Source organism: Gymnoscopelus braueri, assembly GCF_963280865.1.
Source record: "Gymnoscopelus braueri genome assembly, chromosome: 10".
Classification (NCBI taxonomy): Eukaryota; Metazoa; Chordata; class Actinopteri; order Myctophiformes; family Myctophidae; genus Gymnoscopelus; species Gymnoscopelus braueri.
Window position 1 is genome coordinate 36,064,392 of NC_137611.1, and position 72,089 is coordinate 36,136,480.

Consider the following 72,089-nt stretch of genomic DNA (forward strand, 5'->3'; position numbering starts at 1 on the left):
TGATATTTGGAATGACCCTCAACATTACCGCAAAGTTTCAAAGAAATGTGAGTCTGCATGTATGTGTTAGGGGCAGATGAATAATTGTCATAGAACTGCAATATTCATTGGCTCATTAAAGCTTCATTTTTTCACTTATGGAAAATATTTTGCTGCTTGTTTGTCGGCATAGGTCCAAAGTTCATGTGTAAAACGTTTCGTGCAGATTACTCAAAAATCCCAGGAGGAGATATGTTTTAACTGTTTTTCATATAATTCAAAATGGTGGGAGCTCTAAAGGTCAGAGGTCAAAAGTCAGAGTGTGAAAGTTGTTCATCATGAGTAGACGCATGTGTGTATTGAAGTTTCATGGCTGTAGGTCAAACAGGGCATGAGTTGTACCTGTTCAAAGTTGGCATTTTGCTATAGCGCCACCTTTTGACGAAAGATTGTGAGAATTATTTCTTGATAGTTTTTCATGACCATCTACCATATGGCCAAGTTTCGTAAAAAGCGTATGCACGGTTCAGCCAGAACTGCGAAAAGTGGCAGAAGAAAAAAGAGGGGAACATTAAGACAGGTCCAGAGCTGAGCTCTGGCCCCGTAATAAAGGGAATAATAAAACAGGTCCAGAGCTGAGCTCTGGCCCCGTAATAACCTAATCTAATCTAATTTCCTTTCTGATTATTGCTTCCTTAAATTTCTTTTTTTAAACCAATTTTATTTCTAAAATGTGGGGGGAGCACATCCCAGTATGCAATGGTTCTGTACATTGTTTTCTTAAGTGCATTGGTTCTGGGCAGAGGTAAAGTAAAATGACCACCTGTCTAGTATCATAACCATGTCTATCATTTGCAGGTAATAGCTGTAAAAACAAACAGCTATACGCCCAAATATGGAGTGTTGTCTAACCTCAATGTGTCAATATGTCATCATGGCGCAAACAATTCAGTCAGCTCCATATATGGGCACAAAAGGGGCATGCCCATATGGGCATATACTGATGACATCAGCAATCTCCATATATGGGCATAAAAGAGGCAAGGCCTGACAGATACAGAGATCCGGTTGTCCAGAGCCATAGATCCGACCGCGATGCCCATATATGGCCGTGTGGATATATGGGACGGATGCCAATTTTTGCAAAGTTGGCAACACTGTGTGCAATGCAGTGTTGTGGAACAGTGATCAACGCAGGTCTATTTTTGCTCAAGAACCAATAGTAGTTTGGCAAAGTGGTTATAGAGGATCTTATACATTCTGTTTGCCAGACCCAGGGGGTCGGCCTACATGAGGCTTTGTCGGTCTGTCCCTCTTTTCCTCCCTGTCCCTCGTTTTTCCTCCCTGTCCCTCGTTTTTCCTCCCTGTGCCTCTTTTCCTCCCTGTCCCTCTGTTTGATTAGCCAAGCTTCGCGTGACGTAGTGCTCTGATCTTCAGATTTCAACCACTAGGGGTCTGGCAGTGCTCCGAGGAGCACTTTTTCTAGTTTTTCATACAGTAGAGAAGAGCAGCTGGCCAGCAGTCTTAAATCAGTGGAGGTTTATGATAGTTCCAAATGCTTGAAGATAATACTGTAACTGATGCTTGTTTTAACCATTTAAACCCTCTAGACTAATTAAACTGGATTGTCTCTGTACTTGGACCACTTTTTTCTGTCTACACCAAATCTCTTTGCCAAAAATAGCCGATCTACAAGCAGGCTATTTTTGGCTAATGTTCCCCCCAGAATATGGCTGCTGGGGTTCAAGTGGCTAAAGAACAATTAATGGCCCTTCTTTCTTGATAATCAATAAGAACATCGGTGGTTGAGATGAAGCCTTACCGCTGCTGACATTAAGAATAAAGAAAATTATAGTCACTTGATATGAAACCTGGTGGGTGTTCTCTGATGTAGTATATTTTTATTTTTATAATTTTTGTTGTGCTGACTAATATAATGCAGTGATATTTTAATCCCTGCATGCGTTTATTTAAATTCCTCAGAAAGCGTAGTCTCATGGTAAAGGAACAAAATGCATCACCATTTTGTGTGTGCGTGTGTGTGTGTGTGTGTGTGTGTGTGTGTGTGTGTGTGGGGGTGTGTGTGTGTGTGTGTGTGTGTGTGTGTGTGTGTGTGTGTGTGTGTGTGTGTGTGTGTGTGTGTGTGTGTGTGTGTGTGTGTGTGTGTGTGCGTGCGTGCGTGCGTGCGTGCGTGCGTGCGTGCGTGCGTGTGTGTGTGTGCGTGCCATGTCCTTTTAAATTGCCGCTGTGTGGTGATGCTAGTTGATTTTGAGATAAACAGGATACGCAACACTTTTGAGGTGGTTGCACACTTGAAACCTGTCATACAGTCTGTGAGCTTTCTCTCTTTGTCAGGATATGCTGGATGTGGTTCACAGCGATACCTCTATTGAGGTGACTATGGAGATACAGTATGTATAATATAGTCATTGTCGGGTGGAAACCTTGACGTCCTAAACTTTGATTGATTGATTGATTGAATACTTTATTAAAGGTTTGCAGAAAAAGCACATGAAAGTACAGTTCAATACACGGTCAGCTAATAGGAATTTAAAAAAAACAAGAAAGCCATTGGCTTGTTTCCATTGGGGTCCTTTGTACTCAATTCATAGTGACATTAAATGACAGACAGATATACACTACTATGTGTTTATATCATATAAACACTTTCCAAAATACGAAAAACTAAAAATATGTACAGTAAACAGTTTGGGGGGGGGGGGCTAGGTTATGACTTTTACAGACAAACCAGTGCTTAACTTTTCATAAAATGAAGAAAATAACCTGTATTCCAATGGATCCTTTTTTGTTAAATATGTTCCATTGGTTCACTATTTATAAGACCCACAGACAGACTTCACTTAAATTGTTGTAGTTTTTTTTGCTCATAACATGACAACGGTGGATTTTTATGAAAGAAATATTTGATAGAGACAAAGAGGATAGCCCAAGCTATGTGTACAGGTGCAATATTGGAGTGCGTATCGTTGTTTAACACAATCAGATTCAGATAGGACTTTTCGGTTTCATGAATGGGCTGTCAATGGAGAGTTGCAACTTAGATGCAGATTTATAGCATCTAAGTTGCTTGCGGCTAGGTGCCTGTGATGGCCACACCAGCAGCCACACATTAAGTTGGTAAAACATGGTAGAAACTTTTCTTTTTTGGTTTATTCATTTAGTTTGGATTGCTTTTCAGCACTATACATAATACAAACATAAATGACAGAAAGGTTACTGATTGGAGTTGCTCATTAGCTAATCTTTAGTGTTAAGTTGCTTATCAGTGAGTTATTTATTTAGCATTTAAGTTGATTCAGTTTTCTTTGAGTTTACCAGTGTCGTATGATGAGGCATTAACTGCAGGTTAGCAGGCTTGTAGTTGTTATAAGAAGTGGAGGAGAAGAGACAGACGGTAGGGTTTCCAGGTTTCCAACTCATTCATTTATTCCATAAAGACCACAATAAGCATCTTAACAGCAGCATAGCAGAGAGAGCCAGGGAGCCGGGGCTCCCCAACAGCCTCACGTCGTGTGAGACAGTCCTAGTCTAATCATTTTAGAGTCACTGTTTTATACACATTAGAATGCATGTGGGTGGGGGTCCATGATCCCCACCTGTTGAAGCAAGGAACAGCTGATTTGATCTACAAGTGCCCGGAGGAAGGGAGTGGAGACAATGTCCAGACATTCAGTCTCCCCAATTGGGAATGCTAATTCCACCCCCCACCTGGCTAGGGCCATCAGCCACCTCTGAATAAGCTCTGACTTGTGAAGCAACATATGGCTTTAGAGTTGTACATTATGTTATGAGGGTTTTTACTTTAGTATAATTTCTTAATATGTTTTGACTTGCACACTGTTCAGATACCACATTATTCCCCCCACGGAAGAATTTAACTTCTTTCGCAACCAGGTATATTGAATAAACAGTTTGCAAGAGAAAACATCAAAAAACAACATTCTTTCCACTTACACCCCCCATGACCAAGGACTGGAAGTTTAAACAAAAGGACATTCAAGGAAGAATTAACATCAGACATCACATCAGACAGAACAACTTAGATACAGGATAGGTGCTACCACACCAGTTCTGAGGGGTGCTGCTGGAAGTGATTGACTAGCTAAGGAAAGGGTCAGCAGCTGATTGGAGAAATTGGACTGCATGTTCCTTCTGCACTATGGGGAGGGGCCAGGGGTTTATTAGTTTGAATTTATTATTAGGTTTTTGAACATAATGTGTTTCTGTTACATTGTAATTTCATAGTTAATATTAGATAGTTTTGCATTGGTTTACATATGTTGTAGTTATTTCCTTTTGTGTTAGTAGTAAAAAAAAACTTGTTAGTAGTGGTCTGATCACCCATTATATATGTTCCCCTCATGTCTCATTTTGGTTAGGTCAGTCATGCTGTGAAGTTGAGTTCTGTTCAGTCCCTTTATTTTGACCTCATTTGTTTTCGGGGCCAGAATTATTAATTAAAAATTTGTTTGTGTTGAGGAAAAAAAGGGAGAAACAAAATAAAATTTAAAGAAATTACACAAGCCTCCAGCTGTGTCTCTCTCATCGACCAACTTGGTCCCTATCTTTGCAACATATCGCAGAACCTCTATGTAAAAGCTTGCGTTACTGCGACTTTAGGCAGAGATTCTTATTTACATTGTGGGTACCAAGTTAAACATGGTAATCAACAGACAAGTTTGTGATAGATTTCGAAACCTTGTGCATAATATTGCTGGATGACGAAGTTATGATTGCACAATGATTTAATTTTCCACCAATGTGATGTGGCCTGTGCTTACCCCACACCATGCTAAAGAAATGTACACTATTTACAAAGTTTAAAATGCAATACAATTTTATTACCAAGTTATAAGTTCATTTTCAGGGCACATACAATACAACACATAAATATATTGACAATAAATAATCAATTGATACAGAGCACAAAATTTCAGGAGCTTAAATAAATTAAAGTCTGAGAAATATTACACTTTATATAAATAAATAGTATACTTTAGGTTTCACATCAGTATCTCAGGAATATAAGTTAACAAAACGAATTAAATTACATAATAATTTACTTGATATGTCAGTGAAATGTGTGAAGAAATAAATAGTAATAAATATAATGGGTTATAATAACCCAATAATGGTTTACAACAGCAATACTACTTAAACTGGTAATAATTATTTAGAAAAGTGTTTCCATCTCTAGAACGGAGAACATGGACTGGGTTTTGACATGGTGGCAGACTGCACTGTGCACCTTCACAAGCACATTGAGTTTCATGTTACATAAGGCTTTAAGACTCATACTTCATGAAATGACTTAAAGAAGAGAAACAGTGGGTCTGTGACTATAGTGGCAATATTCAACTACTGACTAATACCATGTCGCCCAGTCTCTAGAACCCCAGCTTAGTGGTGGAGTCGTCTGGAATTCTGTTCCTGATATATCTTTACGACTATGTCCTCAATTTTGTCAAGAAACTCTTTCACAGGATGTTTCTGAAATTCCTCACAGGCAGCGCTGCAGTCTGTGGAGGTTTTTAGTCCCTGTAGAGAAGAGGTATTGCATTATTTCCAGCAAATAATCAACTCTTGATCACTGAATATAGTTGTTTTGGCAGTTGTTTTGGCAAGTGGCTCCTGAACCGGTACTGGTACCCAAGTTGTACAAGCTCTCATCCAATCTTAGCTTGTAACCCTTGTGCCAGATATTACCCTGTCCTTAACAAACCCATACTGTACCTCAACTTAACCCTAAACTAATGTCTTAACTATGTTAAACCTATTACGTAAATACATTTAAACTGAAAATGTAACCATGTCTACCTAGTACCTGCGAACATAACATAACCTGTAAAATGTATTCTAGGAATTCAACCTAGGATCATTGATGTTCCAAACCACTGACTAACTGTAGCACCACAAGACCTAAAGTAACAAACAGTAGTTTAGTTAGTAGGTGGAACATTACCATTTCAAGGTTGGTTTGGCTTTGGGTGTTTGCACAATGAATGCATTGTGGTTATGGTCCTATGCCGGTTTAGGAGCCACTACATACTTGTAATCCTTTAGCAGGAAAATATTTATAAATACTTACATTAGATTGCATTTTAATCAAGCGGTTCACGTTGATCTTTGCCTTTCCGATGTGCATACGGGCTCCGGTACAGTCGGTATAGATCCCCTTCATGGTGTCCATTTGAGTAACAATACAGGTCAGAATGCAGTAATCCTGTGAACAGAGGAACAGAGGAAATTTTAAGTTGTTCAGAATGAAGATGAGGTTGTGGTTGTGGCTACAATGTTCTGAGTTGTCACTGTATGAAAAAGTGATTCCTGCCAAGCTCTCATTTCCTGCAGAGATCCTTTTGCATGTGGTTTGTAAAAGTAGACTAGTAAGTATGTTATAGTACAGTACAGCAATACCTCTTGGTGTTCTACATTATAATCAAACCGACATTTCTTTAAGGCTATTAGTGTTCCGGAACCTCATGTCTGTTTGGAACTTGATTTACTTTCAGTACTAAGAATAGGCAATTCTCATTGCATTCCTTCTTTACAGTTGTTCTGTTGTAATAACATTTCTCTTATAGCAGATAATGATGTGTGCCCTTACCGTCACACTGGAATTGTGGGTTGGAGTGTGGAATGCTGAGGTCGACTTCTGTTCAGTGTGTGAAAAAAAATATATATATATTAGTGACACAAAAAGTAATTAATTGAGAATGTGGAGGAGCAAAATAATAATAAACACAAATAATAATAATAATAATAATAATAATAATAATAATAATAATAATAATAATAAAGGTAATAATAATAATAATAATAATAATAATAATAATAATAATAATAATAATAATAAAAGTAATAATAATACAAATTTGCAACAAAAAGTATTTAACTTACGCAGTGCTGCCTGAGCTGTTTGACTGAATTCTTGAATTCCTCCTGTTTGTTGGGGTCGTGGTTTGCTTGAAGGCAGCCTGAGATGGTAAAAATCAAAAATACAATCCTGAAAAGATGCTCCATTGTACAGTGTCAGGGCTTGGTCGGCTACGTGTTCAGTAGAGTTGTTATTAAAGTTGAGTTCTATACCTTCTCACATTGTGCTGGACTTATTTATAGTCCTATCTGTGAGGTGGAAAGGGTGGGCTGATAGTTTAGATATCACCAAATAAATACACACTTTTTTTCCTTTTTGATGACCGTTGGGATTTTTTTCTTCTTCAAAGCGGTGCAACGTGCGCGTGAGGGAAAAAAAACATGTCCTGCCACACACAGCAGAGCCATTTAACCACAACTTTACAACTGTACTTCTGATGCTTTTTTTTGTCTACACCAAATCTCTTCGCCAAAAATAACCTTCTATCTCACATCTACAAGTGCTGTGAGCTTGTAGATCTGCTATTTTGGCAAATGTTACCCAGGCCTAGAATATGTATGCTGGGGTTCAAGTGGTTAACAGTAACTATTCATTGGTCAATGTTTACAGAGTAAAAGTAAAAACATTTTACAAAATGTGTCAGTCCTGCAGGGGAACACTCCTTGTTAATAAGAGAGGTCAGAGAAGAATGGCAGGACTCATTAGAACTAATGAAGACCACAAGTATATGAACACAACAGACCATAAGTGGTGTGCAGAATTTCCTCTCTAAATGTGCAACTTGTCAAACCTTGAAATGGATAGGGTAGCAGTCACCCCTCTCATATGTATGCATTTGTGTCCATTGTTCCATTGATTGATTTGTGTGTACCTTTTTATTATTTATTATCTAGGCATCTTGGAACTTACCCGAATTACAGTTGGTGCAATAACAGCAGAATAGTTGACATATTTAGATCACCATCATGCATGCAAGCAATAGTCACAACTAGAGATCTTCTGTACTGGTCATTTATGATATGTAAGTGCTAACAATTGTAGTTTTCTTAAATCGTAATATATTTTATGATTTGTGGTTCATGTGTAAAACTGCCTACACTACAGCAATCTGCACTGTGGTCACCACAATTTTCAATTTAGGCATTTAGCAGACGCTCTTAATCCAGAGCGATTTACAGTAAGCAAGGACAACACAAGGTAATACAGTACATCAAATGCATAGAAATAGTGATCATAGGTAAACCAAGAACCTATTATCAGTCTAACAGTAGAATATCCCAAAAAATATATAATCTGTACATTGAAACTATACACACTATAGGATGGCAGGTCAACAATGGCCTGGCATCTGTCTACATAACATGCCATCTAAATTACATTTTAGCCTTTGCATAAGCCTGAAAGGTTGTCGAGGCTAGGGCAAGTGCTACGGGCTAAGGTGGAGTCTGAAGACCATATGAGTGTGTACACTACTGTATATATGGGTACTTCGATGAATTGAATACACATGGACCCCAATTGAAACAAAGCCATAGTGCTTTCTTGGGTTTTAATCCTTGTATTTAGAACTGTACTTTATGTGCTTTTTTTGCAAACTGTTATTAAAGTATTCAATCAATCAATCAATCAAATGCAATATAGTTAATAAGCACACATGCTAGTAGGAAAGCTGTGAATTTAATAACATTATTTACACCAGGCTATATCTATTTGTATGTTTCTTAAAGTTCAGAAGTGGTTTAAATTAAGGAGTTTTAAATTAATGTTTACTATTTCTCAGGGGGTGCTGAGGAAGTGCATTGATCACAGCAAATCAATTCAAATATATAATAATATGTGTCATATTAAAACAAACAACAAAATATGAGCACTACACTGTGCCAAATGTACTGCCACTGCTGAGGTGGACATGCTCAGCCAATGCCAACTTACTTTTGTCAATGACCATGTTTGGGCAACTTAAGGTGGATTGACAAACACATCTGCATATCGCTAGTTGCAGGTGGAGTAGCCCGCTAGAGAGGAAAAATGAACAGATGACTGAACCAAGGGCATCTGCTCACACCTACAGAAAGGGGGATTCCCCCCGAAAGGTGTCATTGAGAAAATCCATACGACATGGGAGATACGGTTGTGAATCAAACATTCTCTGTGCGTGCCTAGAGTCTTCATCACACATTGGTTTCATTTCTCTTCCTTACAGTCAGGATTGTAACCTTTGAGGTTATCATGAGGAGGGAGGTACCATATTCTACACGATCACTAAAACAGTATTTGTCATGAGGATGGGGGGTGGGGAACATTTCTATCCATAGAATGTTGTGCTATTAAGGGGGTATCCCCATTGTTTCCATGCCTACCTGAAGACACAGCTTACTCACACGGAAAGTTATCCTTTGTGTACACATTTTTATATAACCTATAAATGCCTTCCAAAGTAATTTGACCAGTCGAGTTGTCATAGATTGCCTGGGATTTCCAAGGTTATTTTCAACGAATTTCATTCGTTTTTGTTTTTATTCAATTTTGACTTAATATTTTCAATTCAATTTAGTTTTGATTATTTTTTAAAGTGTGTTTGCTAGTTTATTTTAAATTTTGTGAAAATGCTTAGTTTTAGGGTTAAGCTTCACAAAAGGTCAGAAAACAACATTGTGTAATAAAAAACTAAAAAGGTTTAAAACACATTTAAAAACCTGAGGATTACTACATCGGGCACATGGCCAATCTTGAAAATGTATGGTGCATGCCATTCAAAGTAGTTTAAGATGGTTCAATCTCTCTCTCTCTCTCTCTCTCTCTCTCTCTCTCTCTCTAACAAACTAATGTCAACCACAGCTAATAGACGGCATAGAAACAATATTTTCTTGCAGGGCTATTTTAGAAGTTAAGGATGCAAATAGTATTTGTCCACATTTGTAAACTATCACTACAGATGGTTCACTGGATAACAGAGAGATAATGTAGCCTACGTAGCATATGTTGCCATAATATGCATAGGCTATATTCATATTATGGCAAAAATATGGGAGGAGAGAACAGAGTGAGTAAAAGTGGTAAATGTGATTCACCTGAATCTGTCATAAATAGCTTAATGAATGAATAAAATGTAATTTTGTCCATTCTGTATGATATGTTAACACAATATAAGTTATACAATTGGGGTGGCTGTATTTTGTCTCCCTGCTCTTCTGTTGAGACATTTAGATCATGTCAAAGGTCATGTCTCACCTAGATACAGGGTCCAACACGAATTTTGACCTGATGGTCAAGATTCAATTTATCCCCTGAGCAAGCAGGCAGGCTCTATTAGCTCAATGGTAAAAATGTCAGCACTTGCGCAGGAACCCAGGTTCAAATCCGGGGTAAGAGGAAAGTTACATAAGAATAAGAGGAAAGTAACATAAGCATGCATCCTACAAAAAACTGGTGTCTTTGCTTACCCTGTCGTAATATTATGTTCTCTCACTTTGACTGTGCAAAATTCTAAATAGACTCTGCTTTGGCAAAAACTCTCGATTTACATGCCCATTTGGACATCTCAAAGTTGTCAACGGCATTCGACAGATGGACACCTGTTAACAGCAGGTGTATCAGGATCTAGAAAACACTTTGATGTAAGGTGTAAAGGCACACAGCTTCCCTGGTGTTGCAGTGTGAGTCAGGAGTTCAGGAATCAAATGCAGGGCAACGGGCAGAGCAGATTTGTGTACAGCTAATTTAATAACACACAAGGTTCAAGACTATAGGGTAAAGTGTCAAAGCAGGTACACACAGTATCATAGTTTTACAAACTGACAAGAGACAGATGGGGATGAGACCAGCTTCATAGAGGCAGGCTGATGACGGGAGTGATAACCTGTTAATACTTGACAGGGAACTGCAGAACTGCTGAGGGAGTGGAGACAAGTGTGTTACTGGGACTGAGGTGAGAAGGGAAGGAATGTGGAAGTGGCCGAAGGAGAGAGGCAGAGAACAGAGACGAGAGAGTATTGCAAAAGACTCTAGCTAAATTCCGATGCTCAAATTTCAGCCTCCTTGCATCCTAGATCCTCTAGCGCAGGGTTCTTCAACAGGGGGTCCGCAGAGTTACGCCAAATCTTTGTGTTTACATTAACCACTTGAACCTTATCCCTATTCTGAGGAGAACTTAAGCCAAAAATAGTAGATCTACAAGCTCACAACGCCGCGCTGCAAGATGTTGTGAGCTTGTAGATTGGCTATTTTCGGCAAAGAGGTTTGGTGTTGGTCTATGAAATCTATGAAAATACTATTTTATACAGTATGTAGTGGGAGTCCCTGCTTCATCTCTCTTTCAGCTAGGGGGTCCTTGGGCTGAAAAACGTTGAAGACCCCTGCTCTAGTGGGACCTGGAAATTGTTCACATCCCAAATGAAAATTTTCTTCAGGAGGAGTCGAGAGCGAGCAGAAGGCTCCCCAAGCCGCTTGGAGTGAGGATCAGCGAGGATACATCAGTTGTATCCTTCGTGTCTCCTTTGCTGATGTTCTTTTTTCTTTTTTCAGAATGTGTGATGTATTTTCCCGTGACATAAAAAGATCTTCTCCATATGACGACCGTACTGGCTCCGTAGCGATCCAGCTGTGTCACGTGTAATAAGTAATTACCGTCGCTTCAAAATGATGTTGGCTGAGTGAGGAGCGTTCACATTCCTTAAAGTTAACCAGGTCGATTCTTCCGTCCTCGCCTCGCCTCCTCGCTTTCGAAATGAATGTCCATGGGCTGGAAAACATGTCCAGAAGGGGCAGAGGAGCAGACCATGACACCTGGATGACGGGATTGTAATTGGATAGGGCAGAAACGTATCATACACATGTAAATGCACCCCAGAAACTTTAAAGATCAGATCACCCAAACCACTGCTCCATGTGTAAACTGCACCTACTGTTGCTTTTAATCTTGCCTCATGGTGGCACCTATAATGTACACATCTGCATGCTATTGTTCTAACATCATGTATACCCGCTACTATATTTGTATGTGTATCTTTTTGATTATTGTCTCCGCCAGGCCGAAAGGCATGGCGAGAGAGTATGTTTTACCCTCCGTCCGTCCGTCCGTCCGTCCGTCCGTCCGTCCGTGTGTGTGTGTGTGTGTGTCCTGTCCATGTGTTACCAGCTAATCTCCGGCACCGTTGGCCCGGTCACTGCGAAACTGTGCACACACACTCCCTGGATGCCAATTCAGAACCTCTGCCTCAAATTTTTCACATGGGCCTGTTATTGCGCCACCTGGAGGCCGATTTGTGCAAAACCCATTTTTTTATATTACTCCTACAGATTTTATCCAAACGTCAAGCAAATCGGTACACAGTATCTCTATAGTCATGTGATCAACACGGATCTGTCCGATTTCCCATATTCCATCCTCATTGGCTAAGGTTGGCTTCCAAAATATGCAGGATTGGTCCGTTTTAAACAAAATGCCTCAAATCATGAACGCAGCTTGCGATTTCCGTGAAATTTCACAAACACATTCCCACTAGGCCAAGGAAGAAATGCCACCCTTTTTCACATTGGCCTGTTATAGCGCCACCAGCATGTCTAATTTAGCAAAACACATTTTTGGAACAAAATGCCTCAAATCATGAATGCAGTGTCGGATTGCCGTGAAAGCCCTAAGAATAAATGAAACCCTTTTCACATTGGCCTATTATAGCACCACCAGGAGGCCACAATAACATACCTGACCTGGCGGGAGACCTGTGCTCCGAGGAGCACTTTTTCTAGTTTGATCTGTTCCTATCCTGTGTCTTTCTCCTTGCTCTTCCTCTGTCTCTATCGTCCTCTCTCTCACAAAAACTACAAATGGAGCGTGCACAAAATAAAGAAATAATAATTACACCCACTTCTTTATAACAGTAAGTTAGTGATGTAACAGTAAAGTTGATTCTGATTCTTTAGCTTGCACTCTCTAAACAAGAGTGTGGGAAAATAACACATTGTTGTACTTAGTGATGTTTTTGATTGATTGATTGATTGATTGATTGAATACTTTATTAACAAGCTTATTAACAGTACAGGTAGTACAGTCAAAGGTTATGCTAGGATAACACAAAAAGCCCCAAGGGCTTGTTTCCATTGTGGTCCATTCAGAAGTAATTCACACTTGCAACTGTGAAATCTGTCAAATGTCACTTCTAAAAGAAAAACAAACAAGTATATGAGGGTGGACAAGCTCCCTTTTTTGGAAGTGTGGAAAATGTTCAGTTGGGTATAGGTCATTTTCTGAGTAATGTCTCTGGTGTTAGAGGAAGTGCGATCGTTAAGATGTAGGCCTAGTTTCCCCTGCAAAACTTTTAATAGTTGTATTTATCACTGGGCTATCCCCGACTTCAATCAAAATCTTGACACCATAGATTAACCCAGATTAATCCACTACAACCGGGAATGCATCTGTGTCATTTTAAGATTTTTTGGGCTATTAAAACATAGCAGATATACAAGCCCATAGCTCTTTGAATACATGTTTTTTTAAAGCAAACATTTGTAAAATATTTTGTTCCCCCCCAGAAGCAAAGATCTGAGTTACAAATGTTCGCTTTAAAAAAAATATATAAATATATAAAAATGTGCACACATTGTCACGATTCTTTTTCAAAAATAGCAGATCTACAAACTCATAGCGCGGCACTCAGTGCCGCGTTATGAGCTTGTATATCTGCTATTTTTGAAGAGCCAAAGAAATCTAAAATGACAGAGATGCGTTCCGGGATTGAATGGGTTAAATAAAGTTGAATTCAAGGTTGACATTTGTTAAGATGTTTCTTACAAACACAGGTTCACGTTTGTGAAGTAAATCCTGGCTGAAGAGGTATACAGTAGGCCTAGTTTGCTCACTCACCCTCACTTTGGCAGGTATTGACAAGCACTGTGAATTAAGGTGAAGCATTTACAGTAGGGCTTGGCAGAGAGCCTCATAGGGGAGATATTGAGGCCGGTAATAATATATAAGTGCATTTACTTGTGTAATCTAATCTGTAACTAGGGTGAATGAGCACAGACAGCAGTTGATTGTTTTCCTTCTGATTTGACTTGTAATGCTGTAGCGTTTATCAAAGGATACTGTACACTGCATACAATGAATAAAAAATTGCCTCATACTTCATATTAATATTTTATAGAAACAATATAGAGACAAACAGTATATTATATTATATTCCTATTATTCCTATATTATTTCTTCAACAGTGAACTAGAAAAAAATAACAATGAAAAGTGAATGAAAAGTTAATTGTTCTATTGCAATATTTTGGCTATGGAGAGAAAACTCTTTTTTTCCATGTCTGACTTCCCATGGTGCTTTATGTGGGGTGCTGTCTCCATGTCATCTAAATGTCATTGTGATCACAGACAATCACACTTAGTATTCTTGTCAAGAGGTGTGAGATTCAGAGCTGCAACTTTGGTTTCCTGGACAGTAAAGCTGTCACTGAATTAGCTCCAAGTTTCTTAACCACAGACTAGCACTATGCAACGTCATAATTGTGGGTTTATCCAGTGGTGGGAAAAGTACTCACATGTTTTACTTAAGTAAAAGTATCAATACTGCAATGTAGATAATATACTCTCTCTGTTACAAGTAAAAGTCCGGAATTAAAAATGTAGCCTACTTAAAAAGTACAGTAGTATTGGTATCAAAATGTACTGCTGCAGGGAGTTAGAGGGCTGTGATAATAAAACAATCTACCACTTGGTGATCTCTCAAGAAATATTTTCAATTTGCAAGGAAAATATAAGGATCGCTGTTTAGTTTGATGGGAGCTCTCTAGGGTCTGACTATTGAGCAGGAAGCAAGCTAATTAGCAAGTTTCAAAAACCTTAGTAAAAAGCAATTAAAAGAACAGAGTTGTAGCAGACCTAGGGGGTGCGGGGGGGGGGGGTTAAGTCATAAATAATGCAGAATGTGACTGCACTACATCAATGTGACCAGAAGGTGGCACTGCCAGTCATCACCCCCGTTTAAAATTTTAACGGTGGTGATGACTGCCACCTTCTATGGCGTTTTCTAAAATCACATCGGGCCACATTGGACCACGTCGCACGCCTTAATTGGCCCGCGAAACACCAATTTGACAACGCTGGTTTAAAATGTGAACGGTGGTGAACATTGCTCCAAAGTTTCACAAAGAGACTCTCATTGGGACTAGAGCAGTAGACAAACAACTAATTCAAATGTCATTGTACTGACAATTCACATATCTGACTTGTAGCACAAAGACACTACCACCTGCAATCCAGAAACTACCTTTCACTCAGTTCACAATCTTATGGCAGCCTACCTGAAAATTAATGAGTCTCCATAAATCGATTGCACAACATTCAGTGTGTGAATTTGCATAGGCCTACCATTTTTTTTATTAGCATTATTACTCTATTGTTGTTGTAGTAGTAGCCTACCTATGTTTTTCACTATTTGAAGATTGTATTAATTATTATAGACCATCTTTCAATAGGTTTAGGCATTATGGTTCTTGAAAAGCAAACATCCCAGATGCAGTAATGTATGTTTGCATGATTTAGGGTGTTGTATGTAGACTGAATGTATTCAAGTGTGTTGCCCCAAACTTCACATATTTTGTGAAGTTTGTCTTGAAGATGACATCCTTTTATACAATAAGGCAAGAGCTAGAACATGGTTGTACGTCATCCGAAAGCCCCAACTCTGAGCGTCATCTGGACAGCTGACCATATCATGTTCCACTGGGCTGCCATTACAATTACAGCTCCACTGGTTGTACTGGGAAACTCCCAGTGTTAAAGATGTGATGTAGCTGTATAAACATGAAGCAGACCGTTTGCTGAAAGGCAGCATGCCAGCTCAGGTGAGAAGTCTGGCTATTCTTTCTCAAATTTTTCACATTTTGGAGAAACAAAATAGCCAATTTCACATTGAGGTGCCACGTCTTCCTGTATCCCTGCAAAGACTCCATGAACAAAAACAAAAGAAAGGATTTCATGACTAAGATGAATGTATGTCCCATTTAATGTTGGCAGTAGAACTATTTGAAATGTCATATGAACTTCATTCATTTACACTGTACTGTATAATTTGATTGACATGTGTAATATTTTATTTACAAGTAATACAAACATCATTAAGAGGATGATCTTCACCTAAAAATCAGAAAGTTGTGACACTTAATAAAATGAAATGCAATTTCATTCAAGGAAAAAAGAAAAGAAAAGAAAAGAAAGAAAAACTGTCTGAGAGAAAATAACATGAAATGCAAAAACAAACAGAAGATGGCAACACACAATGGCTATATTCCAGCATATTAATCAGTGGAAAAGTATCACATATACACTATTATCCTGTGTTATGTCTTAGTGTATTATTTCCAAGCAGGGTAACAACCCAAGTACATTGTCACTGTTACATGCTTGCACATTGATCACGCTTGTCTATTAGGAACACTTTAATTTATAATATATTACTGAGCACTGTCAGGTTAATCCACAGGTTAACATACTGAATAAGGCCATTTTAAAACTGAAACGTTACCCAAATAGCTCGTTGCACTCAAGGCAAATTAATCTTAGCATGCTTTTCAGAAAGACACAATTGTCACGGTGCAATAAATTTATAATTACGATTGACAAACAAATCAACAAGCATATGGAATAAGAGAACCAAACAAATATGACTGTTAATTCAAACGAGCAGTAGTTAAACTTTACAACAAAATGTGTTACTTAGGTTTAAAAGTGATACACTTAAATGAACTAACTGATGGCAGTTGCCAATACATGCGTAGCAAGTCCAGAGGTGGGTAATGAAGAAATGATTGAGCGGCGTAAAGGATCATATAATAAATGAATTAAACATTTTCCTCTGTTCAGTCAACTCTTCATAACTGAGGAAAACCGTCACAGGGATTTAACACGTCACACATCAAGCTTAATTCATACTTTGGCAGGCGGTGGCACGTTAGCTTGAAAATCAGCTACTTTCAGCGAACAGCACCATCATTCAAAGTATAAAGTAGGCTTGATTTTGAAACATCCACCATACCAGTTCTGATGAGGATAAAAACAAACAATTCAATTGTCCCCTTTTCAACAAAGAGTTAAGCACTGTAATTACACACTGAACGCTTGAGACGAAGGGCATTCAGAAACAGAAACCACCCTCAGCTTGATGGTTCATATTTTGCATATATTTTATATTGGTCCATCTGTCTCCCCGTTGTCCATTCGAGAGTCCAACGCTAAGCTAGCTTCTTAGTCTCATCGTCTTTTTTATCATCTCAAGGATTGAATACAAAATAAAACAATTTGAATACTATCGACATGCACGTGGCATTACTCAGAATAGGACATTGTTGGAAAGGATTAAGACAGGCACGACAACCTACTACATCATGACGCAGTGAAGAGTGATATCTAGTCACTTAAAACGGTAATCAGAGTGAACATCACCACAATAAAAGACACTGATGAACCCCAGGGGGAAATCAACTTGTTTTAAATGACCTAAACACAGAGGGTTGGGGAAGGGCAAGCACTCAAAGTTTGTCTTTAGATTAAAAAAAGGCAATTTCTTTTGCCATTATTACAATTGTTTGGGTCATGGGAAAAACACGTGGGAGAAAATAAAATAAAACTATTCAGTTACAGAGGTGACATCTCCAAGATCCAGCTCAGTAAAGAGAGAGAGAGAGGGAGACATATAGATATAATCATCTTCTCCCTAGAAAAAAAGGACAAAAAAAAAAAGAAGAAAAATCCCCTAATTTTTTTTCTCTTTTTAAAATCTTTGATTCGTAAAAATTACAGTCTATTCAAAAGTCAACCCCAAAGCTGTGCATAACACCAACATAAAATGGAAGATTGTTTTTTTTTGTCGGCGTCTTAAGGGCCGACTTCATAACCCTGTTCCCAATGATGCGAGTGACTCCAGGATGACAGATGGAAGGAAGGACCATCCACCCAAATAGTCATGAGACCAATAAACAAAAAATATTTCACGCTAAATGTCTGTGAGCTACATTTATACACAATTTATAACCTTAAGCAGGTTTGTTTGGGATTTCTTTTTTGTTCCTGTTTTTTTTTTGTATATTTTTCAATGTTTTTATTTTTCCATATATTTTCATTATGAAAGCAGAGCTATTATTTCAACACCGCGATAGTACTTCACGTTTTTTTTGTTTTGTTTGTTTTTTCTCTTTTTCATTTTCTAAGATCCACGCCATGTAATTTCCTCATTGCTGCATTTACAGTAAGAAAAGTGATTAGAAAATTCTGGTAATAAAATCTCAGTTAATGCTGATTTGTTACTACACACTTAAATAAACAAATTCTCCAAAGTAACGGTTGCAAAAGTAGCATATCAGTAAAGAAAAAAAAAAACAAGTCAAAATCTAAAAACCAATCTAGAAACAAATGACCCAAAAAAACAAAACAGGAAATCATATACTATGTATAATGAGAGCCATGCTCTTCAAAAAACCTGTTCTTTATTCAACATATACGGGTATATTAAATAACAATGAGATACAAAATGAGAAAAAAAGAAATCGAAAAAAGAGAGCGAGAACTTTTTCTTTTTTTTCCCCCTTTGCATTTTACATACAGTCCATAAAAAGTTCAGGAAGGCAAGAAAGGACGTGGGAGGGGTTTGATGGGTGGTTGGTAGTCGTGGAAGTTGAGTGACAGGGGAAGGGAGCCAATTGCGTGCTGGCTGGGAGGAGGTGGGGGGGTTTGTTCATCTCTTCCTGCGACAGGTGCGTTTGTGGTCGGCGTGCCAGTGCTCCTGCTGACATTTGATGGAGCAGTACGAGGTGTTCCAGCAACAGTGATACATGGCCTCCTCCTCACAGTTATAACACTAGGAGACACAAATGCACACAAGGCACGTCATGACTACAAAATGCCATAGCGCTGCTGTTGAGCGAAAACCGCATAATGTCCAAAACCACAACTTTTCAGCAAATAGAAAAAATAAATAACCTGTGTTCCAATGGATCCAATGTAGTTATTATTTAGTCTTATGCTCTTGTTAATACTTTTAATAGGTTCAATATTCATAAAACCCACAGACACTTAACCACTGTCACATTTTGTCAAATTGTGAAAATAGCCCATCTAGAAGCTCACAACCCATCGAGTCCATGTTCCTTGGTGAAGGAAATGTACGGTGACAGTACGGAGATAATTCCGTCGTCATAACTGTCATGTGTTAATGTTCACCGATCTGTCTTCAGTCTGCCCCACAGTCTGTTGTTAGCAACACTGCTAGCGACTTGCAGACTGTACAGTACTAAACCCCCCTTGCAATAATATGACAATCAGTTTAGTTATTCCACTTATGTGCTATGTAATGTGCCAACCACTCCAGGATATCCTAAACAATGAACTACTCGCGTCGCCAGCTCGTAGTGTTGTCCCATCGTATCCGTGGATAGCTTTCCATTTACTGCTCTGTGCTCAGAGACGGTCTAAGCCCGTCTACTGTATTCGGTAATACATACATGCTAGGGATGTCACGGTATGCAGTGTTACCAGGTGTTCGGGCACACACCGAGTACGTTACTTGCACACCGATACGGTTTTATTATTATTTTTGAATAGGCTACAGTAATTTTTTTAAGTTCATTTCCATGTGGCACCCATGTTCTTATAAGCATGTTATCAATACTTTAGTCAGATAACAGGTGGCACAATTATTATTATTATGAAGAGAAGTGACTGACTATTCTACCTACGTCTCTGCACCCAGGGCTGCTCACGTCACCAGGCTTTTAGCTACAGGCAGCGGACACAGCGCTGTCAGATTTCACTTACCGGGGATTGGGGGGGGGGGGGGTTGGGGGGGCTTCCAAAGTTGAGTTGAAAGCTGCATTGAACTCTCTCACTACGGTGAGCTTATACTTCCATGAGTATGAGTGCTTTATTTACTTAATAACCTGTAGTGACGATGTGCTCTCAATTAATGTATTAATTAATTTAACTTATTATGAGTTTCTGTTTGCGTCTTGAACAACACGATGAAGGCTGTTTGAGCTGAAACACATCCATTGTTGCTCTCGGAGAGGAAAATACCGACCTAAAGCCTTGGAAAGGTTTGGTTTCTGGATCATTGCCAGGCATGTCGAGTAGGACACCTTGTAGTTGACAATATTAAATTAAATAAATAAACTCCCAAACCTTTAAATTGACATCCGAATGTCAATGTAACAAACTAACCTTCAAACATTCGGGGCCAGCCTTATTAGATGATACACCATTATTCCATTACAAAAATTTATTTTGATACATTTTCATAGTTTCACCAGTATAACTTGTAACTACGATGTCTACACTCCAATGGTGTTGTATTGTGTGTGTGTGTGTGTGTGTGTGTGTGTGTGTGTGTGTGTGTGTGTGTGTGTGTGTGTGTGTGTGTGTGTGTGTGTGTGTGTTCCCACTCACCCACTGTTTCTTCTTGGTCTGAGAGATGAGCTGTTTGTGTTGAGCAACGATCTTCTTCACCTCCTCCACTAGCTCCTCTTTACACTTCTCCTTCACCTGTTTACATTTTCTCTCCATCTCAGCCTGGGCCCCCGTAACTGCCTTGCTCACTGCCTGCCTCTTTTCCTCCTCCATCTCTGAACGCAGCTGCAGCAGACAGAGACACACACACACACACACACACACACACACACACACACACACACATTTGTATTACTATACTCGTGTTGTGAGGACATCCAACATTTTAGGACAGCATTGAAAATATATTGAATATTTTCCTTATTGCAAAACAACCATTTACTTGGTGAGGACCAGGAAAATGGTCTTCACATTCACAACAGTCTATTTCTCAAATTCTACTATACTCGTGGGGACATTTGGCCCTCACAAGTATAGTAATACAAGTACACACACACACACACACGCAGAATGTAAGCTCTCAGTGCATTACAGTACATCTCTGCCGACAATTAACTGTAAAGTGATTATGAGCCACTAGGGGGTGCTGAGATCACAACCCTGGTCTTCAGAGAACCCCTGGTTAGCACAGCTGCTTTTCTATCTTACTAACGAGTAGTAGTATATGTGCGTAGTTTAACAGGTGTAGAACCACAAGGATATGCTGTATGTTAACCAAATAATATCACTTACACCACCTTTAAAAGTACTGGATCTGACTTTCTCCCTGCCAACATGGACCAGGACCAGTAGCGCAAGGCTTTGCTTTTACAGACCATGGTCAAACATGAAACAGTTTGATCCCGTGCCCATCACTTTGACATCCTAAGTCCCTTGCAGATCTGCTACAGTATGCTTGGTTAATGTTCCCCTACAGAATATGGATGCTGGGGTTCAAGTGGGTAAAATGCTTTCACATTTTTAACTTCACACATCTAGCTTTGTAATTTTCAACGTATTTATTCCCTGCACTAGCTCTCAATGGGGTGTTCAGGTCACACACACACACACACACACACCTTTTCCAGGGCTTCTCGAACCACCCGCTCCGTCTCTCTCTTGTTGTCCTGCTTCATCATGTCCTTGACGTCGTTGAAGATCTTGGTGTACTTCTCGTGACACATGTTCTGACAGGCTCCATCACTGCTGGTCTGGGTGCTGCGGTGCAGGGTGCGAGGCGACCCCCCGCTGGCCTTCTTGGTCTGCGTTGAGACCGACAGCTTCTCAGGCTGCTGGGGGGGGCACGAGGAGACGGGGATCTCCTGGCTGGAGCTCACCGCTTCCATCTCAGGCTCTGGATCCTGGGTGGGATGGAAACACAAGAGGAATTTAGAGGACGAGGAGTCTGTCTCTGTCCCTTTGTGTCCAATTAGGGAGATCCCTGATCTCTCCCAAGTTGGTGCGTCATAGATGACTGACATCATAGACTGGCCTCCAAGTAATCTGATACATGTTCTGCTAACCCTCTAACTAATAAGTAGTTTAAATGAGTTTGAGGTGTAATTAACACAAGGGCTTGAACGCAAAGGGTGTAGAATTTTACACAGCTTTACATTGATTGTAATTATTTAATTAAGTAAGTAAGTAAGTAAGTAAGTACATTTTATTTGTACAGCACTTTTCACAGAGAGGACTCACAAAGTGCTTTACATACAGCAGAAATAAAAACAGCAAAAAAAAAACATTCAAATGATTAGAAACAGAATTATTGTTACCGTTGTGACACTGGGTTCCTCTTTGGGTTCAACTGGTTGATTGCGACGGCTCTTCTTAGCCTTGGGTTCCTGACTGCCTTTGAGCTGGACAACACAACACAGGATGACATGATTAACAGTGGATGGGTTCCTCTGATCCATGAGAGTCAAAGTCTACAAGTGATGAACATGATGGACAGCTGTCAGAGTAGTTTAATATAAAGGGATAGTGCAGTTCTGTACATGTCATGCGGTGGTCAGTCCACCAGGTGTCACTGTCTCACTCCAAGACACCAGTAAACTTGTTAAACATCACAGAAGCAGTGTCAGATTTTATGTTTCAGTGATTTTAGAGGTACTGGAGGTGTTGTGGGCTGAATGCAATGAAACCACCAGCCATACCGCCCTCTGGGGATTAAGACCTCCATCTTTTAACCCATATCTATCCTATCAAATCCTACCGAAGTGACTCTAGCAACGTTTCTACAGTCGATCACATTAAAGAACAGAGAAAGGGTAGTGTATGACACATTTCCCTTCAAAACCTCCCTCTCTAGGGATTAAGACGTTCATCTTTTAACCCATATCTATCCTATCCGGTCAAATCCTACCAAAGTGACCCTAGCAACCTTTCTACAGTCCATCTCATTAAAGAACAGACAAAGGGTAATGTATGGCACATTTCCCTTCAAAACTGAGCTCCCATATCTACATGCACGCTTAACTAGCTGGTTTTCTTTTGCACGTCTACCTTTTTCTGTGGAAAATCTGAAAAGCAGGCAGATGCACACCTCAAAGGTTCTGTGGAAAATCTGGAAATGAGCTTTGCCTGTCTGAAAGACTAGCATGAGTTGTTATAACACCGTGTTCTTATACCCCGTGAAACAAGCCCCACATCTCCACTTCCTTCCTGTGTCCACTTACGTACGCCATGAAAGAGAAAGTCTACACTTACATGTCGTGCCTGTTCGTTGCTTGTGGATGAGATGCTGGACTCTGCCTCTTCCGTCCTCTCCGGCCGCTCCACCACCTTCCTGCTACTACTACTACCACCACCACCACCTCCTCCTCCTTCTCCTCCTCCACCTCCCCCCCTGCTCCTCTCCTGCTCCTCTTCTTGCACTACGTCCTCCTCCTCCTCTTCCACTACGTCCTCCTCCTCCTCCTCTTCCTCTCCCAGCTCCCCTTCGTCGTCCACCTTGGAGATAAAGCGACGTCCGTCCCTGTAGAAGCGCTGGTACATCTCTAGCTCATCACAGGCCTTCTTCCAGCCGGCGCTGCGCTTCACCTGCAGCTGCTGAATGCTCATCTTGATGTCCTGAATGTTGTCTGCGGGAATCCACGCTCTGGGAGAGAGAAACAGGAGAGAAGAGGGATAAAGACGGATGGGATAGAGAGAGCAAGGAAGGAAGATTAGAGGTCTTTCCTGAAAACTTCCTCCCAGTATTACGTGGTCCAGTATCACCTCCCTCCCTGTATAATGCGGTCCCTTACCAGTACCAGTTCTCACCTCTGGTGTTGGTGTCCAAAGAACCGTACATCCACCTGGTTGTCCTCTCTCTGGAGGACCTTAGCCGGCCAGTAGCCGAAACCCTTCATCTTAGCCCATACGATCTCATGATTTGGAGTCTGTACACACCAGGGATGCAAACACAAAAGAAAAAAGATAAATGAAGGTAAAGGTATAGGTAGCCTAGTTTTGTAAAGATGTGACAAACGACTGCTGTCATATGTATCCATGAATAGGAAATCCCATTTGTATTCAGATCAATAAGAGACAGATGGTATGTTTTTCATTTACAGAATTATGACAAGCATGACTACTTTGAAGCCCATGGCACAGTGGTGTGGCCACTCAGCTTTATGTTAAGCAATGTTTTGGGGTATGAATGTCATGCGAAGGAATGATGGCAGCTGATCTGAGGAGACACAAAGCAGGGTCTGGTTACTCACACATGGGTAGCAGAACCAGTTTTCAGGCCTAGCGTTGGACAGGTAGAAACAGTTCTTACACAACATCAACTCGTTTAACTGCAGGGGAAAAAAGGAGAGATAAAGAGAGAATGAAGGAGATGAGATGTTCTTGTACATTTATTTAAATGGAAATACATGTATTTTATTGATAACACATTCAAGTGAAAGGAGAGACTGCAAAACAAATTGTTATTTTCTACAGTATATAATATACACACTCTCTGAACTAATACATGAATTAAAATGAACAATGTATCCTTCCTTTCTGTATATGAATCCATAACTCACTCACTCACTCCAATCCATCCATTAATCTTTCCTTCTGTCCTTCATCCCTCCCTCATTCCTTCTATCATCCCTGTCTTCCGTCCTTCCATCCCTCCCTCCTTCCGTCCATCACCGTCTCATTCCATTCATCATTCTTTCAAGCATCCTTTGTTTCTTCTTCCCTTCCATCCTTCCACTATTTCACCCTTTATCCTGTCTTCTTCTCCCACCATCCTCCCTCCCATCTAATCTATCCTTCATTTCTCACTCCCTGCTTTCCTCGCTTCCATCATCCAACCTTCCATCTTGTCATGTCTAAGTAAAAAGTCTTAACCTCCTCACTCATTGGTCACTACAGTGAGTATAGTTGTTTTACCTCATGACACATGTCGCTGTACAGGATCCGTGCAAACTCTGCTTGGTCGCTGTGCACTGCAAGAAACAACCATCAATACAACACTCAGAAATCAAGCACACTGATCTCCAATTGCAAATAAATAGTAGGTAACAGAATTTATCACCACGACATTACAGTAATTAATTGTTAAAATTACCAATCAACTTTTATCTGTTGCTTCTGTGCTCTGTGATCAAATAACAAGTAGTAGTGATTCAATGATCTCTCATTGTATGAGGTACAGTATTGGGACTTATCATGGACAGGTAGCTATAAATACCTAAAGCAAAAAAAAAAAGTTCAACATCACTTTAACCACTCCCCTCCCCCCCCAGCATCCATATTCTGGGCGAAACATTAGCCAAAAATAGTAGATCTACAAGCTCACAACGTGTCGCGGCACATTGTGAGCTTATGGATGAGGATCGCCAAAGAGATTTGGTGTAGATAGAAATAAGCGGTCTAAGTGCAGAGCCAACTCAGTTTAATAAGTCTAGCGGGTTTAAGTGGTTATGGACTAAATTTGTATTTTTTTAAATGATGTACTTTCACAAAAGCACGACTGTCACAGTGTCTAGAATTTGATCAAATAATAATCACTTTTCTATTCTAATCTGCCATCTGTTACCAGTACAGCTTGAGTACTGGTTCAGACATAAGGTTTGAGTTTAAAAGTGAAGATAGAACTGGAATTAAAAGAGAAAACATTGTCATGTGCACTATTTCCCTCTCAATCACCTCCAAACAAGATGGCCGTATTGTGAACAATCAGCTGGGCATCTGCTTTAAACTCATCAGAACTCCTATACTTTCCCTCTAACAGGTTCTGAGGGAGAGAGAGAGAGAGAGAGAGAGAGAGAGGTGGACAGAGAATGAGAGAGGGCAGATGAGAGGCGGAGAGACAGAGAGAGGGACAGAGAGATGATTGGAGAGAAGCAAAAATAAGCACAAAGAGCTCTATTCATATGGAAGGCAGAAGTGTGTGTGTGTGTGTGTGTGTGTGTGTGTGTGTGTGTGTGTGTGTGTGTGTGTGTGTGTGTGTGTGTGTGTGTGTGTGTGTGTGTGTGGTCATAACATGTGAGGGGTCCAGGAGAGGGCAATGTGGCACACACAAAGACATACAGTCCAGGAGCTGAGAAGTTTTCTAGGCAGTTTTGCAGAGTAGAGTGGAATGGTCCAGTAATTACTACCATACGGCACAAACTTGGAGACCAACACATACATACATACAGTATATACATACACAGACACACACACACACAGACACAGGGCCATAGAGGTTTACCTCTTGGATGATGTTGACATCTGCTGCCGTGTGAACCAGACGTCTGTACATGGGATGTTTGGTGTCTTTACTTTTCTTATTCAGATCCACCGCCTGGATATGGAAAAAGAGAGAGGGTGATGATAAACAATAAAGTTTTAACATAATGACTTGAGGCATATTGTACTAAGTCTTGTGTAGTAAGACGATCTGAAATCTCGGCCTACCAATATGTCTGGTGACACCTAACTTCAGGTAAAACTGTGTGGAAACAACTCAGAGATTTAAAAGATAAAAGAAGCTGCATTGCAGCACCAATGCAAAGACTTTAGGGCGGTCCCCTAAATTTAGATGACACCAGGGGCGGTCTCCTGAATTTAGATGTCACCGGGGGCAGTCCCCTAAATTTAGATGTCACCAGATGTATTGGTAGTTGGAGATCTCCAATCGTCTCTGGATACGCAAAACAAATACTGACCCGGAAGAGGTAAAAGAGAAGGATAGATTGAAGATGAAGGGAGAGATGGTTCTGGAGCAGGAAGGGCGGTAAAAGAGGGATGGAGACAGAAGGGAGAGAGAAACGAGAGTAGGCACCAGAGGAGGAATAATGAGATTTAATCAAATTCGTATTGTGTACGAGGAGCTGACAGAGATATTAGAGAGAGGGGGAGATGGGAAGAGATAAATGACAGAGAGGGGAGGAGAGATAAAGAGATGAAAAACTTGCAGAGTAAAGCCTAATTTATTATTTGTTGCACAACGGTGTCACAATGCATTGTGTTTGTACATCAGTTATTTTTGGCACTGCGCCACATTTTTCACTGCTAAATCTGTTATTTTCTGTTACATTTTCCACTTGCAAAGTAATTATTCTCAGCGATAAATCACCTTTTCTACTTGTAATTGAATTATTTTTCATGTTTTTCATTCATAAATCGATCATTTTGGGCGATTTATTGTGCTTTCCGCTTATGAATCTTTTTTTCTTCTTCTGTAATACATTTTGTTATTTTTGGCTCCTGCTTGTAAAACTTCAGATGGAGCTGTGCAACGAAGCATAAATTAGGGCTTTAGGAGAGGAAAGGAGGAGTAGAAGATGAGAAGGGGTTGATTAGTTGTATTAACAGCATTCATGTACAGCAGTAGGAGGGATAGAGGGATGCATGGAAGAGTAAATAGATGAAGACAGGATAGAGATTTAACATTTTATGGCATAGAAGAGCAGTGGGACGGACGGAGAGAAAGAACGAAAGAAGCTAGAGAGGAGGGATGGATGGAAGAGATGGGATATGAGAGATAAGGGAGACATAAGGAGAGAGGGGGGTTAAGGGGGGAGGGGAAAGGGGTGGATGAATGGAGTGATAAGAGGAGGTATAAAAAGATTTAGTAGCACTTTTATAGAGTACAAGGGGATTATGGGTAAAAGGAGAGAGGGAGATGGAGGGAGGGTTGGAATGAAGAGGGGATGATGGGGAAAAGACGGAGGGAGAAGATTTAAAGCCACTTTTATAGAGTGGAGAGAACGAGCGAAGGACAGAGGGAGGATAGAGGCAGAGAGAGATGGCAGAAAAATTAAAGGCAAAAGATGGGATGAAGGAAAAGAGGAACAAGTAAATGAGAAGGAGGAGAAGTGAGGAGAGGGAAAGGGGGGTGAGGAGGAGAGAGAGAACAGGAGAAAGAAAGAGAAGGTTAAGAAGGGATGACAGGAGACAACAGGAGACAGGAGGGTAGAAGGGAGGGACGTAAAGAGAGAAATGAAGAGATATTAATATTGCTATAGAGGAGGAGGTGGTCAGGAAGGAGAGAAAGAGAGAGGGAGAGATGTGGAGATGGGGAGGGGGTCCATGGAGAGATGATGGTAGGAGAAAGGGTAAAAGAGAGGAAGTATGGTGGAGGAGAGGAGAGGGAACAGAATGAAAGGGTGATGAAAGAGACGAAGGGAGTGTGAGAAAAGGTAACTAAGAAGGAGAAGAACAGATGGGAGTGAATGTGGGATGACAAGAGGGACGGAGAGAGGGAACGAGGGGGTGTTGAAATGAAAGAGGGATGAAACGGGGGAGAAAGGGGAGAATGGCAATATATACTGCAGAGATGAAGATTTACTGAATCCATAAACAGCAGAAAGAAGGGAGATGAATAGAGGGGGGGATGGGGCTGGATGGATGGAGGAACACAGGAAGGTGGACGGTAAAGGAGAAAAAAACAAATTAAATAAATGGCTGCTGTGGGCCGTTACTGGACCTTTGATTTAAACCAGTATAAAAACACGGATGCCAGCCTCAACACACACACACACACACAGTATGGATGTTTTTCCAGCCGCAGAGACCCCAGGACCTGGTACATTTCAATATTCACCCGTCATGCTGGTTTATGACTTGGTTTGCCTTGCCTACCAGTCGGATATGAACGACCTTGGCACACTCAACCAAGACAGCAATTGACCGAGTGACTCAATATCAATAATGTGACAATCTTTTCTTCTCCTTTTGTACGGTCTGTATTTGTGCCTCTTGTAATGTTGCTTGTTTTATGTATGGGACTACAGATGGAAGTTAGCATTCTTGCTTAATCCGGTGTATTTACAAAATAATATAAAAAGGAAAACAATTGGGTATAGGTGCCTTCAGAAGATAATTATACCCAAGAACATTTTGAGAAATTAATACTATTAAAGATGATATGATGACCAGATAGGTAGAGGCATTATATGTTCATTTCACTTTGCTAGAATATCAAAGCAAACCTTCCATCTTACTGTACCAACCACACAACTGGAGACTGACTCTGTCAGCATATTGTCACTGTCGGGTGGAAACCAGGTATCTCCACATTATTATAATAATGTTATAGATCGATGCTATTGGTCAAATTGTTGGTTTTACAAATATTTTACTATACTTTTTATATATAGAAAATAGCCGTCACGATTTGACATGATCTGCTTTTTTCACTTTTTATTATTTATTATGCCTATGCTGACATGCCCAAAATAGTGATGTTAGATTGAAAGTGGTTAACCAATTAAAAGTATTAGAGCTTGTAACTAGAATCTAATAACTCCAATAGGTTTTTCTTTTTCCCCCATTTCTTGAAAATCTACGGTTTTGGACATTTTCTACCCGACAGCAACGATATGCAGTACGTTAGGGCTGCAAGTCTGGACTGATGGCGCATTATGCAGTAGGTTAGGTCTGTCAATTTATGCTTCGAGTCAGTGACAAGTGTTGACTAACGTGTCGCACCACATATCATGACGTTTGGAGCTTTGAGTATTCATACTGAGAAAGTCCTCTGTTGTTTTGACGTAATCTTTGTTGTCATTTAAGCAAAGCATAAATTGCCCTTAAGTCTGTAAGACTGATGAGAGAGCTGGCTGTGATCATTACACCTTCACTCTGTTTCCCGCTCTTTTCTGAAAAACCCTGCACTCAAAGAGGACAATAAGGTCACTATGAAAGTCTGTGTATTTATGCATCTGACCAAGGAGGACTTATCCCACAATCTACACATCTTCTTCACATCTTTGGTCAGGACTAAATATGTATGAACAGCAATAACCCTGCAAAATGTACACACCTTGCTGTGAACGACTTAACCACAACAATTCTTAATTATTTCAAAAATAATTATAAGCTCAAGAAATCACACATCGCAACATGTTGTGAGCTTGCATATAGACTTGTAATTGGAAAAATAAATAAAATTGCCCATGGCATGCCCAAAATTGGGCATTGCATTTTTGACTGCAGTGTAGAAGAGGTTTTTTAAATTGAGCTGCTAAAATATCAAACTCTTGTGAATGCAATCTCTCAGCTTGGGTAACAACGTAGGCTACTAGTCTTTGATAGTCTAGGACAGTGATTCTCAACATTTAATGTCGAGGACCCCAGTTTCATATGCCATTGTGTTGTGACAACAAATGTGTGTGTGCATACGTGTTTTCTCACCCTCTCTTTCATCCGCTCAACAATAAAACGCAGGTATTTACGCATGTCCTGTCTGTTCAGGTTTTTCTTTTTACTTCCCTGCAGATGGAGAGAGCGAGAGAGAGAGAGAGAGATGGAGGGAGGGGCAGAGATAGAGAAGAGTAGTCAAGAGGGGTGAAAGAGAGAGGGCAGGAGGGGAAAAGAAAAATGTTAACAGTTAAAGAAAAATAAACATTTCAAATGGACATAATCTTTTCAAACACTCCAGTCACATTTAAACCATAACACACACACACTCCTGTGAGGTCAGCGGGCTTTTAGCTGAATGCAGTGAACTGTAGAGGAACTGACCTCTCCCTGTGGAAGGGTCTCACTGCCTGGCTGTCTCTCTCTCTCTGTTTTCAGCTGCTGTATACATCCAATTCACAAGAAAACAAAACGTTTTAATCACACTTTTGAAGCATTCTAAGAGAAAGTCATAAAAAAAGAGCGCATTTTGATAATCGCTTGGCTGGTATGGAGATAACGAATAAGCCACCTGAACACAGAATGCAACTTTTATGTCAGAAAACACATCGATTGGGTGTTCCTGCCCACCACCATGGAGACTAGGGTTGGATTCCACCACGGTGCCGCCGGCTTTGCCAGGCACTCCGACGAACACAACTGGCCGTGTTCATGGGTGGGAAGCCAGCAGAAGAGGCTATTCTCTATATAGCATGTTCCTCTGTGAGCATAACACCCTCCAGGTGAAACTCCTCACTGACAGGTGATACGAAGCAGCTGGTAAATCCATGTGTATTGTAGAAGATATTATTGTCTACACCCTTCGCAGACCAAATAGCCGATTCGGGGATTAAATTAGGAAAATAAAATAACAATATTTTTTCAAAAACATAAAGAAAACACATCAATGACAGGAACGGAGGGATAACTGAGGATTATCAGGTCAAATGAGAGTGGAATATTGTTATTTGGAATATTTATGTATTGATGCAACATGAAGATAAAAGCCTTTTTCTTTACACTACTAAGTAAGTTATCAAATGTATACTTATTTATTCTTTCCAAACATACTAGACTCTGAACACCCAGAGGTTGGTTTAAACCTTCCCAATTTCAGATGTTATTTTCTGGCATCTCAGTTGGGTCCGTTATGGATTTGCTTACCTTCTGAATATAGTGAGGACAGATTGTTTTGACTGAATAACATGAAATGAATATTACCCTCTGGAAAATTATTCCTCTTTTGGGTTCAAAGAAAGATCTCTATTCAATTCATTCAATTAAGAAACTATAATTTTTAACACCTTGAATGACAGGAATTCCACACAGTATGACGCATAAATTAAATTGCTTAGGAACACTCCTCTATAGGGTCAACCTAACATTCCGTATCCATGGCATAGGTGACAGAGCTCTAAATAAAGGGATCAATAATTATAAGAAAACTGCTGGAGATCTACAGTATATATCAAAAAATGTTTTTTCCAATTGTCAACAAATACCTGTAAAATGTATTTTACCAAGGCTGTCTATTAAGCATAAACAAGAGACAGAATCTAGAATTCATTTATGATTATGTTGATGGTATTAGTTTGTGTGGGGGGGGGGACACAAAATGTATTTGAAATCCTCTACATCACTTTACATCTTTTGCACATAGTAATATATCCTTGTTTGCATACAATTACCCCCCATTCCCTCATTCAATCGCTCTCTCTCTCACACCCACACACACACACACACACACACGCGCGCGCACACTCACACACACAATCTGGCCAGGGCATCTGATTTTATCAGCTCTACTGGTGATGAAATGAGGAGATGGCCTGTCAGCAGCAAAAGGAGGTACTGGAATACAGACAAGCTCGATGGACTGTAAAAGGTTGTCTATAAAAGCTTTGGGAGACAGACAGACACAGACATTGCACGTGGAACGAGCTGCTGATCCAGGGCCAGTAACACAAAGTGAGGAGAGCCATACCGGTAGATAGGTTTGGCCGATATATCTGCATTATTTGACTTTTTTAATTCATCAGTATCAGCATCCTTGTCTGCCCCTAACAGTCGTGCCAAAAGGACTTCAGCATCGAAAACGGACCAGAAATGTATTTATGTTTTTTAACGTTAATGGTGGCCAGTGGTTATGGTAAGGCCAGTGATCATGACATTTTACTCTAAGCCAACCCCTGCCAAGTTGTATATTTCACCAACTTTATTTGGGAACATAGGTCAACACAAAACACTCTGAAAAGCACTTTTATAGTGATGAAACTGGGATTAAAAGTTAGTTTTCCCTTGTGTTCGGTAGTTAGAAAATGTTTTAAATGCTAAGGATTTTTTTTTGTAGAGTCAAACCTTACTTTTGATACCTGGCAGGGAACAGACATAAAACCCCCAAAATCTAGTTATCCTTTCAAGTACCTTTGTGTGTCCGCACACCCATATACGGTACACCAATTCACACACACACACACACACACACACACACACACACACACACACACACACACACACACCACCTACCCTGCAGACCGCACAGTGCCAGTGGAAGCCCCCGTCTCGTGGTTTGTACTCCTCTGAAAGACACTTGAGGTGATAGACGCGGAAGCAGTTTTCACACGACAGCACATCGCCCGGCAGGTGGCACTCGAAACAGTACCAGTCGTGACTCTCCGTCTCCCATTCCTGCACAAAACACACACATGGAACACCGGTTTGGATCACCCCCTCCCCCACCAACCATACCACCCCAAGCACACCCGCCCTTAGGTCCACCACCACCACAAACCCTTTGAGACCAGCCAAGGAGGGAAGTTAATCTGTTCAGCCACCAAAACAACATTTTGGACACCGGCAACATTTTGCAAGGTGATTGCAAAATGTTGGTGTGAGAAATGTTAATATTTGAGAGATTAAAGGGAGCTCTCTTTGATTTGTCAGCTGGCGATGCTGCCTAGTAGCAATATAATATAGTGTCACTGAATACCAATAGGTGTGGAAAGCTATGTGCCAATGCCAAATTGGCCGATTCAAAACTTTAGTGTTCCACAAGGGCAAATTTGTTTTGCAAACAGACCAATGCAAACATTGCATGCACTTATCAGCCTTTTCTTGGCTGATGTTATCTTCCCACCTTGAAGCTAGGTCTCTGCTATCTCACTGTACCAGTACATAACTAACTAAACTAAAAAAACATTACAGATGAAGAGGTTCATTCCAAATGAAGCATTATCCATCACCTTTTTAAAAATAGACCGCTTCTCTTACAATGTTTTCTGGCATCCAAGTAAAGCCGCTCTGCCAACTGTAACTGTTAAATGGTACAATCTAGATTAAGACCTTCAGAAAACAGGAATGTTAATATATATATTAACAAAATATATATCAGGAGGCAAATGTTTTCCCCCAAAAGAGATGTATAAGGTTTTGGAATGAACCTCTTTGATATCAGTTTCTATTAGGAATAAAATGACTATACAATATTAGGTTGAATGTACATACTTCTCCCCAGCATACACAACTCTTACTTACTTGCCCAACCTGTTACTACCATAAACAACCTGACACCCTAACACTGTAGATGGTAAATGCAATGGGCATCAGAGTGGTACAACTGTTATCACAGATGTACCTTAACCAATCAATGTCATGGGTTCGATCACCACAACAGCCATTGCTCCATCCTGTCAATATGTCCTTGAGTAGAACTCTGAACACCTCCTGCTTGCTGAATGTAGATCAGTCAATTATAATGTATTGCAAGGAAGGGATGCCAACATTCTTGAGACAAATTAAGACACCTACGCTCCATAAAAGTGCAACACAATACCATCTATTAAACCAATACACAATGATCTGGAATGTTTTCTCAAGCCTACAAAGACTTTTACTTCCTGGAAATTGATGATGTCAATAACCATACGAACCATACCAACTCCGGCCACTAAACATAGCTCAGGTCAGCACTGCTTAGCAACAATCTTAACACCAGTAACTACTTACTTATTTGCCTAACGCCAGTTCCTCAATAAAACGACTGAGCAAGCCTTGAGGTGTCTAGGGACACTGCCCTCCCCTTGTAGTTACAACCTGCATCTTAAAAATAAACACCAGTTCATTGAACATCCACCCCAGGTACTAAAAATGCTAATTATATAGTCATGTTGAACGGTAAAAGAAAAGTATGTATATTATACAGGCCTCAACAATAAACAGACAATATATTTAAGTATGTTATGTAAGTCCACAGTCATGTTACATGGGAGAACATAAACAACAATACATTAGGGAAAGCAAATACAGGCTGACCCACTTCCTGCTCCCACCCCGACTAATTAACCTCATAGTATCCACTATGTACATACATTTTTAAAGGGGAGAGAAGTCCACTCCCCTTGCATTTTTCTTTATTTAGACTTCAGAGTAAGCTGAGATGGTGAAGTTGAGGCATAAAGCAAAAGCACTGGTCACAGAAGTCAGATTTGATCTTAGCTCAGCCAATGGTACAAATGGGTCCAGAGATGGAAGTCTGAACCACTTAACTCTATAAACGCCATTGACTCGAAAACGCGTCAATAACTACTTAATCCACCCACGCCATTGATGCGTTTGACGCGTTGGATTTGCGTTCATTGTTTAATCTCTGATCGCGCTATGCTGCTTAAAATTCAATGTTATTCTCGAGTTCCACTTACTTCACCCATATCTGCATCCGGTTTCATGTCCTGGGTTCCGTTTCCGGTTTTTGATTATTTTCCCCCGGTCATTTCGTCCAAAATAGGTAAACAAACGGTTTTTCACACGGTATGACGGACAAACGGACAGTTTCTCTTCTATAATCTATGGTCTGGGTGACGATCGGTCATCGCCGTCGTGCATCACAACGTAATTTTGACGATCAAAACAATCTGGGAGGACGTCACATCCGTTTTCATGGTTTTCCCTGTCTAATGGCTCAAGAAGGGTGAGAGAGACACCAGGAGCTGATCAAGCTATCATGTGCTGCTCTCTGGTGGCGGATTTGTGCGGCGTCTTTAAAAAACACTCTGATCAATTATTTTCATGAAAATTTTCAAAATATAAAAATAAAAAAAACACGAAAATTGCTGGCAATGGGGGAGTACTTTATGAAAATACTCTGGCAGTCAAAGAGTTAACCATCAATTAGCATTTGACTACATAATTAAAACAGACATTAAGATGATGTACAGACGTATACTAGTAATATTTCCTAGAATGTAGTCCCCTTCTAAAAAAATCTAGCGTGGAACAGCACTCGTTGTGGTTCTTGATGACATGTGAGCAATTAGGAGGATGCTTCATTGCATTGCTTCAACCTAAGTACCAGTTCTCTGTAAGTGCGCTAAAGTGACACTAAATCTTTACAATGGTTTAAAGGCATTCTGGCAGCTCTGCTGGTTAGCATGGAAACCAGAAAGTCACAGGGCACAAAGAGTAGAAAAGTGACCCTTATTTTTAAGAACACTTTTTGTATGCAATCAATGGAAGCGGCTCATGATTTTGACTCGTTTGCTGGAGTTCCAGTAGGAACGAACCACTAGAGATCATCATCCAACTACGGTAATCTGCAAAGTGTCAAGAGTCCAACTGCACCCCTCACAGTCTGCTGGAGCGGCTCAGACTGACTGTCACAGCCACATAAAACAGCCTAAAAGACTGATGCTTTACCATCCATTTCTGGAAATCTTTGTATTTCTATGGTTTTGTTGGTTCAATTTGGTGCATAAATTATACGTATATAAATCTACAAGAGCAGCACATATCCCTTTCTTAATCTCTTTCTATGTCTGTCTGTCTATGTATGTCTTTATTGTCCGAGTCTCTAGGTCAAATCATCAAATTCGGATTCAACAAGTCAACACACTCCTTTCACAATCACGATCCTGAAATCTGGACTCACCATATAAATACAGCTTATTATTAGCTGGCACATACCAGATCAAACACCACCATCAAGGCCACAAGTAGTTTCTTAGAAAATCATCATGTGGTAAGGCCCGAAAATACTGTGTGTATGTGTTCAATTATTTATCTAATCAGAATTTAAGCTCATGATAATATAACGTACAGTGCATCACCTCAAAATCTCTGTAAATCTCATATATAGTCATCACATGTTAACAGTCCTTTATCAAACATCCAGTCAATCGATTTAATCACGCAGCAACCCTCTTCACTCTAGTGCTGTAAATCGTTTTTTTGTCAATTTATTTATAAACTTAATCTGTAACTGAAACATTTCTAGAGTTTTTATTAAACAATACTTACTCTGGCCCTTTTCAATCCTGCACCTGACGCATTTGTTTATTTTGTGCAGGATTGAAAAGGGCCGAAAGTATACAAAAAAACTAAAAAACTAAAACTAATAAAAAACTAACTAAAACTATTATCCAAAATAAAAATAAAAACTAGCAAATCCGCTCTAGAAGCGAATTAAAACTAACTGAATTAAGAGAAGAAAAACTCAAAACAAACTAAAACTAAACTAAAAAGAAAAATCCAAAACTATAAGTATTATAACCTTGACTATGTAAACAAAACCTTAAACATAAGTAACATTAAGGCAGATGGGGGTACAATACAAATACACAATTATAGTCTTTAGAAAACTGTGCACCTAGTCATGTCAGATCCTGCCTCTTCCTGTCTACAGACTCATGAACTTGAACTAAAAGGAGCAGCACTAGTGTCTTCAGTCGGTCATAGTGGGGCTAAGAAGTTGACAAGCCCAAACAGCACCATAAATAGTCATGGAGGACAAAAGCAGCAAAGACAGCTCCATGATAGATCTCCTCCGCGCCACCAAGGGCCCTGATGTGAAGCCAAGCCTGACAGAAACACTGGAATACAGTGTCTACATACACACACAGACACACACCGATACGGAGGACATACACATATCAATATTGTACACACATTCACAAAACACAGAGATACACACACACAGATGTACTGTATAGACACACTTGACAACCCACAGGTGCCATATGGGTTCTGTCAGGTATTAAGAGGTATCTTCGCTGCTGCTGGAATGGTTTGATGAACAGAAAGAGTTTTTTTGGGAGATCGGAGCCTGGGAGAGTCTAAAGATGTGTTCACACAAGACATGCAATGTTTTTGAGCGAAGCAATTCAATATTAAGTCAATGTAAAGACACATCATCAAGCAATATTTCCTTCTACACCCAAAACTAAACAAATCATGCAAGTTGAAAAATGTCCAACTCTGGGAAGCGAACAGAGCAACATCCGATGTAGGATACAGTTGGAGAAGTAGTTTGTTGTTGCTACAGTGTGTGTGGATTTCCTGAGATAATGTATATGATGCAACACGGAATGGACTAGTGAGAGAGAATTGTATGTCTCGGGTATAAGTACATGTTGTGCTCCCTTGCTTTCCAAGCTTATAAAACACACTGGTGACATAAACATTGCCAATGCTGCCACCACCAAAGTCACAACATGTCAGCTGAACTGAGCGACAGCTCCCGCGATTCAAATGATGCGGGAGGGTTTTGGTTTTAACATGAGCCACAGAGCCAGGATGCCTGAAGTGGGCCAAAGACAAGATATCTTGAAAAACACAGGCTTTCAACACTGATGCAGGAAACCAGGTTCAAATCCAGGGTAGAAGAGGAAAGTTACATAGCGCTGCCTTAAGTACCACAACTATAAGCCACAATTTGGTAACATGAGTCAGAACTTCACACAATTTGGTACACATCATCTGTGGAGTCATGTGATGAAAACATATCAAATTGTTTTTTTTAAAAAGAATATAGGCCTATATTCAATATTGTTTTGATATATTCATTATTTGATGGAATGTACAACTTTAATTGTGTACTGAAGGGCCTCAATAGAGCGGACCACCAGAAGCGCCTTCACTTCTACCCAGGGGCACCACAAGTGCAAAAGGTTGAACCCTATGTCGTAGAAACGCAATTTTCCCCCAGTGGATTCCTTAGGCCATGGTAGCTGCAATCACAATTTATAATTTCTCGAAATTGTCTAGTTGAGATTGGTTTTCAACAGATTTGAGATCATCCAGACATTCTTCAGCATGCCATGGAGTGCTGGCTGACGAAAAAAGAAGGGATCCGCTGCAATGCAAGTAACAGGCGTGGACATGGCAAGAGAGTACAATCACATATATCACCCAACCCCCCCCCAACATTCTCCCTCCTCTCCCCTCCAGCACCCACAGACACATCATTTTCAAATAATAATAACTACAAAGCATGCTGGACAGAAGAAACACACAGCAGTACATCCCCTACCCGGCCCACTATGGAGGAGAAAACTACAACTACCATAAGCAAAAAGACTACAGGAAATACTAGGCCTGACCTCGACTAAGTCGACTAGTCGACTGGTTAGTCGCGGGGGGTCCAAGTCGACTGCGTGTCTCTTAGTCGAATCTAGTCAAAAAAAAAAAAAAAAAAAAAAAAAGCCAAAAATGTTTTAAATAGTTTTTTGGCCAAGTCTACACCTGCAGCCACACGTAACTTCCACTTTATTCTTCTTATTCCTCGTCTTTGTATTGGTATAGTTTGTGTTGGAGCGCCTCAGTGCGGCTGCAGAGTTCATGTGCAACCTCTTCCAGAGAGAGATAGAGACACTAGAAACTCTGCTGGAGACACAAAACAAACTGTGTAGACTTGGCCCTTTGAAATAAAATGTATTCTGGCCGTAAAAAAAAAAAAAATATATATATATATATATATTTTTTTTATTAGTAGAGTGCCAGTCGACTATTGGCAATTAGTCGCCAATTAGATTCGACTAAACAAATCCTTAGTCGGGGACAGGCCTAGGAAATACACACTCATCGATGTGATGCTCGCTACCAACCTGCAGCTATGCTAGCATTGCTTGTCGTCTTGCATGAGGACGCGAGTCAAATTAAGGACATTGACAGACAATGGTTCACTCTGAAACCTCTGGTTTTGATTGTGATACAATCACACCGTATGCATAAAGCCACGGTACTGAAGAGAGCTTTCGACCATGTCACTGAATCTGTTTCAATTTGCCACGTTTGTCAAGCAACGGCACATCTGTAGATAAGTAGCGAGCACACTTTTCATGAAGATCACTGATCCATTCCGCAAGAAATGTCCGGCCACCTGAACACAGTGCTACTAAAGGACTCTCGTGAACTTGACTGCGTTTGGAATTCCCTTATTGCTGCAATGGAAAGCCACTGAAATCTTTTCAGTTTTCACCTTGCAGGATTTCCAACAGCACAGCATAATTTAAGGTAAGGTAGTAGCCTCAACCACAAGCATCATGTTGGAAAGTAGACATTATTTACCTTGTGCACTTTGGGTCTATTTGTAGTTAATGTAGCCTAAACAACCAGAAGTTTTTGTAATGCATAAAAAGATTCAATCAAATCCTTGATTGCACTGTGTGTGGTGGAACCCATTTCTCACAGAATGATGTTAGTTGTGAGGGGGAAAAAATAGAGAGAGATCAAAGAGAAACAAACCAACTCCCAAATTTGGAGAAACAACAATGCAGCCCTTACCTTGTGTCCCTCAGCTTTCGGGTCCTGTGATTGCAAGTGATTCAGAAAGTAGTGTTTAAATGTTCCGCTGATAAAAAGGAGCTCTGCTTGTGTTTGTCTCCTAAGAGCCTCCTGACACCTCCGATACCTTGACTTTCATGGATTTGTGACAACTAATTGTGTGCGACAATATGAAATTGGCCCCTCACAAGTAGAATTCCCTAACTGGTAACAAAATGGTTTAAGTGTTATTGTGTGTGAGTCTTTCTTTCTCCTATTTCGCCTACCACCAGCACCTATAAATCAGGCACATGGTGAGGTCTGCAAATTTGTATGTATAACTTATATGTAATTATATGCAGCAGTTAACATCAGTTCAGACCATTCTAATATCCCTGCAAAGTGTATATAATTGCACTAAATGAACAGGGTTAAGAGTTATATTCATTGCCTAGATCAGTGGGTAGAGAAAAAGTGACATGGCGGTGCAGAATCACTGGTACACCATTGGAGGAGAGTATTACAATACAGCACACTGGTCCTTCCAACTAACAAGGGAAATAATCAAATCAGGACACCAAAAGAAAATATACGTAAATAAAAAAAATAAGTATGATAGAATAATATATAAATCATGCTGATGCAAAGCCAGCAGATTTGAAACGCTAAAAATGTCTATGTGTAATAACTTGTGTTATTGTTGAAAAAAACAATACAATGATATATGATTAAACAGGACTACAACCTAACCTGTTTGAATAAAGAAGGCGCTGGAGCAACTCGGATGATTGGAGCCTTTTACTTTAATAACAGGGTGCAAAAGCACCCAACGTTTCGATATCAGATTACATCCTCGTAAGGGTAGGCAGAATAAGCTTATTATCTTCAGCCTATAACTATTTTGGTCATAATAACTATGTAATATAATTTCTTATTGTTGTTGTTTGGTTTTAGTACTGTTATATGTTATGCACATGGTGTGTATTGTTTACATGGTTGAACTGATGACCAAAATAAAATTAGCAATAAAGCGAACTATATGTGTCCGCTCCTGAGACACACCGGATCAGCCTGATTTCGGCTTGAGGTGGAATATTCCTTTAAAACCGTAACCTATGCTTTGTCGCACAACAGCACCACTCACCTGAAATAAATTCAAGCGAACAATGCTTTACGTTGTTTGTTTGCATTTATTTTTGGTGAGCGACACCATCGCGTGGCAAAGCATAAATTAGACTTAATGGTGTGGTCCTAGTCGAGCTTGGCTTACCATCTCCTCCCCAGGCAACCAGTAGCCCTCCTGCTCAATGCCAGCCTTAGAGCCTTTGCAGCCGACAGTCAGGGTCTCCACCACCAGGCCGTCCTTCACAGCCAGAGTGAGTTGCCTGGCCGTCTCCTTGGGGTGCAAGCCGTACATACGGCTCAGGTACCTGTTGGGGTTTGAGGGGTGGGGGGCAGGAGTTGGTGATTTCATTCTAAATCTTCTCTTATATCGCTGTCTTAAGAAAAGGAAACACAAATAGATGTATATGACAGAGAAGCACAGCTTTGCTATGAATGGAAATCTGTTTAAAAAAAACGGAAGAGGAATTCATCAATCCATGGGGTCTCTGCAACACGGACAACACTATGCAGCATTGTTTAGATAAGGTTGTAAAGCTGGCAGCCCACAGAGGCCAGGTTCATTCTGTCCCACGGGCTGATTTTGGGAACATCCATTTTTTCTGTAGCGTGTTGCAAAGGCAGCTTGTTGTTGTGTACTTAAGAAAACAATAGATGGCAATAAACCACCCACTGTGTGTGACTAGTCAACCCCCAGTCTGTCCAGGGCCTCAAAGAGGTGCTTAATGTCAACAACAAACAAGGCCACAACAAACTTGTTATGGAATAATACAACAACAATCGTGGCTTTCAAATTAAATTAGGCCTGTGGGATGTGTGGGAGTCCATGTGTGCATGTCACTCATGGGAATAATTACAACATGGACAGGTACTAAGTGGGGGGAAAAGAGCTGAAAAGTGTGAATCCTTTCCAAGTCTTTACTCAGCTGAATGTGCATGAGCATGTGACAAATTAATGGTACGTGAGGGTTTCCGTCAGTTATTCACTACTTAATATTATCTATCGTATTGTTGTGCACTACTGTTGTATATGCTTTGCAACTGTACATTACTATGTCATTGATGCTTGTACTACTAAAGGGGGTTACATTATATAACCTAAATTGGTGGTTAGTCGGTTATCCGGGGCAGCCGTAAGTGAGTTGGTAGAAAAGCCATCTGGGAATAGTAAGGTTGCCGGTTCAACCCTCAGTTTGGCCAGTCTATGTGTTGAAGTGTCTGTGAGCAAGACACTTAACCACTGACTGTTCCCCGGATGCTGTATTAATACCAGCCACTGCTCCGAACAATGATATTGAGGCAGCATGGAGCTCAGGGGTGTGGTGTGTGTGTACATGTGTACTTAAGTCAATGAAGTTGAGTGAGTGTGTCTTTACGTGTACTCAGTGAAGTAGTGTGTGTGTGTGTGTGTGTGTAGTAGTGTTTTGATGGTGTATGTGTGTGTGTGTGTGTGTGTGTGTGTGTGTGTGTGTGTGTGTGTGTGTGTGTGTGTGCGTGTGTGTGTGTGTGTGACACATTCCGCTGCTTTCCGTCACCATGACAACAGCACGGGTGCCTGGCAAGCAGCCAGATCCCTTAGGTACTCTGCATATGAGAAGCGCTAAGTGTTTCATTTAAACCGCCCATTCAATAGCACAAATCAAAAGGAAATGACTGCTCAGCCACAAGGAGAACCGCCGTCGAGGATTCTCTAAGTCTAACCCATCTGCACACACTAAACCCATCAGCTCTTAACTGGCTTAATACGGGGACTCCCACTGTGCTCTAACCACAAATGCCAGGGCCAGGATATGCTGAATTAACATTAATATTCTACTACTGAAGTCATTGTCATTTGCGCGACCCCGTCAGCACATTCCGCAACGCTGATTTGGGTCCTGGTCTGCTGCAATGCTTTTGAACAATAGTATAAACAATATTCCTCATCCTCAATAATTTAACAAGTGTAATGAAAATGGGTGAACCTGCTGTGTTCAATATAAAGGCCTGACTTCTACAGAGGGGAACTGCAATATGGGTTGGCTGGATTCCCAGCCAGAATGACAATGAATGTCAATCCACCTATTGATCATGGCCCTGTATGTTACTGCGTGGGGTTGAGTGCAGATAAGGTTCGGGATCACAAGAAGAGCATTTTATTTGAAGTGCTGGTCTGAGCTCATGTTACTGCAGTTGAAATGCTTCTGATGGTGTTGCAACTCGCAAGATGCTGTATTTGTATGTTTTTCAATAGACAATAGACATTCCCAGAACCATGACGTTTTGATTAGGCCATTGGAAAAAATATAATCTTTGACAGTCACTTTGTCAAGTGACATCGAGTTTAACATCCAAGCCTAGCTAAATGCCTAGCATGTAAATTGTGCTCAGAATGGTCAATAACATCTACATAGATTGTGGTCACTTACTTTGAGATCCTGTCCATGTTAGCAATTTGTTTCTGGTTGCGGATGACTTCGATGGCTGCCCAGACATACTGCACCACCTTGGGGTCGGCCTGCCTCTTCCTCACCACGCGGGACATGACTTCCTTATTCATATTACCTGGTGGGCGACCAGAAATACAGAACAACTCAGACATTATGTCAATTTAAAAAGGAAAGGGAGAGAGATGGGCTTTTTTCGATTTTAAATATCTCTATTGTCTATAGCTGCTTGATTTATCTTGCAAAAATAAATAATCAAAATGACTGAAATGGATAGAGCAATTGTAAGATCAATCATCTGCTCTGGATGATTTCACAAGTACTCAAATTGTGCTGAATTGCTTTGTCTATAATTGTTCAACTAAGTTCAAGTTAGTGTGCAGTGTCAGCAAATAAGAGAAAAAAAAGGAGGGGGGGGGGGGGGTTTAAGCCAATAATAAAAGGGATAGGAAAAAATAAAAGGAGTCTGTAGGGTTTCACAAACTGGTCATTTGACTCAGGTTTGCCTCATGAAAAGGAGACAATCATCAAAGCAATATATGAAAACAAATGCATCTTCCTAGCCATAAGCATCTGCTGCATCTGACACCATCTTCCAAGTTAACTATGTAGTACGTACACATACTCATCCAAATATTGTTCCATTAAAGGCCTCAGGCCTGTATCAGTGGTGCTATCCTAATATAGCTGCCATTACACCCAGAAAGTTACAAAACAGGGGGCAATGGGCATACAGTATATATTCGTCAAACATCATGTCCATAAAACAACTTATGCTACATCTAATATTCTCCCATGGTTTTGCCAAATAAGCCAAATGGGCCTGCTCCAGTGGTGTAGTCCAAAACACAAACAAACTGTCTGAGCTACCCTACTCCATTGCTTCTAGGGCTACAACTATCGATTATGTTCTTATCGATTATGCTATTGATTACTTTTTCAATCAATTAATAATTGAGAAGCTTGCTTTATATATATTTTTTTGAATTTTAATAAATCAACAAATCGAGCATTGTTTTATAATTTGGCGCACAATGATTTTGTGCAAAAAGATCTACCGTTGTGAGCTGGTTTTAGATCTCCTATTTTCACTATTAAAAAAATATATATATACGTTTTGCATGTAATGACATGCCCAAAATATATATAAATATATATATATTATTTATTAAATGAGCTATTCTTTTTTTTCCAGTTAGTTAAATTAACTGTTGCATCATTAATTGCTTCCTATATAATAAAAGAGAAGCTCAAGCTACATGGATTTATCAGTCGATAAGGAGCATTAGGTGAAGCCTGGACAGAGTTAAAACCCAGGACTTATCTACTGATATTCTTAAGTTGATACCTCCACATAAGGCAGCATTACATGCATTTTGTAAATGCATCAACTAATTTAAAGCAGTGATAATAACCATCAGTTAGAAAGGAAGAGCAGAGCTAGAGCAAGAGAACAAAACTGTCCTCATGGATAAGTCTGAGTTCCTCATACACATCTCCAAGGACCTCGTGGACCACACACACCATGTACATGGTGAAAAGGCCCAACATCTATTCTGTACAACCTCTGGTGAAGCTGAAGACATTCAGCATGCGTCCGGATCGGATCCTCACCATTGAGAGCATACTGACGAGCCGGTATCACGGTATGGGAACACATAACAGTATGGGAACTGCCAACTGCACCGGCCTCTATCGCAGAGCGCTAGTAGAGAGGCTGGTGCAGTGGTCCAAGAACATCAGAGGTGAGCTTCCCTCCCTCCAGGACATGTACACCGTGGTGCCTAGCCACGGCTAAACAGGTCATCAAAGACACTCACCACCTCAGCCAAAATCTGTTCATGGTGCTAACGTCAGGCAGGTGATACAGCAGTATTAAATGGAAAATGAAAAGTCTAATTAGGGACAATTTCCACAGCCAGGCCACCAGGCTGCTCAATATGACTGTATATACACTATTACACTCCCATACATTGAGGAACGTCGTCTTTGTATTTGTTTGAGATTAGTTTTTCTTATTTAAAATGAAACTGAAATGTGTGGGTAGCTTGCACTAAAGAACTTCACCCACTATTTTATACCTGTAGAGTTTTGCAATAAAGTTAAGTTGAAGTGGAGATGTTCCTTTATTGTTATAGTATTTTAAGAGAGCAGACAAGATAGAACGCCACACAATACACAAGAACACAAACATGAAAGGATAATGATTAAATATTAAGCTAAAGCCAAATCTTTCCTTTTCAAATACTTTTACTACAGTGCTGTCATCGGGACACTGTCTAATCTAATGTCTAATAGCATTTGCCATTTTGACATAAAAACAAAGGTCGCAATGAAGACTGGAGCTTAGAGATCAGATTGAATTATTTAGAAAATAAACATAACTTAAAGACCTTCAAAGGGAATATCACTAGTTTGCCTGAGCCTCCATGCAGCGGGTGCCTGGGCTTAGCATCCTTTGAAACCTCTTCAAAAATTCAAATCCAATTTCATGCGTTCTCCTCCTAAGCCTCTGTGAAACCCAAGGTGTCATTTTTTGCGGACAAAAACAAACCATAATAACAGCAAGGAGTGTGCTTGGCTTCAGAGCTTTCTGTGAAAGCAGGGGCTCTAATAAATGAAGGGTGAGAAAGTAACCTATATTCTTCATTTTTTGAAACTTTTGTCAGGCATGCCATGTGTGAATTACCACAGAGGCAGTGAAGATGTAGGCCTACTGCAAGCTTAATCAACACATGTTGATCGTTGGGACTTGGGTGAATCGGCATTGCCTAAGAACATATATACACAACTCAACCTAAACATGCGGTCAGTCACACTCACAGTATGCAGCCACTGCACGAAGGCTAGAAATACAGCAGTTCATGTTTTGCATGACTGCTCATGTGCTGAAGCTTTGTGTTCTTGTAAAGCAAATTAGTTTATTGCACAACAGGGAATATTCCAAAATAACTTCCCTCCTGCATGCTGTACTATAACCTATGTGCGCTTTGTTTATACCCATTATGTTTAACCTTGTTTTATACCTATTCTACCAACTGAAATAGTTAACTTGTTGTGCATTGTGTTTTGATTGTGTAGTTATTGCATGTTGTAATTTAAATCTTTCATATGAACACAAAAGCAAATAGGCCTACTCGACTCCATTATAGATATTCAGGTACGATGTTGTCATTGCCTACCAAAGACAAGTATTGCTCTATTCTCTGTACTGGAGTAAAGGTTTGGCTCAAGCACATCGCCACTATCTCTTCTGTCAAAATGACATATTAACCTCCTGCCGCTACAGCTAAAACCAACACCCTTGCCTATGAAGAACCCTTGCCTATGTGAACCGGCAATAATTCATGTTGAAAAGTGAATGGACAGTAAATCAGGCGGCCTACAGCATTCAGACAGGCCTCCCACCTCTTCTGGAGAGTGAAACAGGAGGCGAGAAGAGAGCAGATAGGCGACAGTGAGCAATGAGACACCCCTACGCTATGCCAGCCACAAGGTGTAAATTAGGACCACCTGTGCCACGGTCACAGTGGCGTGGATGGCAAGTCCCTCCTGCATCTGCTAAGGTTGCTATGCTCAGGGCAAAGACAAAACACAGCTGCAGACCCGCACACCTCTGTCTCCCTGGGGCCCGCACTTGTACATGATGCTGTGACAAATGGACCCTGGACCTCTCACAAACATCCTCAAAACAAACTAGTTGCAGTGCAGCGCTGGGGTAGCCTGGAAGCTAAATTAACCACCTAAATATTCTAGTCTAGACTAAGTAAACTGGTCCCAAGTTGGCTCTGGTACACCTAATCTCTTCGCCAAAAATAGCTACAAGCGCAGAGTGTGGCATTGTGAGCTTGTAGATCAGCTATTTTTGGTTAATGTTTCTCCAGCATATGATGCTGTGGTTCAAGGGGTTGAAAAAAAGGCTGCCAACAAAGTATGTTGTTGCATTTTGTTATTGCCCAGGTAAACAAATAAACAATAACAGTGTGCACACGTATCTGACACCAACTTTCTTCCATCACAAAAAGGAGCATAGTTCACACCCCCCCCAGAAAGTGACACGTGTTTTGGGGATAGTTTCAGTGGATGTCACACAGCCTTCTAACGACTTTGTGTCACCCAGCATTTTGATGACCAAATCACACCTGACGTTGGACTGGATTAGACAAAACGGCACGTCTCTGTGAGCTGTAAATCTGTGTGTGTCAGTGATTCTCAAAGTGGATTCTAGGGACTCCTGCAAGTCTATAACTCTGACAGTGTACAAATCATTTCTCTGTCAGAGTTAAGGGGAGACCTTGAAATGTAAAGGTTTGATAACCACTAGCATATGTGCTGCAAAATAAGACACATGTCACTTTTAGATTACTGTGTGAACACCACTCGTAGATTCCCCAACAAAGAGGAGACCCAACAAGGCCACGGGGCAAATCACTTTAGCTTAACATAGCCTAGCCAGCCAGGCTAACTAACTGGCGACGTATCACAAGTACATTATTTTTATTACTAAAAGACAGCGAACAACAATACATTACACGTTTAGTGCGCTTTTATCTCATCACAATCACATCACTAATCCAGTTGCTAATGAAAGAAAAAAACACACAAAACAACAAATACAGATGCGAGCTGAGGAGGCTAATGGCTTAATAGTTTGTCGCAAAAAAAAAACTAAAATGACTTATTTTCAACAGTAATAACAAATGATGCTTTTTTTTAAATAATACGTACGTCAGTTTTGACGAGCGGAAGGCTCGTGCGGGACCTAGTCTAACAATTTAGCCTTTTAGCTTCAGTAGCTAATGTTAAGACGACCGAGTGGTGACAACAAACCAACCCGACAGCAGCTCATATTATCATGCGAGTTTGGTTTGTCATCGCGTCGTGTACATTAAAATAACCAGCCATTATGTTTTAACAGTGCTTTATAAAAGCAGCTGTTGGCAGGTTTATCGTGCGACACGTTCGGCCAGCTAACTCGCTTTTTTAGCTAGTCGTTTGTTTTGGAGGGCGCCATGTTCGCCACAATCCTCCATCATGGGAGAGGAAAAGCCCAGCAGCCAGCCCCCGTAATGTTGTCATTGAAGACAATGCGTTTATGTGTTCGCTCGTTAAATAAATAACTTACCTCTCTTCTACAGTGTTGCCTTTTAACACATGCGATGCTGTAGAACATGTAAATATCCGCGCAGGACTCGAATGCGAGGCGCCTTACATTTGTATTTCCGGGGTTAGTTTTTTTTTGGACAGTGTGAATATAAATGTGGTTGTTGGTGTCCAGCTGGCTCTGGCTCTCTGGCTCTCTCTGGTTGGGGAGGTAAACAGTGTTGCCAGGTTTTGCGAGAGAAACAAGCAACCAGGGTTCTATGAAAACAAGACCAAACGAAGCGACTATATGCCACTTTAAAGATATACGTTGCGTTGGCTATTTGAAAATAGCCGATCTCACAACGCGTCGCACCGTGACACGTTGTGAGCTTGTAGATCTGCATTTTTTTGCAGATCTACTGAGATCTAAGAGAGAAAATGTGGAATGTTTTTGAAACGTTTTAACAACACAAATCTTGTATGGGGGTCATAGCCCTAGAATGTCACATACATTTCATGTATTCCAAATACTAATACACAGTCATAGATCCCTCTGGCCGACACACTGTGTGATCTGCGCGGCCGTAAAAGTGCTCTAAACTCCGTCTGTACCCACCCAATAATTAATTCCTAAGACTTGGAGTCAGATATTGTCCTCTAGTTTCATATCCATTTGAAAGTTCTGTCAGAAAACGTGTGTTTAGTCAAATATCTCCACTTTTCCACGAGCTGCACACGGACGACTTTCTGTACGGGCGAGGGGCCCATTGCCCAATGAGTGCAGGACTGCATATATCTAAACTTCCTTTGAGAAGCACAAATGTTTGGGACACACAATTGGCAGGTGATTCATTACCCCACACCAATTACAAGCACCTGTCAATTGTGTGCCCCATTCGTTTGTGCTTCCCTGTGTCAATTTGTTATGACGTTTATGATGACCAGAGGATGTTTGGGTAAATTCGGTCCTTCACTCAAGTCATGCCCTAGCCCGTACAGAAAGTCGTCCGTGTGCAGCTCGTGGAAAAGTGGAGATATTTGACTAAACGCACGTTTTCTGGCAGAACTTTCAAATGAAACTAGAGGACAATTACAATATCTGACTCCAAGTCTTAGGAATTAATTATTGGGTGAGTACAGACAGAGTTTAGAGCACTTTTACGGCCGCGCAGATCGATCGTGACTACACAGCGCGTCGGCCAGAGGGATCTATGACTGTGTATTTGGAATACATGAAATGTATGTAAGATCACAGACATTCTAGGGCTAGGGGGGTCCCTCGCATCAAATATGGTCAGATGTGGATGTGGGCCCACACAGACAAATACATATTCATTTGGGGGTTCTTGACTTGAAAATGTTTGAGAAACACTGGTTTAAACAACATTAGGAAACAAGCCCAGATAAGCAACTACACTTTAGAAACAAGCCCAAAAAAAAACCGCAACTACCAATATTTACAAGCAATTTGACAGAAAAACAAGCTCAAAGTCGCTTATAATAAGCGCACATGGCAACACTGGAGGTAAACACAAGCCGAGCCAGAAGCACACGTAGCAGCACAGGCTGGGACTCTAGTGGTGGAATGTTGGTAGTTGTTCGAAGTACAGTCACGTTTCTGCTGGTTGAGCCAGGAAGGCAATCAAAATGTAGCATATTATTATTTATGCTTACCATATGTCGTACAGTCGTAGGCAGTGGTGGAAAAAGTACACACCTTTTTTGCATGAGTAAAAGTATCAATACTGCAATGTAGAAATACTCGTCTGGAATTCAAAATTGACTTACAAAATTGACTTTAACCACCAGTTAAAAATATCTTTAACTCTATGGGTTAAACAGATTTTTATGCTATATTAACTTATATATACATAACTTCTAGCTGGGGACCCATCAAGGACTCCACTTTGAGAACCCCTGTTGTAATTAACTTAAACTTTACTTATTTGTGGCGATCTGCACAAAAATATTTCAAACCAACAACTCACCCCATAACAACAACCCCAAGCCAATTAACCATCCATTGTTTCGACACATTGTTTAAAGAAGTAACATAAATCATGAAAATAATTAAAAACAACATATCACATCAGCAAAGCCAAAACTACTTTAAACAACCCTTTTTGGAATCAAAAGTCAATCAAATTTGGTTGTGATCCATGTATTAACATGGAATGTTCTGCACATACAAATATTGTCTTAGTAATATCACATTACTTAGACAATATTTGTTTATTGTCTATTACTAATATTCTTTCCTGCAAAAAACATAAAGCATATCAGCTAGCACACAGATTGACAGGGTGAAACGTGCCTTGGCTGTAGGCTTCTTCACACCATAGGCAAATAGGCACACACCACTAGGGAGCAATGAATTAAGTCCTTAAAATCTATACTCACCTGCACTGCACAATCCTGCATCTTATTTCAACTCTATAAAATGTGTGTAAAGTATCAAATTCCATTTGTACATATTGCCACTCAGGGTTTGGAAGTGTAGCGTGCCTTGTTTTGTTAGTAATCTCTGGTTGTTGGCAACTGTCCGCCCATAAAACAATTTGCAGCTGTTTTCCAGGTAATGTTGTGATTGCTGGTAAGTTAGATTAATTTACACATTTTGCTGAAACCAAAGCAGTACAATATACAGTCAAATCTTCATTCAGCTAATATAGAAAGCAACTGTCTCTGAACAGGATTAGTTCTTGGCTTCTTGAGATGACCTCTCCAATCCACTCTACCAGGGTTCATAGCCCATCCCTCGTAACTAATCCCAATACACGAACGCGCACAGCCGCACACAGACCTTTTCCTTATATTCCTTCCAGTCGATAATTGTTTTTGTGCATGTACGCAGCTACCACTGCTCCAATTTATTTGTCAATTATCTTCTTTTGAAATCCCCAACCAATGTCATTAGTTACTCCATACAAGTTCTACAAATACATGTATTTGAATACATGTACCTTTCCCCTCTAGCTGATGATTGTTAAAGGTTTTGAGCATATAGGCAGCTGTAGAGTCTGTCTGTCTGTCTTTTTCTCTCTCAGAGACGTGAGCACACAATGTGGGGTTGTGCGCATGTATGAAAAGTAACAGGGCAATGGAAGAAAGGATGATAAAGGATGCTGCTTAATGCCTTATGCCAATTATGTTTGTACACAGACAACTCTTGATCACAATTCCACAATTACAAGTGCACCTTCTTTGTAGTTTTGCTTGCTCTGGTGGATGCCGACTACAGATTTCTGGCTGTTAACGTTAGAGGTTTTGGCAGAAACAGCAACAGAGACATCTTTGCCAACAGCCAACACTCATCTTGGCAAAGCTCTCCAGGCAGGTGACCTTGATGTCCCTCCCCCATCACTCCTACCTGAATAAGCTGAAGGCGATCGGTTTTGATAACACATCTGTAAACTGGATGAAATCCTACCTTGAGGGAAGAGAACTAGTGGTTGATATCAATGGAACCATGTCCTCGTCCCTCCCAGTGAACTGTGGGGTTCCCCAAGGAAGCATACTAGGGCCGTTACTGTTCCTTCTATACATTAACGACATGAAAGCAGCCTGTAACTGCAAATTGTTCTTGTTCGCTGATGACTCAGCACTCCTGGTCTCGGGCGAGGACAAAATGCAAGTCGAGGAAGCTCTCAGTTCTGAACTCAGTAAAATCCGTACTTGGCTTTCCGATAATCATTACACCTTCGTAAAACAGAATTCATTCTTTTTGGTTCCAGAGTAGACATTCCCGTAGTAATGTAAATGCAAATGATTTCAAGGTCAGAGTTTATGATATAGTAATCTCAAGCAAAGAAGAGGTTACCTAAATTCGGGCTGTATTCTTGACAACAAACTGACAGGTGAAAAAATGGCATTAAGAGTGATCAAAAAAGTCAATCAAAGAACAAGATTTTTGCGCAGAATTTCCTCTCTTGTCAACAAAAGTGTTCATAAGACTCTTGCCAGAGCCCTCATTCAATGTCACTTTGACTATGCTTGCACCTCTTGGTTCTCCAACATCCCCAATGTCACTTAAAACTAAGCTTCAGACCTCCCAAAAAAAACTGATTCTACTACTTCTCGGCCTAAAGCCCATGACCCACCTAATTCCAACACATTTAGCTAGGATGGCTCAGGGTATAGTGAGAGACAGGGTTAAGCAATTAAAAAAGGGATTGGTTTTTAATATAGTCAAAGCCCTCAATACCCTCATACCTGACTAACTACTTCTCCAAAGTGAGTTTCAGTTTCAGTTTATTTGTATTTATAGTGCAACATCACCCCAAGGGGTCTCTGTGCAATTCACAACAGGTCATACAACAAAAACATCATACAACAAAAACACAGTAGCAAAGAAACATAGTAAAATGTGCCCAAACAATTACCATGCAGCAGTGCTCAGCTGAAAAAATTACAGATCAGCAAAAAAAGAAGAGAACATTTAGAACAATGTTAAAAACTACAGGGCAAGAAGAGGTGGTCATAGCAATGAATACAATAAAACTATGGGGAGCCATAATGCAATGAAAAAAGATGGGTTTTTAGCTTAGATTTAAAAATGTCCAAAGAGTCTGCAACTCTACAGCTGGAGGGGGAGCATTCCAGAGATAGGGGGCACAATGTGTGACTGCTCTGCCCCCAACTGTTATTGTCTCCGCCAGGCCGAAAGGCATGGCGAGAGAGTATGTTTTCCACCCCGTCCGTCCGTCCGTGTGTGTGTCCGTGTGTGTGTGTGTCCGTCCGTCCGACTGTGACCAGCTAATCTCCGGCACCGTTGTCTTGATCGCAGCAAAACTGTGCACACACACTCCCTGGATGCCAATTCAGAACCTCTGCCCCAAATTCTTCTCATTGGCCTTTTATAGCGCCACCAGGAGGCCGATTTGTGCAAAACATATTTTTTGACAGTACTCCTACAGATTTTGTCCAAAAATCACGCAAATCGGTACACAGTATCTCTAAAGTCATTAAACGAACAACAACACAGCGTGCAATTTCCGTGAAATTTTGCACGCACATTCCCATTAGGCCGAGGAAGAAATGCCACTTGAATTTTTTCAATCAGCCTCATGGTGGCGCTATAACAGGCCGATTCGTGTTTTACCTATAACTGCACCAATCTGTGTAAAACTTTGTATGCACACTCCCTAGAGGTCAACAAAAAACCTTTGCCCTGCATTTTTCACATCTGCCTTTTATAGCACCACCAGGAGGACGACTTATGTAAAACACATTATTTTATACTACTCCTTCCAATTTTATCCAAATTTCACGCAAATCGGTACACATGATCTCTATAGTCATGTGATCACGACGGATGTGTTTGATTTTTCATATTCTATCCTGATTGGCTAAGATTGACATCTAAAGTTTGCATTATTGGCTTGTTTTGAACAAAATTCCGCAAATCATGAACGCACTGTCCGATTGCGGTCAAACTTTGCACGCAGATTCACACTATGTTGAGGAACAAATGCCACCCACTTAACATTGCCCTGGTATAGCGCCACCAGCATGTCTAATTTAGCGAAACAAATGTTTTTAACAAATGCCTCAAATCATGAATGCAGTCGGTGTCCGATTGTCGTGCAAGGCCTAAGAACAAATGGCACCCTTTTCACATTGGCCTATTATAGCGCCACCAGGAGGCCACAATAGCCTACCTGACCTGGCGGAGACCTGTGCTTTTATTATGTTTCATGACTGTGAGAAGACCAGCATCCTGGGAGCGTAGTGGTCGTACAGGGATGTAAGGTTCTATTAAACTGGACATGTAGGATGGAGTCCATTTAAGGCTTACAATACTAGAGGGAGCGACAACGATCTGGTACCACCCATCTATAGAACAAACATGGGGAAATTATCATTCTACTACTCTGCCACCAAAATGTGGGAAATGCCCTGACACCATCCCTTAAAAAATGTGGATCACTGGCTTCTCATCCATCTTTCAGGAGACCACAAGGGGATGTAAACTCATTCTTCCAATAGAAAGGAGGTGGCATTCACTACGTTTGAATTTTCTCCTTTGTACGTAAAGTGTTTTACATTGATTGATGATATGTATTTTATGCTATTATGTTGATGAATTGAATACATAGGACCATAATGGAAACAAGTCCCCTGGAACTTTGTGCTATCCTTTTAGCCTAAATGTCTGACTGTACCTCATGCTGTTTACATGTACCTGTCTAATAAAGTATTCAATCAATCAATCAAACCTTCTGCAACAGAGTTGGGACCTTTGCCTTATGTGGTTGTGGCTGATGAGGTCTTCTCAATGAGGCCCTATACCTACACATTTCTGCATTCCTCTGAGGGGAATCCAGATGATGAGAGTCAGTTGAAGACAATGGCAGAGAGAACATCATAACTCCAACCAGGATCCTGCTGGGGAACAGGTCATCAGCAGAGGCCCTGCATTAACGAACACGATACATAATGTTGATGACAATATGTGTAATACCAGGTGCAGGTGTAGGGTACCTAGCTCTGCGGAATGCTCACCATGGGTAACCCCCAGAAACAAGTACCAGAGTTGCCAGATCAGCTACAATGTCACACTGGCACACTGGAGACATAGCCCGTGTTTGTCTTGGGACCGCCACCAGGGGGCATGAACACACCACGGCTGCATGTCATACAGTAGCAAGAGGAGACATCTGCTGTCAATTGCAATTTATTTTACTCTCCATGCTACAAAGCATGGAGAGTGATTTGATCTGACCTGACCTCCATGATGGAGGTCAGATCAAATCTCTCACTTTTTTTCAATCATGTGTCGCTATATAAAAATGACATTTGCAACTGATTCACTTGTCGAGCAACACCTATCAAAATCAAAGTTTGGCCGATTAAGTATGAACTAGAAAATTTGCTCAGTAGAGCACAGACCTCCTCAAACTGTCAGTTTGTCTGTATCAATCAATAATTCATTATCCTACACATGAGGTACAGACACAGACGCTCAGTGGCCTCTGGAATTTACAACCAAACGGTGTGACCAGTTAATCAGTTCTTCCTGGTCCCATGATAAACAATTTCTTAATCTGTTTCCGAAGTTAGGTGCATTTTTGTGACAGGCCACGTTCGCTGTCATGCACTACTTTGACCAATCAGTGTGAACATTACAGGAACAGTTCTTCCTTGACCCTGCAGGACCGACCTTTCCACCAAGTTTTGTGCAAATCCATTCATAACTGCTTTGAAATACTCTGCCAAAATTTGGCAGTCACGTGTCAAACAGAGGACAGAACATTTCCTCCTTGGCGGAGGCAGCTAAATACCATAAGTTTTCTTTGTGTTAGTATAAAGTAGGCCTACTTTTTTTCTCACTAAGTGAAAAAAAAATCCGCCGAATAATAATAATGTTTATTGTCCCCAAGGGGAAAATTGTCTTCACAAGGTCTGTTCGTTACAACAAAAACAACAAAACAACATAACAACAAAAAAAACAACATATCACAAAGACAAAGACATGAGGTCCCCACGTAGTGAAACAGGCTGGATCCCAGGCTAAAAGCAAGCCCCCTTTCACAAGTCTTTAAAAAAGTCATCACTACTTTTCTAGTCGAGGAGTCTGGTAAAATAGTTCCAGTTATTGGTCCACTGGGGTACTAATTAGTAGGGTGTGTCTAGAGTTCTAATGGGTGTCAGCATAGTGTCAGTTTGTGTGCTCACGAGTATTTATAGAGGGATGTGCTCTCATCAACCACTAGGTGGTGAAAGAGCTCCACTTACAAGTCTCAATAGTAGGCTAGTTCACTAGTCTGTCAGGGTGATTTTATGTTGCCAGGCTTCACTTAACTGATTTGTCAAGTGAACATCCTAATGTTCATTATTGTCAATTAACCATTGAAGAATGATTTTGTTGAGAATATAGATTTAGCTGTTCCTGCACCTGTGCACCAACTATATAGGCACTTCTCCTGGATTCTATTGCATTTTAAGCTCTGTGATGAAATGTGTATTTGAGGGACATTTTAAAAAGACACTGTATGTATGTATGCATGTATGCATGTATGCATGTATGCATGTCTGCATGTCTGCATGTCTGCATGTCTGTATGTATGTATGTATGTATGTATGTATGTATGTATGTATGTATGTATGTATGTATGTATGTATGTATGTATGTATGTATGTATGTATGTATGTCTGTCTGTCTGTCTGTCTGTCTGTCTGTCTGTCTGTCTGTCTGTCTGTCTGTCTGTCTGTCTGTCTGTCTGTACGCATGTATGTACGTACACTGTATACACACACACACACACACACACACACACACACACACACACACACACACACACACACACACACACACACACACACCTGCCAAGTTACAATGTCCCCGGCTTATATTCACCGCTGAGGAACCCCTGAGAAAGACACTCAGAGAGACACTGAGACATTAACCCTTAACTGCTCCCCGGCGCTGTATTAATGGTGCCCACTGCTCCTAATAGTTAGTATATGAGTAAATGTAGAGGACAAATTTCACGTGGACAAATGTAGTGACAAGAATACCCCAAGAAGTGGGAAGTACATCATTATTATATATTATTATATATAATGTTAATTACGTTATTATTATTATTATTATTATTATTATTATTATTATTATTATTATTATTATTACTATTATTATTATTATTATTATTATTATTATTATTCATAACATGCATTGGGTTAATACAACAATTACTGTGAGCAGTGATTCCTTCCAGAGCTGTATCAAACTCCTGGATCTTTCCATGCCCAACAGCACGTCATATCATTCAAAGTGTAGGGGTTCCTGGGAGCTCTGGAGTTGGTCTGTTCAATTTCTGTCTGGTCTGTTCAATGGTCTGTTCAATGTGTCATGCCGAACAAAAACAGGAGCACAGAGTTCCTATATTCATTAGTGAATGTCATAACAGGAAAGCTGGGCAGAACCGAGGCGGATGCAGACAGGAGCTTCTATATTCTGTTCAAAGGGAACCTCATTAGAGCTTTTTCTGACAACAGCCAAAGTCCGCCAACTCGCAATCAGCTGCAGTTCCCTTAGAATTAGCATAAGATTGAATCTACTTTATATCACTTAATAATAAGATGGTCCAGTGTCTGTCTGTCTGTCTGTCTGTCTGTCTGTCTGTCTGTCTGTCTGTCTGTCTGTCTTGCTAATTACTGTAACATTCAACTTTATCTCAACTTTAATTAATAAGATGGTCCCGTGTCTGTCTGTCTAGCTAACTACTGTAACAATAAACCCTATAGAACTTAAGTTAACTGTAGTCCCCCAGGGGTCTATACATGGTCCTCTCCTTTGTTCCATCTACACCAAACGTCTTTACCGAAAATAGCTGATCTACAAGCTCACAACGCGTCGCATTGCAACAAGTTGTTGTGAGCTTGTAGATTTGCAATGTTCGCCCCAGAATATAGGGATGCAAGGATTCCTGTGGTAATAAGGCAATATCTTAGAAAGATTATAGCACAAGTGGTTGACAAAATGATATCATCTGAAAATACAGCACATTTTTGTTTTGATCTATTTATTTGCTCCCAAAGTGGATATATACTGTAGAGTTTTAGGGATCAATTCTACCATAATTTGTTTCTGTGTGACATATCACTTCATACCACAAGTTCAAATGAATATGCCTCCTCTCCACTTTCTTTTTCTGTCCTATTCTGCCCCACATTTCCAAAAGGCCCAGTGATGGAGAGAGAATTTCCTGTAATTGTCGCTGGAGGAACTACAGCGTCTTTTGTTGCAACCATTCTGACAACCAGAGAAAAGGCTATTGTTGGGCATAATTTTGTAAATCTTCACTCGATAAGTGACACTACTCATCTGTAGAGGGCTTAAAGTGTTTGGATTGCTGAGGGCTGGGTAGCCAATACAGTGTTGAATAGAGTTCTGATTACAAGCATTGTTCTTAATCCGATGATTTGGGGACGTGAAAAAAGTTCAGTGGATGACAAAGAAGAAGTTTTATGGGTGGGGATTGGGTATACTGATTTTCTTTTTCCACTTCTACCTCTTTTTCAGCTGTCATTTGACCTCAACTTATTTCGTTCTCCTCCTACCCAGAGCTGGCAATGTCCTTGACCTAGTGTTCTCTGGAACATGCTCTCTAACAACCCGCTTCCCCTCTTACTCCTCTTCGTGTCTCTGACCACCACACTTTGTAACCTTCTCATCACTCTCTCTTGACTCTCTCACTTAAACCTATGCAACCTCAAACTCACCACTCAATGGAACCTGGGGTCTCTATACCCCTCGTCTTCTATCCTCTCCTCTATTCCCTCCCCTGATTCATTCACCTGTGTTTGACAGTCTGCCCTTTCCAAACCGGCACGCCTGTCTTAATTCACCAGAGCTTAGCAAACACATCTCAAGTGGTGCAAAACTTTTCAATCAGATCCTGGCCTCTCCCACTTTCCTCCTCTGCTCTCTGCTTTCTCCCTCTCATTATCTATCTACTGTCAAATCCACTTTCTATTGCTGTAAATTCAGTCCTTTGTCTCTGAGCTCTTTTCCACCTTCTCCTCCCTGCTCAGCGAGCACATGACGTCTCAACTCAACTCTAAGTTTATTTATAAAGCACATTTAAAATGTCCAAGGTCAACCAAAGTGTTATACAGATCAAAGCAACAAGACAGTAGAATAAAATGCAACAGAGTTAAATTCAAAATAAAATACAAACAAAAGAAGCAAACGCATCACACAAAGCAATAGAGCAAGGTCTTAGGGTGCCAGGCTCAACTGTAATCAAAGGCCAAAGAAAATAAATAAGTCTTTAATAGAACTATTTCTTAGTTCCAGAGCCTGGGGCCGGCCGCCACAAAGGCTCGGTCACCTCTAGTTCTTAGCTGGTCGGCCGACCAGCTTAGATCTCTGGATGGGGTGTGTTCATGTAGAAGATCTACAAGGCATGGGGGAGCCAGCCCATTTTGAACTTTAAAAACAAACATTAAAAGCTTTGAATCAATTCTGAAGTAGACAGGGAGCCAAGGAAGCGAGGCCAGAACAGGAGTAATGTGGTCTCGCTTCTTTTTACCAGTAAGGAGGCGGGCAGCGGGATTCTGAATGAGCTGTAGACACCGAAACAACAACTGATCAATGCCGACATATAGGGATTACAATGATCAAGTCGAGATGAGATGAAAGTGTGGATAACCCTCTAGGTCCTTCGGTGAGAGATAGGCCTTGATCTTAGCTACGAGTCTTAACTGAAAAAAGCTATTTTTGACCACAGTGCTAACCTGTTTGTCAAATTTGACAGTGGCCATCTAAGGTAACACCAAGGTTTTTTTTAATGAGGAGTAGATGTTGGAGCTTAGGGGGCCCCGAGGAAAGACTGGAGAATCATGCCCAAAATGTTCATTTTCGTCTTGCTTTCATCAAGTTTGTGGGAATGCACGCACGCACGCAAGCACAATTTATTTTAAAAACAAGGTTGCAAAGTGCTATACAAAAACAAAGATGGACATTACAACAACAACATGAAAGACAAAAAGATAGTAGATGTCGCAGTCTTTTTTTGTCATTGATTGTACTGTCTAGGTCTTGTATTTCTATGTATGTTCTGGTCAAGTTTTCTAGGTTTATGTTTCTGTTTGTCACAGTATCTCATTTTCAATCAGCCCTATTGTGTATTGTATATCAGTCTTGTTCCCCGATCATTCTTGAGTCTGTTGTGTGGTTGATTGAATATTTTATTAGACAGAAATGCAAAACAGCACTAGTATAGTCAAATACTTGGTCTAAAAGGATGACGCCAAAAAAGTCCTTGCTGTCTTGTTTCCATTGGGGTCCTATGTATTCAATTCATCAACATATAAAAAATAACACACATTCAATATCATCACAAATATAAAACACTATATGTACAGAGTAGAAAGGGGGGGGGTAAAGTGTCACCTGTTTACAGTAAGTAAGTGTGAGATGTTCATGTTGGAGGGGGTACTACTGAAGCACATGCTAGTTTGATTGTGATGTCCTGGTTCTGCGTCACTCCTAGAAGTCCTGGTCGTGATGGCTCCGATATCTCCTTTCGATTTCCTGGTCTGGTCCTGTCTTAGTCTGTCTGTGTTCATGTTCTCCTGTATTAAAACGCCCTTTATTGGGTTTTTGAACATTTTAATCCGATCGGCGGTCATTTTCTCATAGAGTTATAATGTATCAGAGTGCAATACACCTCCCAACCGATCGGGTTGCGTAGTTGAAAGCTTATGGAGAAAATTCGGAGAAAATGGCCACCGATCGGATTAAAAAGCTTTTTATTTAATAATACGGAAGATACGGGTATACCCGCCCGTTTCATATTGTAACTTTTGTGGCCATGGGGTAAGCACTTTATATTTGAAATCTGAACGTTTAGGTAGATGTGGGTTGTAAATGGAGAAAGTGCCAAAACCAGGTTGAAGCTCCGCCATGACTGTCATGATATGATAGTCATGTTTCAGGGCTACAACAGTAGTATGCTGTAGGTCAGTGGTTCTCAAACATGTCATGTCAAGGACCTCCAATATGACTTTGAATTTGACGGTGGACCAACATCTGAAAATATTTTGTGCCAGGGACCCCCATACAAGATTTGCGTTGCTGAAAAGTTTCAAAAATATTCCGCTCCCCTCCCCCACCACAATTTCTTTGATAGCAGATCTACAAGCTCACAACGCGACGCGCTGTGATGCAATGGGAGCTTGTAGATCGGCTATTTTCAAATAGCCAATGTACTGTGTATTTAGGGTTAAAGTGGTTAAACTGATTTTGATACTATAGTAGGCCTAACTTCTGTAATTTTGCTGGAGACCCCACTTTGAGAACCACTGTTGTGTATCCACAAGTTTCCTAGGGCATTGTGGGCATCACTTCCTGTGGATTTGACCTGGTATCAGGGATCAAATCGACAGGAAGTGATGCCCACAAGGCCACAACGCCCTAGGAAACTTGTGTACAGAGTAGGTGCCTGGACCGCAAAAGCCTAATCGTCCCCAGGTAATAAGACAAGTTTTCGGAACAACCAAGAGGGCCCTACCTGATCTCAGTCTATACACCCACACTCATATGCGTAAAATCAATGCTGAAACTCACAGGCAACCAGTGAATATAATGTGTGTAGGATTTTTTTTCATATTGGCACAACATTTCCTCCAGGCAGTGTTTTTCTACTGAGAAAACGCTGTGTGAACACAGCCTAAGCAAGCCTCTTTCACATAATCAATCCACTCCCTTTTTTGTCTTTTCATTTTCAGCAGAAAAGACGTTCTAGGCAGCGCTTTTTCTTCACAAAGGGCGGACAGAGTGTTAGCAGTTGTTTTCACTTTTCTAAGTTGGCAGTTTTTCTCTTTTCTAAGTTAGCAGTTTTTCTTTAATTTCTATGAAGCCTTTTTTACTTTTCTAAGTTAGCCTTTACGCCACTCTTCTAGTTTAACGGTCTGTTTATTTCTCTTCTTTCTTATATTATATTCTTTCTTTCTTTTCTCACATAAATGATGTCCTGGCCCTGTTTAAAGCAAAATATCTTAATGTTCTTCCATCGAGACATTTTTGAATACTGACCGCCTTTTTTCTTACTCGCTACTCCTCCCACAGTTTATTTTTCCCAATTTCGTGCCATATGTCATAATGACCGGCTTCATCGGGAATAGACTGCTTGTACTTTTCTAAGAGATTGGTTGCATAGTTTTATTGATATTGATTTATTAGTGCATTAAATTTCCCCATCCACTTTAATGGAAAAGGGAAAAAACTCAAATTCAAGTATTTTTTTCTCAAAAACCGTAAGAGCTAGAATTACCAGATTTGGAGGGGAGGTTCATAGTTTATTGCCAAATTATTGAAAGAAATATTACACCATTCAACCTCATGGTGGCGCTATAACAGCCCACTTTACCTTTTGGCCTATACCTCTTGAACCGTAGGTCGTAAAATAAAAATATTTTTTTCCCTAGATTCCTTGGGTCATTACGCAACTCCCCATATAGGCCACGCCCATTTGCGTCTGGATAGATTTTTTTATATTGATTTATTAGTGCATTACATTTCCCCATCCACTTTAATGGGAATTGCAAAAACTCCCATTCAAGTATTTTTTTCTCGGAAACCGTAAGGGCTACAGTTACACGACTTGGAGGGGAGGTTAATAGTTTATTGCAAAATTATAAAAAAAAATAATCACACCAGTCGGCCACATGGTGGCGCTAGAACAGCCCACTTAACGTTTTGGCCTATAACTCTTGAACCGTAGGTCGTAGAATAAAAAAAATTTCCCCTGGATTCCTTGGGTCATGACGCAGCTCCCCATATAGGCCACGCCCATTTCCGTCTGGATAGATTTTCCGCCATTTTGAATTTTCTTCAAAACACACTTTTAGCTCCTCCTCCTACAGATTTTGTCCAAATCTCACAAAAGTCGGTAAGGGCGGACAGAGTGTTAGCAGTTGTTTTCACTTTTCTAAGTTGGCAGTTTTTCTCTTTTCTAAGTTAGCAGTTTTTCTTTAATTTCTATGAAGCCTTTTTTACTTTTCTAAGTTAGCCTTTACGCCACTCTTCTAGTTTAACGGTCTGTTTATTTCTCTTCTTTCTTATATTATATTCTTTCTTTCTTTTCTCACATAAATGATGTCCTGGCCCTGTTTAAAGCAAAATATCTTAATGTTCTTCCATCGAGACATTTTTGAATACTGACCGCCAGGTATTTATTCATTCTCTCCCTTCCTCATCCATCACCGCTTTTTTAGATTTCATCAGATGGATTGACATATAGAAGAAAAGAAGAAAGAGAGAATGTATTTACCATTCCCATCAGCTTCTCCATAATGTTCCATCCTGATAAGTTCTGACATGAATGTGTTACATTCATCAACTCCATTCCTATCTCACAATGGCAGTCATTGTTTTCACAATCATCCGAGCTGTCTGTCAGCTTAGCTTTCTGCCTTTCTTTCTAAATATTGTAGAGGCCAGCGACAGAGAAGAAAGAGTTTACCATAATTTAAAGCTCCCAAGGCAAACACGTGCTATAGTTTTGTGTAATATGTGTGAGATCATAATATTTATTCATTTATTGACCTAGTTGGTGATTAGAGTTGTTTTGTGAAATGCCCTATTAGTGCCAGTGTGTCCGGAGGTGATGTGGTCACCTGGGAGTTCAACCCCAGCTGAAGTGTCCATGAGGCATGGCGTTGAACTGTCCCTCTGACACTGAACTGATCCCCGGGCGCGGTTCAGCAGCTGCCCACTGCTCCGAGTCCTAATTGTTCGGATGGTTTAAATGCAGAGGACAAATTCTGGGTATTTGTAAATGTACTTGGCAAATTAAATTGGTCATGGAGCCCTGATCTCAGAGACAAGCACATTTCCTTTTACAAACCACCAGAGTACTGCGTTGTGGCCCGGGTCATTACCTCAACGGAACACTTATTAAAGCATTGGTTCTCAACATGGGGCCCGAGACCTAATGATTTGTAGTTATTAACCAAATGGACCCTACAGGTCTGTTACATAAAGGGTTTCACAGCGTATTGGGGTCCTAGAGATGAAAATCATATCAGATGGGGGCCTAATAATGCATATCAAGATGGGGGTCCTTGAAATTAATAAAGTTTCGAATCATTGTATTAGATCATGAGCTTTGATTCATTACCAAAAATGCATGCTGTAATATTAAACTGGTCTTAGGCCAGTCAAATTCTAATTAATTGTCTTGAATAGCAGTTTGGATGTCACCATAATGACCAATCAGAGCAATGTGCTTGATATCACCTGGTTGCGTTACCAAAAAGCATGACTGAGGTAAACATTCCAGTAGTAAATAAAAAGTAAGGTTCAAATGCCATCTTTGTATGTCTCCTTTAAAATCACTAGTAGCCTATGAATTGTTGAGCAGTGCTACATTGTAATGCATTCTAATGTGAAAGAAACTATAAGCTATAGCTTATGGTTCACTCGTCTATAGCAGATGTTAACATGGGATTTGAATTTAAAGTTCTTGTTTGAGGTGATATTACATTCATCTTTGTCTGTTGTGTATGGCCCATTATAATCAACCAAAATATATTTCTCTGTATGTGATTACCTTGCTAATTGTAAGTCGCTCCGGATAAGAGCGTCTGATAATGCCTAAATTGTAAATTGTAAATTGTGTTGCGTTGGCAAAGTCTTTGAATGTTAAGAAACTCTTGTGACTGGCTCACTCATCTCACAGATGAACAAGATGAATTGAGTTAGGCAGTATGGTAATGTTGTCACTTTTAATCATCTCAATCAGGAGATTTATATAATCGGCAACTGAGACACAGGTAAATAGCATTTTCAAATGGCAGTTGCTAAATCGAATTTCACTGTGCACGATGGATGTCTCTGGACGACTTGAATTCCCTCAACAGGAGTGGAACGGACTGCTAAGCACCAGGCTAATCTTCCTTGCCGATGTTAAGATGTGAGATTCTCATTAGTGTGGTTGCCCGAATGGGCAACCAGACTATAATACTCTACCGACTTTCTAGATAAACTTTTTTCTTACTCGCTACTCCTCCCACAGTTTATTTTTCCCAATTTCGTGCCATATGTCATAATGACCGGCTTCATCGGGAATAGACTGCTTGTACTTTTCTAAGAGATTGGTTGCATAGTTTTATTGATATTGATTTATTAGTGCATTAAATTTCCCCATCCACTTTAATGGAAAAGGGAAAAAACTCAAATTCAAGTATTTTTTTCTCAAAAACCGTAAGAGCTAGAATTACCAGATTTGGAGGGGAGGTTCATAGTTTATTGCCAAATTATTGAAAGAAATATTACACCATTCAACCTCATGGTGGCGCTATAACAGCCCACTTTACCTTTTGGCCTATACCTCTTGAACCGTAGGTCGTAAAATAAAAATATTTTTTTCCCTAGATTCCTTGGGTCATTACGCAACTCCCCATATAGGCCACGCCCATTTGCGTCTGGATAGATTTTTTTATATTGATTTATTAGTGCATTACATTTCCCCATCCACTTTAATGGGAATTGCAAAAACTCCCATTCAAGTATTTTTTTCTCGGAAACCGTAAGGGCTACAGTTACACGACTTGGAGGGGAGGTTAATAGTTTATTGCAAAATTATAAAAAAAAATAATCACACCAGTCGGCCACATGGTGGCGCTAGAACAGCCCACTTAACGTTTTGGCCTATAACTCTTGAACCGTAGGTCGTAGAATAAAAAAAATTTCCCCTGGATTCCTTGGGTCATGACGCAGCTCCCCATATAGGCCACGCCCATTTCCGTCTGGATAGATTTTCCGCCATTTTGAATTTTCTTCAAAACACACTTTTAGCTCCTCCTCCTACAGATTTTGTCCAAATCTCACAAAAGTCGGTACACATGATCTATGGACCCATGCGATAAACATATCCAAACAGCATTTTGATAGTCCTTACCGTTTGTCCGTAATTGGCTTCCAAAGTTAGAGGGAGGGGCCCGTTTTACAAAGAATGCCAAAAATCACAAACGAAACGTCCGGTCAATCCCAAATTTGAATCACATGTCGAGGGTGCTTTACTCAACAAATCCCCAAAAGCATTTCCACTTTGACCCATAGGGGGCGCCACAAATGCGCAGAATATCACCGTATGATGCAAAAACATGATTTTTGGGGGGATCAGTCCCTTCAAAATGAAAAGCAAGTGATCTCAGGAGTGAGGTGACAATTCGATTGGCCGTTACATTTGTGGGAGGGTCCTGTTTCTTTAGTGGGAGGGGCCTATTTCCTCAAATCAAAACGGCACGTGTCACGAACGCAGGATCCGATCAGCACCGAATTCGAATCGCACGTCACGCGGCCTCCGACGGTATACCTCCAAGCGTATTCCTCGAGTCAAGGCGGCCGCGACCGGCGTCGGCGCAACCACACTTTGCAATTGCCCTGAATTGCGACGCGTCTAGTTCCATTACATAGCCTACACAACAATATGCTTCACGGGTATATAAATGACTATAGGGTGGGAGTGGGGGTAAGGAGACCTGCTGCACACTGTTTTTGTGATATCAGCTGTCTGTTTAATGTCAGATATCCTCATGAGATCCAAATGCTGTGGCAGATTGTACGATATGCTGCCACATCTTACACCGTGCCAGCAGTGGCTCAGGTGGTAGATTAACCTCTTGGGAATCGCAAGGTTCACGGGTTGATTCCTGGCTCTGTTGAAGAGCGCTTGAGCAAGACATCGAGAGGAAGCAGACCACTCGCATTTCCAGATCTTTCCAGTTCTGATCACTCAGGGATACAGGACTGAATGTGAATGAACTTGGGTTTGGCAATGAGCAACAAGAGACCAGTGGAAGCAGGATCTCGAAGGCACTCGAAGGATGATGATGAGCAGGAATTGTTGCCTTGCATTGTTGCCTCTGCTGTCAGTGTGTGAATGTACATGTGAAAGGGTGAATGTGGTTCACTGGATTATTTTAAAACAGCCCTGAAAATTCACATTTCAGAAGGCCAAAGGGGGAGGTATTTATCACTTCTCTCTTAGACAGGTGACCAACCCCCCTCCCCATTTCTTTACCCCCCCCCCCTTTTCTACATATAGTGTTTTATATTTGTGATGATATTGAATTTTTGGTGCTGTTTTTTATATGTTGATGAATTGAATACCTAGGACCCCAATGGAAACAAGAACACAAGGACTTTTTTGGTGTTATCCTTTATAGACAAAGTGTTTGACTGTACTCGTGCTGTTTAACATTTCTGTCTAATAAAATATTCAATCAATCAATCAAATGTAATTAACGCACATTGTAAAGCACCTTGGATAAAGGTGCTACATACAGTAAATGCACAATGTACCATTTATGTCAATATAAGAGACACAGTAACAAAATAAAGCCTGGGTACCAAGGATAGAGACGCAGTGATCATATTGCAGGGTCGTGGTCCACAATGTTAGACAATGACAGAATTCGTCAGAGGCTGTGTTTGGGCAAAGGACTGCTATAAGATGAGGTTGACACCAACAGTTTCCAGTGTCACATCCAAAACCGTCACTGTTCAAGGAAATGGAAAAAAAGAACCTGTGTTCTAATGGATCCAATGTAGATATTATTTTAAGCTCTCTTAATATTTTTGGTTAAATATTTCTAAAACCCACAGACAGATTTAACAACTTTCAACCTGGTGTCCCCATTTTGAGCATGTTGGCAAAAACCCCAAAATGTTTTTCAAAAATAGCAGAAAGGGCAGATCTACAAGCTCACAACGTGTTGCATCACAACACATACGATGACATATAAAATAGGGCATTCATTTATGAAAAAACTAAACAAAAACATATGAAATATGGAGAAAGAAGGTTCCTGGCCGACAGGGACGACATACTGGTATACCGGTACCTTACTGTATATACTGACCTTCCAGTGCTCCCTCTTGCAACGTGTCTATCAGCCTTTCTTGCTGAATTCTGTTCCTGGAAATGCTTACTGTGCTTTCAATGTCATAAATGATGGGTGGAATTCTGATGAGGAGAGAGAGAGAGAGAGAGAGAGAGAGAGAGAGAGAGAGAGAGAGAGAGAGAGAGAGAGAGAGAGAGAGAGAGAGAGAGAGAGAGAGAGAGAGAGAGAGAGAGAGAGAGAGAGAGAGAGAGAGAGAGAGAGAGAGAGAGATGCCTTCTTGCCCTGGGCAAGAAGGCAGCATACATCAGTTCACTATACATACATACAAAGAACAGACATCCTATGATTAATAGAAATATGTATAAAAGACCATTCTCGTACATGGACTCAAGATCCAAGGAATTTATAAATTTGACAAAAAATGGACACACATGGTAATTCACTTACTCCAGAAAACAACAAGTCCCGAGGGGAATAACACTCAAGGTTAAAAACTTTATTTTTTTGTTAGTGTTTTGAGACAGGTGCATCCCGACACTTAAAGTAGCAACTGTCAGCTCATAACCAGCATGTGGCATCAAAGCAAACATTGTTGAAAACATCTTGTTGTTCCATGTAAAGCTGTTTTCTCTTCCCCGAATGTTAACTCTAATTAGTTGGTGAATGTCGCCAGATAGACTGATGCTGCCTGCCTAGCAGGCTTGTCTTCTATTCCGTTTTGATTTGATTAACTCAAGTGGATTTTCTTAATTTATTTTATGAATGTTGGGGGTCTATTGTGATGTGTTGTCCTGAGACCTAGAGTTTCAAGTGGCTTCCCTGCCTCTAAATGACTCCCAAAATGACAAATTAATTAACAAGCAGGCTTGTTAAAGTTGGTGTAGTAATTCCTGTCATGACATGATGATGCAATGATTGATCATGAATTACATTTGACATACCAGTCAAACTAGTAGCAAGAGAAAAGATGATACCCCAAGATATAGTACCCACTATTCCCACACACACACACACACACACACGCACACACACACACACACGCACACACACACACACACACACACACACACACACACACACACACACACACACACACACACACACACACACACACACACACACGCACACACACGCACACACACACCAATTACTTAGCATATCAAGTTCATACCACAGATCAACTCCCTTTCATGGAAGGCTTAATGAATTGAATGCCCTGCAAAAACACACTGTACATGCTTCAAAGGCTTTGTGGCTCCGGGCAAATTGGCATTCAGTGTTCAAGAGTCAAGCCAGCTTAAAACCATCCCACTGTTCAGTGATGCCATCTGCCATAATTCATGCCCCGTGGGCCTTCATTTAAGTTCCTCAGAGCCCAGTGGCTTCACTCTATGTGGGATAGTGCATCGACAAAAAGCATCATAGCAGTTTCTCTGTAATCAAGAGAATGGCGGGAAGATGTGCTTGTGATTGAGGCAGAGCGGGGCCAATCCTCCACAGAGTGCTCTTGGCTCCCACAGTATTGGCTCCTCCATTGGTCCACACAGGCATGAAATAAAGCTGCCAAGCTTGAAAGTCATCTCAGGACAAACGTGAAAATAAGACTTGGCCCAGATAAACTTCCCTACTTAGGCCTTACTTAATTGGACTAATTGAAGATGAATGAAAAAGTCATCTCTCAGAGACGTTTTTCTATGGAGGACCACTTTGGAAATAAGTGTTTTCAGTAATGCTAAGTGCTATCTTCTGATATTTAATTATATTCCTTTGAGGTGTCCTTTTTTAATTCCCAATAAAAGTCAAACCAAAGCCCTGAACAGCAAGATAAATTATTCAATTATTTGTGGCCAAGTTTATTTGACAAGTCAGTGCATCACATGCACACTAAAAACCTAACAAAAATCTTACTGCCCCATTGGGTTTGTAATTACCTCACAGGCTCACATGCAGAAGTTGGCCATTTTACTGTTGCAGATATTTGTTTGCCCTGGCTGTCTGAAATGTTCTTCTCAGTGCAAGGATATCTAAACTAATTTTTAAAGATCCATACTGTCGGTGAAGACATTTAGGGGGTATCGAACCAAGGATGCAGGCTCAATTAGAAACCATGCTGTGAGGTATATTGATGACATAATGGGAGGAAATGGATACATGTTTGGACCATAGCATCAATTGACAGTTGAATCCACTGCCCTTGGAAGAATCAATTCGTATTTATTTAGGCACTGCTTTTTTTTTCTTTTTTTTTTTTTTCTTTTCTTTTTACACTTGAGCCTATCAGTTTGAGGAGCTAGAAATAAGCTTTGAAAACAAAACAGAATACTTTGGAAACAATGAATACATTAAGTGTGATGCTTGAAGTAGTGTAGTTTAAGGAAAAGTACCAGAGAAGAAAAGCCTTATAAGGATATAGGAGTTTTGTTCATTATTCTTTAAAAATAATCTAATGATTAAAAACTCATATGATTACAATATATACAATATTAATCTTTGTGGAATTTGAATTCCATCAATTGGTCGACTATTTTAGCGGAGCAATCCCATCAAGGCAGCAAGTACTGCATATTATTTGTAGAAATCTTAATTACTATGTTCTTTGGACATAGAATACCGTTGATTTTCTTTTTTTTTTCTCCATGAATATGACACAAAACTGATGGTCGCCTCCGAGCACCGCTGTTGCAGTGAACGTCTGCACGCTCTACTGTCTCTGTCTCCGATGTGCGGGCCAAGCTACTAGACGGGAGGGCCACACAGCGCCCGTACCTCTAGTATGATACAGATCTCAAAATCAAGGAAAAGCCGTTTGACCCACCAATTGCTATTCTAATAATAATGCTATTAGTAAAGTGAAAATATATATTATGACTATTGTGTTGTGCCTCTATTTGCCTGTATTTGTCCTCCTGGGCCTATCAGTAAAATACTCATCATTTTGGTTGTGGGTGGCATATATTACATACTGTAGCAACTTTCAAAAAAACTATACTCCACACTTTTCTCTGCTTAGTTATCAACATTTCTGTTAAACCAGGACATTTACCGGTACATAAAAGGACATGGGACAAAGTGTCCCTGAGTTTGGGCACTGGCTTCCTGATTAGCCAACCCGACCAGTGAGTACAGTACTAACTAATTGTACTTAGTTACAGTCCACCACTGGACCGAAGTATGTTACTTGATCACCACATTTAGCGCTTAATTTGTCTGCCATAAAGAATGAAGGAACATTTTGTTTCATTTATGATTGAGCTAAACTGAAGGGAGCCATTAATGAGAGAAACAACTCGTCTTCATTAGCTCAATAAAGATGAGTTAATATAGGCAGTCAAGGACCTTCTTCATTAAAACTGAACTTAGGAAAAAAGGAGACATTGTGGTAAAGCTCAGGGTATGCAGTCACATTTCTGTCTGGCTAATGAAGTTGCATTGATGTGACTAGGTGTAAATGAAATGTCTGTAAATCATATTAGGATATTATCCAGTTAGGAGACACTGAATCGACCTAGCCTGGTAAACCCTCCCTCCGGAAATCTCAATTCCATTTCATTTCAGGAGTGAGTCTGGCCTGATCCGCCTGTCTGCAATATTGGCTGTGCTGGAGTTGGGCGGGAGTAATACCGTTGACTGACAACCCCTTCAGCCAATGATAATTTTTCCCCTTCAGCCAATCAGCAGTTCACCAGTCTTAATGTGACGCGACGGGACTTTTGAGACAGCCATACCCAAAATGGGTTGCCTTTTTCGGGTACAATGGTGTCACTGCCCGCCCCTACCGGTTCTCTAATTATTTTTTTTAAATAGGCTTTGTCATGATTAATTGACCACATATATGAAGTTAAACAACTAAATTCTATCCAAACGATATCTTATAAGTAAATTCCGTGCCTCAAAATAGAAGTTAGAGAGCTTTTTGAAGTAAAAAAATAGCGGAGAATTGGCCGCACAAGAAAAAGATGGCTGCCGTTCGTGTTTTGGGCTCACTCGAACTCGCCACCTGATTGGCCAACGTAAGCTGTCAATCACAGAACAATGAGCGACGACGCTGATAGGCGCGGCCGTTTGGCATACACAGCCAATATTGCAGAGAGGCGGTTCATGCCAGACTCACTCCAGGAATCAAATGGAATTGAGATTTCCGGAGGGAGGGTTTACCAGGCTAGAATCGACCAGTGTGCAGGATATATGAACATACTATTGAATGGACACAACAGAAATAATACCGGAAACCACCAACCTTCTGTGTTCTCTTCTAAACAATGAAAAACTAAAAAAACTAAAGGGAACCAGTTCAGTGTTGATTGATTGAATACTTTATTTAGAAGTTTGCAGAGAAAAACATACATGGAAGTAGAGTTTACAATACAAGGTCAACTAAAATGGATTGCCCAGGAAAGCCGCAATGGCTTGTACTCAATTACGTACTCAATTCATGGAACATGGATGGTCACATGTTTGCCATCTATGCAGCTATGTAGCTGCCACGCTCCTCAAACTCCTGTGCACTGGCATGGCCCTCTATTCCTCCTCTTTTTGCCTCGGCATGTAATTGCTTACAAACCATTTCAGATCTGTATGCCAGAACATCTACGACACAATATGAGAAATTCCATCAGCTCCATCATGAAAGTGGCAACACAATGATTTGTAAGTCCCCAGTTGCCAGGTATCTAAAATGAAAATGACAAAAATAATGTAATGGCTAATATTTTACTTGG

At 40.5% G+C, this 72,089-nt stretch overlaps 1 protein-coding gene across 1 annotated transcript; it reads right to left on the reverse strand.

Moving 5' to 3' along the window:
- Positions 1-15,863: 15,863 nt before the first annotated feature.
- On the reverse strand, positions 15,864-48,215 carry zmynd11 (zinc finger, MYND-type containing 11). The gene is made up of 17 exons (XM_080440949.1): positions 48,050-48,215; positions 42,907-43,042; positions 40,647-40,806; positions 39,398-39,421; positions 32,369-32,530; positions 30,188-30,244; positions 29,858-29,935; positions 25,929-26,021; positions 25,382-25,469; positions 24,623-24,678; positions 23,959-24,036; positions 23,516-23,634; positions 22,961-23,351; positions 22,027-22,110; positions 21,331-21,612; positions 20,312-20,497; positions 15,864-18,728 (listed from the first exon to the last, which is right to left on the reverse strand). Exons 2-17 carry the CDS (start codon positions 43,035-43,037, stop codon positions 18,606-18,608), a joined length of 2,112 nt encoding a protein of 703 aa, XP_080297075.1. The 5' UTR covers positions 43,038-43,042; positions 48,050-48,215; the 3' UTR covers positions 15,864-18,605.
- Between the last annotated feature and the right edge of the window lie 23,874 nt (positions 48,216-72,089).

What these genes read in the sequence shown, in the direction of transcription:
- zmynd11 (XM_080440949.1), bottom strand. Translation starts at nt 43,037, where the DNA reads ATGAATAAGGAAGTCATGTCCCGCGTGGTGAGGAAGAGGCAGGCCGAC. An exon ending in ATGTCAACATCATCCAAGAG is followed by an intron (nt 25,470 to 25,928) that starts GTAAACCTCTAT and finishes TCTCTCCCTCAG; the next exon opens with AACCTGTTAGAGGGAAAGTA. An exon ending in AGACCAAGAAGAAACAGTGG is followed by an intron (nt 18,729 to 20,311) that starts GTGAGTGGGAAC and finishes TGTGTCTCCTAG; the next exon opens with TGTTATAACTGTGAGGAGGA.